General features: G+C 46.1%; 1 protein-coding gene across 1 annotated transcript; it reads right to left on the reverse strand.

Annotated features, from left to right (window-relative positions):
- Window positions 1–3,296: 3,296 nt before the first annotated feature.
- Window positions 3,297–43,329, reverse strand: NCAM1 (neural cell adhesion molecule 1). The gene is given in 21 exon segments (XM_042832136.1): window positions 3,297–4,344; window positions 4,346–4,388; window positions 6,680–7,462; window positions 8,669–8,785; window positions 8,981–9,188; window positions 18,469–18,649; window positions 19,352–19,476; window positions 25,165–25,167; window positions 29,440–29,454; window positions 30,547–30,678; window positions 31,114–31,284; window positions 31,612–31,708; window positions 32,058–32,242; window positions 32,815–32,965; window positions 36,294–36,323; window positions 40,171–40,313; window positions 40,440–40,609; window positions 40,967–41,084; window positions 41,557–41,694; window positions 42,538–42,681; window positions 43,250–43,329. Coding segments are annotated over 20 exon segments (2,970 nt in total). The 5' UTR covers window positions 42,674–42,681; window positions 43,250–43,329; the 3' UTR covers window positions 3,297–4,320.
- Between the last annotated feature and the right edge of the window lie 28,760 nt (window positions 43,330–72,089).

Below are 72,089 nucleotides of genomic sequence, written 5' to 3' on the forward strand. Positions count from 1 at the left end.
CCTGCTGGCTGCGCTGCTGCTGACACAGCCAGGCTGCCGTCGGCCTTCTCGGCCACCTGGGCACACTGCTGGCTCACGCCCAGCCGAGCGCCGACCGACAGCCGCGGCTCCTTTCCCTCCGCACAGCTTGCAGCCGCTCTGCCCCAAGCCTGCGGCGCCGCGTGGGGTTGTTGTGGCCGAAGCGCAGGAGCCGGCACTCGGCTGCTTGAGCTCCGTCCCGTTGGCCTCAGCCCAGCCATCGGCCCGTCCAGCTCCCTCTGTAGGGCTGCCTGCCCTCGGGCAGATGCACGCTTCCCCCCACGTGGAGCTGTCTGCAAACCTGCTGGGATGCACTCAGTGCCCTCATCCAGATCATCAATAAAGGCACTGAACAGGATGGCCCCAACACCGACCCCTGGGGAACCCAGCAGTGCACCCAGTTCTTTGCCCAGCAGTGTGTACCGGTCCAGGCCACGAGCTGCTACTTGTCCAGAATACTGTAGGAGAAATCAATGCTTAAGATAGAATTAAATGCAGTTTGATTACTCCAGCATCATCCATGTGCAGGGACACGACTTGGGACACGTTACTAACACCTTTTGAAGCCAACACTCACACACACGCACACGCCACTCAGCCTCCCTATGGGACACCCAGCTGACTCGGGTTCACAGCAACATTCAACAGCATCGGTGTGTTTGTCATCTCAAGGCAGTAATGTAGGTGGAACAGAAGGACAGACCTGACCAATGCTCCTCTCTGTGGCACCCGGCACTCCAGAATTGCTCCGTACACAACTGCTGACATCTGAAGAAGTGCAGACTGCAGGCATGAGGTTTTTTGTTGGTATTTTTTTTTTTTTTTTTTGTAATTTTTATTTGAACACAGTATTCTGACAGAATGCAAAGTCAAAATCCTCAGTTAGTATCAGTATTTACACCAGTGAGAATGGGAATAAAGGTGGAATTGATGTTTCACTCGGTAAAAAGATTTTTTGTTTTTTTGTTTTTTTAACAAGATAGAAGGCCCCCAAAAGTAGGGAATGCTGGGTAAGGATGTCAGTGGAGGTCTGAGAACAACTATCAAAACAGCCTAGTGTGAAAACCTGGGGTTTGAAGGCTCCATAGAAAAGTGTGAAAATAAAACTCCACTCTAAAAGCTGAACAACTGGATGCACTATTACCTCATCATCATTACGTATGGTGCAGCATGAAATGTAGTCACTCCACAACTAGAAGCTGATCAGTCTGAGTTGCCATATAGATATATATATGTATGGCATGGATACATATATAAACATATACAGCGCAAACGGCATCAGGTTGGTCCCTCTTCAAAGGTTTAAATAAAAGCAATGAAGCCTAAGCTACCTTGGGAATGGGATATTTATAAATTAAAACAAATTATTCTCCGTTAAGGGCAAGTATAAAAACGCTCTCCAAAATTAATCTAAGGGTACTGGGGATGGGGAAGTCACAGGGGCACTAAGGGAGCAGGACAGAGGCTCCATCCACGAGACACAGCCCAGCAGGCTCTGGGCACTGTGACACCAGGTGCCGGATGGGGCCCTGGGCTGGTGGCCTTATGTGGCAGAAATGCCAGTCTGGGTGGCAGCCACCACAGTGCCAGCCGATGGGTGCTGAGCAGTGGCACTGGACATGCCACTCCGGGTCACTGTGCTGAGCAGCGTTTGCTCCTGTTGCTGCTCAGGGAGGCATGACACGTAAGGTCTGGGGACCACGGACCAAACTTCGCCTTACTTACACCAACACTGCTGTCACGGGGCAAGCATGGGTCGAATCTGACACAAGGCTTTCAAGTGAGGACCTGTCCTGCCCTGCTGTCCTGCCTGGGATGGTACTGCCTGAGTGTCTGCGCCTGCACATCCAGCCATCCTCCACTTCCATCCCCAGGAGCTGAGGAAAAAATGCAAAAACCCCACACTTAGCAAATGACAAAACCACTGTTTTTCACTGTTTGAAATCATGTGATGCCACTGTAAAAAACTGCACACTCAGAAGGACACACCAACGAGAGTGGCTCAGTTCACCGGAGCCAAGCGTGGTCTCCCCAACCCCATCACCCTTCTGCTCGTCCCCATGGCACGACGCAACATCGTCAGCTCGGGTTTGTCATTTAAAGGCTTGTGTTCCTTCTAAGAGTTGTTCTCTTTTTTTTTTTTCTCCTGAATATATATATTTGAAATCTGAACTATTCGCTACACCTTCCACATCCAAACTATGTTGAAGCTTTTTTTTTTTTCAATTATTTCAATACTATGACAAAAAACACGTTTCACACTAAAAGTCACGCACCCACAGTGCACAAGCTTGCAGATCTAAAGTAGAAAAAAAAAAAAGGAAATCAAAGGAAAAACAAACAAAGCAAAACCCCCAGAGAAGGAGCACCTCTATACAACGGGCTGGCCTTCCTCCGCCTTCCTTCTGCTCAACCTTCTCTTCTCCCCACTCCAAAGTCCCAGTGTTACTCCACGACTCCCAGTGATGACCACAACAATGCACGTGTGACGTCAGCCCCTTTCTCTGGCTGCTAAAGGCATGGTGCAAAGAGCAGGGACATCAACGGGAGTGTTGGCACTGATGCCCAAGCGCTCAGCCATGGCTACATGGTTTGGATGATGCAGAGCATACGTGGATGACTGAACAGACACGGTGTGCTGGCGCTGTCCTTGCAGAAGGGGTCTTACGGAGAGTCACAGAATTGTTTGGGTTGGAAGGGACCCGTAAAGGTCACCCAGTCCAACTCCCCTGCAATGAGTAGGGACACCTGCATGCTGCTGTGCTCATGAACGTCACCCGCATGAGAGCAGAACATTCTGTTTTTAGTGTTTCCACTCCTCAAAAGGAAACTTTATTTAAGTGCGGAAAGTCAATGCTTTTAAATCAGTTTCTGGGGTCAAAGGAAATGGCAGTCATCAACATTCTAAGGAGAAATGGATGCAGTCAAACAGCGGAGACAAGACCAGCCCAGCCCTAACTGTACAATCCCTCTTCTGCTTCTCAAAGCTCTGGGAGGGTTCCATGAAGGAAAGAGAAGAATGTCCTAAAAAAGCAGAGATGATATTTTTCTTATGCAGTCAGGCCCAGGTCCAGCAAGGGACTTACACTCGTAATAAATTTAAGTATATAAGGAAACTCTCACCAGCAACTCTCTTGTTCGAAGTTAAGCGTGTTTATGTGGATTGCTGGATACAGACCTCGATTGGTGACAAGTGGTTGGGATATTCCCCACGCCCCACCCCCCAAAAACAAACCAAAGACCAGCATTACTCTTTTTTTCTTACTCCAGTAAGAAATAATAATAATAATAATTATAATAATAATAATTAAAAAAGATAAAGGGGAAACTACTGTAAACATCGATATTTTAAAATGTCTCCCTTTGCAAAGCAAGCATGCTGCTAACCTAGTAGCTAGAGTCTGGATTTACTTTAAAAAAAAAAAGGCAGCTATTTTACAAATACATTTAAACACAACAAAAGTTAAAAAAAAAATTGTCAATTGTAAACACTGGAGAGAACAAAAGTTGGCAAAAATTAACATAAAATTTAAAGAAATGTAGAGTCTGAATACTGCAAATTGAAATACATCCCCCAAAGCTGCAATTTTGGCATTCTTCCTAACAAAAAGAATAACCCCCCAAATCAATGTCTAAAGTGGAGAACAGAATTCAGCCACAAAATGCTCACGACACTTTGCATACTGAACACAAGGTGAACAGAAATTATAACTTATTTATGAGGCTTTACATATTTCAAACTTGACTGAAAAGTATAAAAATAAATTGTGGACTTTGTTCACTAAGTACCACCTGTACCAAGTAGGCAAGCAGTACAGTGGTTATATCTACTATTCTAACCAAGGAAAGAACAGGGTCTTCTTTTTTCTTTTCTCTTTTTTCCTTTCATCTAAGACTGGTTGACTCTGAGCTCCTCAGCGATGCTGTAAGTGGTATTTTGCAATTCTGAACATACCAGGGGACAGCTGAGCCCCCGATCTGGTGATGGGTTAAACCCTGTTTCAAAACGTATTACTTTTTAAAAGCAAGTGCACGACAAATAGAACCTTCCTAAAAATCTTAAGAAAAAAAAAGAAAAAAAGAAAAAAAGAGAGAACCCCCCCCTCCCCATTTATGCATTTTCTGTTTTGTTTGTTTTTTTTTTTTAAAAAAAAGGCAACAGACACTAGAGGAATGAGATGTGTGTTGTGTTTCGTGTTGTAAATGCTTGGGTGAAGTCGTTCTGCCATGTTTTTTCATCTGTTGCTGATCATGCTTTGCTCTCATTTTCATTTGTTTGTGTGGCTTCGTTGGGGACCGTCTTCACTTCTGCTGGAGGTGTCTTAGTTTCCGTTGCTTGCACTTCAGGTTTGTCTTCTACTGGGGTTTTCCTGAAGAAGAATCACCAAAATGGCACAGTTTAGAAACAGAGAAATACAGACCAACTGTGGTAGATGAGCGATCAGGAAAGAAGACGTTGCTGGAAACACTCAAATGTGTCTCCTGGACAGAGCAAAATGACAGATGCAAAGATAAGGACAACCAGACTCACCTCCCCCCCCCAGCTCACTTAGCTCTACTGAAATCCTTCTGGAATTTCCTCCTGCATTGGGCTACTGTAGCAGGAGGGTTGCAGCAGAAGCACAGAGGGTGTGCAGCAGTGTGGAATGCCACAGGAAAACAGCATAACTCACACAATCACAAATGAATTTGATTTTTTCCATCACTCATTTATGCCACCTAACGTCCTGTTAGAACACACTGCAATTCAGCAGTAGATCCCTTTTCCTATAGGAAGTCATCTCCATAATTTCACAGTATGCAGCAGGAATAAAAACACAGTAAGTCAAATGCATTTTCACAAGCATATGGAAGGTCATCACCTAATGCTGATTCTTCACCTGTCCTTGGCACTTGCTGCAGAACCAGAGAAGCCTGTTGGTCCAACACTCTTCACAGCTATGGGAAGTGCCACACCAGGCACTCCTCGTAGCCTTCCTGTTCCATCCCACTAGCTGCAAAGTCAGCCTGAGACAGCTGGAACCCCACTGCACTCTGACCAGTGGGTGAGATGACCCGAGCCTACAGTTGCCAACTGGTTTCAAGAAGGGGAAGCAGATGGGCAGCACAGGCAGAAGGTGGCTGCTCTGGCAGAAAGAACACAGCCCTGTGTTCCACCACACCAGGAATTCCTTTGCGTGGTGCAGACCAAGCTGCACTCACTCAGCTGAAATGCTTCCTCACGACAGGCAAATCATCTCCTAAATTGTTCAGCTCAGCACCAGCTCACAACCCTCTGCTCTCTTTGTCTCTATAGCACCCAGCACGACGGGGCAGCAGCTTTTAGCTGCAAGGATTCATGTTCATCATGAATGAGCTCTGTGTCACCAACATGCTTTCCTTAGCAAAAGGCAAAGTCCTGCCGTGGTCTCTGCCTCCTGCTTCTGGGAGCTGCTTTCACAACAGATCTGAGCTGCCTTTTTGAGTCTTTCTAGCAATAAGGCACAGGCCTCGCTCATGCAACAAGAGGTGCTCCTAGTTGAAGCTGCCACTGTCAACAGTGTCCATATAGGAAGCCAGAAGGAATTGGGAACTGCAGTACTTGTTTCCTAAAGAGAACTTTATCTGTTTCAATCAGCATTTTCTAGGCTTCTGCTCTAATGGCTCTGCCACCAACCACTGTCCAAACAGACAGAGCAAGAAGATGTTCTTGTCCATCATCTGTGTAACAGCTGGGGATGCTTCTCCCAGTTAGCAGGTGAGAACTTCATGCTGTTTTCACTTCAGTTATGGTGTCTCTGCCAAACACAAGCTGTGGATTCATCTCACCTGAGGAAAGGCTCCCAAAGGACTTCTAGTGTTGTCCTGCCTAGGAGCATGCTGGTGCTCTCTCAGCTGGTATAAAGGAGATGAAGTACAGTGGATGGAGACTCATCCCAGATGTACCAGGACAACAAAGACACTGCAAGTTATCCTGACCCAAACGTACTGAGTGCTCACCAATGCACAGAGAGAAGCACAACACCTTACCCTTTTGCACTGACCTTTACTTTAGGTACAAATCCATATAGTGCCTTAGGTTGGAGGGGACCTTAAAGATCATCTGCTTCCAAACCCCTGCCATGTCAGATCGGGCTGTCCAGGGTCCCATCCAACCTGGCCTTGAATGCCTCCAGGGATGATGCATCCACAACCTCTCTGGGCAAATCCAGAGGTCTCACACTTTTACACTTTCACGTGGCTCTAGTTTCTGCCCTGTCTTATGCAGTCAGAAGTTCTGAGTGGGCCCACTGATCTGCTGGGAAACTGAATTTGGGTGCCTGTGCTCACTGAACTGGAGGAACTCGTTGCCTCTGAGGACAGCACTTCCTTTGCACCAAACCAAACTGTTTCTAATCTCTTTTAGGAAAGAATGATCTACAATAGGCAAAGCTGCAAAAAAATTAAAGAATCACACGTTTATGAGGAATTCCTACGTTTGTCTTTGTTGCCCTTCCACAGCCTATTCCTGCTTTCCTCCTGAACCTTTAAAGCCAAGCCCTGCTTAGTTAGTTCACTGGTGAGTTAGTTTGCTACGGAAAGAATGAGATTAGTTCAGAGAACACCCAACAAGAACACAGCACAAGCACCAGTGCACGAGAGACACAGCACACAACCAACAGAAGATTAAAGGCAGCCATACTCGGTCTTTGCAGGTGCAGCAGGTACAGAGCTGTCTGCAGTGGAAGAAGCAAGCTCACGAGCTTGCCCGCTAGCCACACTGGCAGGAGTAGTAGTGCCAAGAGCTGCAAAAACATCCTTTGCAAGATCAATGTCTGGTGTCTTGAAGGTCCCTTCGTCCATTTTAAAGTCCTCATTCTGGGAGGGGTTTGTGGTGCCGCCTGAAGCAGCCTCACTCTTCGGGTTGCTCGGGTTCTTGGCTGTCTCTGTTGGGCTCTTCACTGTACTGGGCTGCGCAGCTTCTTTCTCGGGGCTCTTGGTGCTTGAGACCTCCTGCTTGGGCTCTGATGGAGCTGGAGGGCTAGTGAGGTTTGCAGGGGTTGGGGCAGCTGACTTGTTACCAGCTGCTGCTTTGGAGGTCTCGGCCACGTTAGCAACAGTGCTGGGGCTCAGCACCGCACCTTGGTTGGACAGGACACTTGAAGACAAATTGTTAGTAGCTGGAGCAGAGCTTGGGGTATCGCTGAGATCAACAAGGGGAGCCACTTTGGGCGTAGAAGAGGGTGGTGGCGGAGAGACCGGGGCAGCTCCCGCTTTGGCTGGAGTAGCCTGGCCAGGCGACATGGCGTTTGAGTCAGGAATGGCCGTGGCTGGTGGGGCAATACTGGAGGTCAGGGTGGTGGTCTCACTGGTGGGGCTGTTCTGAGCAGTGGCAAAAGTTTCAGTGATAGTGTCAGAGTTAGTGGTGCCCGTAGTTACAGAAGGCAGCATGTCCTCAACAGTAGCTGCGGTATCGGCGGTGTGCCTGTGAAGAGGGCAGGAGTAGAAGAGAAATAGAGACAATGAAGCCCATAAACGACAGCATGGGGAAAGGGAAGCAAAGCGTAAGCATGAGAAGGCAAGTGGGTGAAACAGCAGCAGCAGCATGGTGGTGTTACAACACAAACACAGCGTGGAGGCAGAGAAGAAGAAAGCTTTCAGAGATGAAATACACAAAGGGCAGCAAGGGCTGGCAGGGTGACTGAAGGACAATTAGGAAGAGAAGGAAGAGCAGAGAGGACACAACCTTCAGGAGTGGCTTGCTCAGACAGATTATGCTTCAAGTCTTGGTCAAATGTAACCCTGTTGACTTGCAGAGTCTTCTCTTTCAGGCTAACTTCCTTCTCATCCTCTTAAGTCTAGCTTTACAAGGAAGCTTTCTACCAATTCCCAGAGGTTGCAGCCTTGTGCCATCTGTAACCATGCAACAACATCCCGGTGCAGGACTCCTGAATTCAGTCTCCTGTCTTGGCCCTATGCTTTTGCCAACAAGTCTAAGGCCTCCATCAAACCACACGTAATTTAGTTCCTGTCCTCACATACACACACATAATATATGTACATTCATGCAGCTTAGAAGCGACAGTTTCCACCCTTCTGACTAGATTAACCTCTGCCTATTGTTCTAGCAGGAATAGGGGCTGCTTTAGGACAATGCCTGACAGTGTAATTATGCTTTTGCTGCCACAATATAGCACTGATTGCTTAAGTACACGGATGAGAGGTTGGAAACAACAAGCGATTTACTCCAATAGAAGCCAGTGTGCCTGAGAACACCACCTCAGCCTTATGAACTAAGAGAAAATCTTTGTAAAGGAAGGTAACCAAGATAAAACCCCAGTAAGACAAGGCAAGAAAATCACAAGCATACAGATCTTAGCTACTCTGCTGTGCTTTGCTTCTGCATTTCAATGTGCTTGTGGTACAGCCTCCTTCCTCTTCTCACCTCAAAGCGACTTCCAGCAGAGCCATTTTACCAGTGGGCCCTCCACTGCAAACTCCATCAAAGCAGGTGGGAGTCAGGCAGGGAAGAGAGGAAGCATTTTCTCACGGCTATGTCAGAAACCGAATGTGAAGACTTTTGCTTTCTTCCTCTCTTCCTGCCCTGTGGCACGTGCATGAGTGATCAGCAATTAAAGCAAATGAGGGTTCTGTACTGACTCTGCTCTAGGACTGATGAATAGCAACATACTCTGGTTCTGTCAGTGGTGTGGTCTCGTTGGGCTCTGTGTGTTTTCCCCCATCGTGGTTGGGGGTCCGCTCCTCTTCAGTCCGCACCTCCACAATAGGCTCCTTGGACTCATCTTTCCTGTAACAAGGGAATTAATTAGAATCATGGAGATTACATAGAGATTGGTTACAGTACACAGTAACTGCAAAGACTGTCCTGCAAAGACACGCTTCAAATACTGATGGTGACTGTGAGAAATAAGCTGCCCTGGACAGCAGATTCCTTTTTGTCACCCCCAACAGAATGAGTAAAAGGAGTGATGATGGTACTCACGAGAAGGCAGCTTTGCCCTCCTCCATGTCTTTGCCCTTGGCTCCTGGTCCAGACTTGCCACATAAGTTGACAGCAATGCACATCAGCAGGCCACATTTGTTCAGGAAGTAGCAGGTGACATCCACAGCCACCAGGAGCAGCACAAAGATAACAATGAGAATGCCTACGATGGCAGCAGTCCCCAGGCCTGACGTAGGGCTAGTGCTGGCTTTAGAGACCAAAAGAGAAGAAAAGAAAGCATTGTAGTTAGAAGGTGAGCCGGGGATACCCATGGCTCAGAATTGGCTACAGGTTGCAAGCATGGGAAACTCACAAAACATGCACTTTTTCTCCAGCAGCCATGTGCAATAATCAGTACTTTGTCCTATAGACGTGCAGGACAACCCACGCAGGTTTGCTGGGACCTGACAGGGCCTTTCCAGTCTCTGTTGGCCTAAGGACAGGGAAAGCAGACCATGGAAAACTCTTCCACTGTAATGTATACCCAGCTGGAACTCTGAATGGTTCCTGTTCTCTTTCACCACCGCCCCAACGGGCACACAGTGATTCTGATGCTGCCAGCCTAGAACAAGGACAAGCATCACGGCTGGAAGTGAAGCTCTGCAGCACAACGTTCCCTGGTGGGACACTGAATGCTGGGAAACACCAGAGGGGCCTGAATGTTGATTAGCCCTTGTAGGGTGCAAATGAGCCCACTCGGAGAAGCTGACAAGCTTTGCTCTTACAGGGGTCTCACAAAGCCGCTCCCAAGCAAGCCCTTTTGAGAACAGGGAGACTCACGAGCTTTGCCATCAACTTTCAGCAGCATGAAAGAGATGAAGAGTGGCCTCTGGCAGGGACAGATCAGCGTCTCCCAGGATCTGGGGATGCGAGTGAGGCATGCAGCAAAGCCGGGACTCGCTCCAGGAAGCGAATGCAATTGCTGGAGGAACCAGACTTGCCAAGATCCTCCAACCTTCCTCCGACCAGCACAGGCTGGGAAGATCTGCTAACTTCTTCCATGGTGTATTCCCAAACACGGTGTACATGGCAGCAGGAGTTGTACTAATGAAACCTACAGTGATTTTAAGGCAGCAGCCAGGCAGTAAGCGATAAAATCCACAGGCAAGAAATGTATGTTCACATGCACTGCAGTACAGAATTTGACCCAAATTCGTGCTGCTCTCTGAAACTTACAATCTTTGTTGATTTCAAAATGTGAATACAAAGGTACTTGCACAAGTAAGATCGGCCTCCAAATTTACGACAGCCAAGGCAGTGCAGCTGGGCAGCGTGAGTGAGCCCTCGGGGCCGGACGCGAGGCACGGTCAGGGCAGGTGCTCTGCAAACCAAGCAGCACTAACACTGCCTGTTGTACACTGACATCCTCGCTGACCCGTACTAAAGAACGGACTGTTTGGGCTGAGCTGCTTAGTAATTCCTCTGCTATCACTTGAAACTCTCCATGTTGTTTGCAGGAAGGCTGACAGGGGCTGGAGTGTACTGGGCTGACAGGACTAAGTCTGTGTAATTCGAGCAAGAACTGATTCCCTGGCAAAGGAAACTCTTCTTCAAAGCTATCAGCTGTGGCTTCTCAGCCTCCTGCTGCCATGCCCTAAACAGAACCCACTTTTGGTTCCCCTTGTTTGGTTCAGAATAGCTCTTCCCAAGCTGCTGCTCTGCAGAGAGAGCATTCTGCTGAGCTCATGCAGAGTTCAGCATCCATCAAAGGTCCTGCGCCGCTCAGACCAGCAGATCTCAGCCATCCCACGCTCTGCTTCTCAGCCTGCGTGCTCAGCAAGGTCTGTGCATTTGGTAGAGCTTGGCACTCAAGTTTACTGAGACAGCTGAGAAGGATGAGCACATTTCTTGTAGTCCTTAGGAGCCCTGCATTGCTCTTTCACTTAGATGCAATTTCTATTTCCAGTGTTTTTACCATCGGATGTCACAGCCCCCAAACACTTGGAATCTCTTTGCTGGGAAGCCCTGTAAAGCAGCCCTTGGCCCCTGAGGCTGATCCATGCTGACTGTAGCATGTGAAAAGATTAATTCCAGAGCTCTGGGAATGGTCTCTGCCATTCTTTTATTACTTAAAAACAGGAGACAGAACATCCTTAGCATGAGGGAGGTAAACGTTTCATTTTGAGACAAGACTGAGGAACTTGGGACTCCAACAGGAAAGAGTTTGGGGCTTTTTCCTGCATTTTACTTTATCTGAAAGTCACTCTGAGGTGCCCAACTCTGACACTTGGAGCACAAGTCCAGTGAGTGCTTGGCAGAACAACTGTGCCACAGCCCCTGCCAGCACCTCGCATCAAGCTGTGTAATTAAATGAATTCATCAGCCTCCTGAGTATGCAGGGAGGGAGGAGGATATATATTTTCTGTCTCCTAATGTACTCAGGATTCTTGCATGGATGATGCAATAGTTAACACAGTCCTGATCACAGCAGCTCCTGGAGGAAAATGTAAGGCTGTGTTAAACTTCTCTCATCTACAGCATCTCCCTGGGAATGAGCTCCTTGGCAGCTGCTGGAGGGCCCCGTGGGAAAGCACCACACAGAGCTGCTGCTCAGAACAGTGCTGAGGAAGAAGGCTAAACAGGGAAACACCACAACCCAGTCTGAAGAATTGAAACAACAAAAAAACCTGACTTGGGAAACGCAGTCAATGTAAGGCAACCAAATAAATGTGCAGGGATGGATTAGGTCAATGCAGCCCTATAAATACCTACATGCAGCAGAACAGTACAGACAATAAAGGCACTTTATTTGAGCAAAGATACAATAAATTCCAAAAGCTGGAAACAGGAGGTGGATGACTTCAGGCCAGAAATAAGGTATGAAATTGTAACAGAAATCCCCACATGAAAGCGAAACGTCGTATCTTCCTCCACCCATCTGACTGAACATATCTGCTTTACTTTCTAAGGAGGAATGATATTGAGGTTATTTAGTGCTGCTGCAGAAAAAGCCTGTCTGAACATTCACCTTTCTCTACTTAGGATTAGTAACAGAAAGCAAGGAATGGAAGGAACAGATGGGTGGTGTTCCAAACAACACGTGCCATTCCACTTCAGATAACAGCAGCAGGTTCTCCTGTGTCTGTGTGTACCTATGGCCGATGTTTGGAAGCAGTTTTAGCTCTCTGACAGCCATTGGCAAGCACCTGCACAACTTATATTAGCATTGTCAAACACCATGCACAACTTAAGGGGAGAAATGCAGACCGCAAGTAATCAACTATTCCATGTGACAGCAGTGTCTGTTTCCACATGGAATTAGGTCCAACAGCTTATGTTTGCTTTAACCTTAACTACCATGAAGCAGAAATGCCCAGCGGTCTGTTGAAAGCACTCCTTCCACATCAAGAAGGCAAGAGATACTTTCCAGAAACACAAGTGAACTCTTCAGACTGTCACCAACACATTGGCTCCTCCAGCAGTCGGCTCCCAGAACCAAGTTCTGTATTTCCCTACGACTGCCTCCCTTTGCAAGGATGAACACGAGGGTAATGAGCATACAAAAGGAAGAACTGCAAGCACAGAGGAAGTCATATGAAGATCCTGCCTTCAGGAATAAAACAGTCTGATCTGCAGTCTGACCCCTGCCACAGCATGTGCTTCCTCTGCACTACTGCAGTGCACCCCCCCGTGCCACCTGGCTGCTCACTGCACTCCGCTAGCTGCAACAGTCAGGAAAGCTTCAAAAATTTGTTTTTATCTAAAAGAAATTAGGTGTGAACAACCGCAACTGATTTTTTTTTTATGAGAAAATCATCAAAGAATCATTAAGAGTGGAAAAGACCCCTAAGGTCATCCACTCTGACTACCCACCTACGATCAGCGTCGCCCATCACTGTCACATCTCCATGGCTCTCCAGGGATGGTGACCCTGGGCAGCTGTGCCAATGACCAATGACTTCTGGAAGAGTTGTTCCTAACATCCAACCTGAACCTCCCTTGGCACAACCTGAGGCCATTCCCTCTGATCAAACAAGGTCTCTCCCATTTGACATGCAGCCAAAGGATATCATCAGATATCTCCCCAAGAATGTAGAAACTAACTGACAAACTAAGAATAGAGCTGCTGGCATCCTGGGGGCCAGGGGAGATCCTGCACAGCTCTGCAGTTCATCGCACATGGAATCATCTCTTCTAGAGGACCCAGATTCCAGCCTTCCTGGAGTTGTGACATCCCACAGAACATGTACTTGTGAAGCTGTCTGTGTGCTGAAAATCTGAGTATTTGAGCCCCTTCAGGTTCCAGCTCTGAATCTGTCTCACCTCTGAGTACAAAAAAAGAGTGCTAGCTTTTCTGCAAGCTTTTTGAAATGTTATTGACATCAGGAATAAGGCCTGGGATCTTGTCCAGCACTGACTGTCAGAGATCAAGGATCTAATGTGTGTATCTGAAATCTAACATGTTACAAACCCAAGTAAACAGGCAGTGAAAATATCACTTATGCTCCTTATGTTTTCAAACACAGGGACAGGACTTCTTTTTGTATATATTCCATGTTGACTGGACCATTTACTACAGCTTTCACCATGTAAGTGACCCGGGCTTTGCTTAGTCTCTGCAGGCAGCAGCCCATGGGAAGGTAATGCATTCCCAGTACCATGGAGGAAGAATGGCTCCCAGAAGGGCTGCTCTCTCTTCATCCACCAGTTATGACCAGTAATAGCTTCAGCACGTTGGTTTTAATACTCCAAAGCTGGGTGCTCAACCTCACCTATGCCTCAACCTGTGCCTACAGATAAGGGGAATACAAACTGATAGTAGATCTATGCATGAGTTTAATAACTTCCCAAGCTATGGGAAGTTCACACAGCTTTTTAGGGTTACGACTACTTCCATTATACTAAAGTGTAAATGCAGGAAGCCAAACCAATTTGCTATGTTCCAGAACACTGGAGGTGAGAGCGTGGCTCTGTCTGTTCTGTTTGGTTAAAAAATATCCGCATGGTTGGAGTGCAGCGCTCGTACAAAGTTTTCATTTATAATTTAGACAGAAAAGAAGTTCACAAATGATCATGAACAAGGTCTGAATAAACACAGCAGAGTCTTATGTGCAGAGCATCAAACGCACAGATAAACAAGACTGATGATGGCAGGGCTTGTTCTTTGTCCTTGTTAGCATCTGGGTAGAAAGATGAAGCTCATTCTGCACAACAGATAGTTTTTGAGACATTCTGTACAGAGAGCTCAGTAACTGCACCAACAATTCCATTCTTTTCCACCCCAGGCCCACTTACAGAGAAAGAGAGGAGATGGACACCCATTTTTAGAAGAGCAACAGAACCAAATGGATTTCCCATCACGAAAGACAATCCATGAGGTGCACAGGATTTTGTTTTCTTTTCTTTTTGAGGAGGAAAAGAAAAGGAAATAAAAAAAAGAAAATCACCTGCAATTTGTTCAACGAAACGCAATACACAGAGCTCAGTAACAAAGCTGCATTATATTTACACCAAGGATTAATCCTGTCTGACAGTGTCACATGCACAGTTAACCACGAATATGATTAAAGATCAGTAGTAATAACCATTTAGATCGTCAGGTCATTTGATTCAAGCTAATTTTCTCTGTTAAATGGCAAGAGAAGAGATCTCTCTATGAAGTTGACAGGACAGTAGTAGAGAACCAAGCAACGTTAGACAAGCATCCATTGCAAATCTGAATGTTCTTGGGCAGGATGATGCCTCAGATCCACTATGGGCCATGGGATGGCTGACTGCACACAGGGGCCAATGAAGTCCCAAGGGATCAAGCAGTGAAAGGAAAGAGAAACGCCTTCAGTGCAATTCCCACAGATGTTGTATTCACGTCACCACACCAGCACAACCTGAGGGCCGTACATTTGAGCCCACTTGCAAAGCACACAGAGGAATACGGGCGCTCAGTAGGATTCTCTCTGGCAATTTTGCTTCCCTGCTTTTACTCTCCTGGCTGACATTTGCAGGCAGGGCTCCAGAAGCTCTGTGCTCAACACAGTGGTGATCAGCACCAGATGTATCAGCAAATCAACAAAGATCCGGTTGGGGCTTTTATGTGCATGTGTGCATGGGGGACTTTTTTAAAAGGCTCTCAATACTGTACTCTCCTACGATGAAACAAGCGAGCAAGCAAAAAATTCTTCCTTTACATTCATTAAAAAGGGCAAATTCATTACAAGTAACAAAAGTTGTTAAAGATAAAACACTCGGTTTAAACCTTTCTTCCTTGTTACAAAATATGAACTCTTTCAAATGACACAATTTTTTTCTTCCCCCCCTCCTGAACTGATGGGATCCTCTGAACCAAAGTTATCAGCTTTCAACACCTCGGCAGGACCCAGGCCTCTTCAAGCAAATATTGCTTTATTTTAAGTTTCTAACAGAGCAAAAGCAGAGTCACTGCAGAAAGAAGCAATGAAACAAAGGAGGACGACGTTGATGGACTTCCCAAGGTCGCTGCAGGTGCCAGACAATGGTTCCCAGGAGGGGAAAATATGGTTGTTTAAAAAGCAAATTTGGTGCATGTGGCAAGCGTGGATGTTTCCCGTGAGATCCAAGGTGACATGTATGACGACAGACATAGGAAAGGAATAAGGGGAAAAGGGGAGGGAAGAAAGGACGAGGAAGAAAGAAAGAAAAAAGAGAGACAGAGAAAAAATAGATAAAAAAAAATTAGGTCATAAATATAGAAAACATAAGAATCAAAGGTTTATTTAATTAAGTAAACTAAAATGGCTAAAGGTTAGAAAGAAGCACAGCACATTCACAGCGACAAAAGGGCCAGGTCCAGAAGCTCAGCAAAGTCCAAAGCTGCAGAGCAGAGTTCAAGGCAGGGGTTACGAGGTTAGCAAGCAAATGGGATTCAAAATGATGGAACAGAGGGCTCAGCGATCAGCACAAGAAGAAGCCTGTCTGATATTTGAAAGGACAACACTGCCTTTTCCAAAGAGAAAGAAAACAGCAGCAAACGATCCGCCTGCCTGCCCCGTCCTGTACCGGGGCTCACATGACAGATCTGGGTGAGTAAAACCTCTGCAGATGGGAGGCCTGGGAGCACGGCTGGTCCTTCCTTTCAGCCTTCCAGCTGCCTGAGAACTGATCTGATGCGATTAATTTTTGTTAATTCTCTCACCCTTCCAGGACACTGTGAAAACTCTACAGAGGTGACAAAGCAAAGTAATGCACGGAGCCTCTTCGCCGCTGCAATCTGGTGTAGCAGCCTTCATGTCAACAGAGCCCTATGACTGCGTGTCAGAGAATCTAGGCTGCCCTCTGGAAGTACTCTGTTGAACACTGTTAGTTTGGAGAAAGCTCAGGGAACCAAAGCATCTGGAAGAACCTCAAAAGGCCTAATAAAAGCCAAAGGTCTGAACAAAATGAAGCAAGCTAGAGAAACAAGTCACCAATGCAGCACAAGCAGCAGCAGCCACTTCCTTGCACCATGCCCTACTTGTTCCTGAACCAAGACAAGTTCTTCCCAAGAAACATCTGCATTCATTTGCTCTGTCAATCCTGCGCAAGCTTGCAGAGTGAAAACAACCATTTTTCAAAGTGCTTCCAGCATTTCCAAGTGCAACACTGGAAGGAGCAAGCTGAGATCCTGACCTCTCCCATGCTTTACATCAGATAAAGTGAGGAGTAACTCCTGAGAGGAAACTGCACCCATGAAAACAAAGCGGACATTTAAAAAAATTCTGTTCTTTTAAGGAGTCTTTTCCCACGTTTCTGTGGCATTTAAAGGGTTCAGTGGAAACTGAGATTATTGCTCTTCCCTCTGCCATGGACTACAGCATGAACTGTGTATTCCAAAGGAAACAGAGTTCCCAGAGATTGCTAACACCCTAGGCAAGACATCCCAGCTGTCCCAGGTACCCTTTGGTACTCCACAAGTGTGCAACAAAGGCTGACAGAGTACCAGCACAGAGAGGAGCTCTGCAGTGTGGAAGAAAAAAACTGCAAATCAGTCCTTGGAACTTTTTCCTGAGGAGATGCACAACAGTAAAGGAACGCTCTGTCTGCTGCTTACTCTCTGTGCTCTACTGTTCTAGCCTGTAGTTAAGGCACTCTTTGCCAAATTACCCTCCCCTTCCCCTGCCTCATTAGTCACAGTTGTCCTTCAAATATATGAGAGTAGTAAGTAGTAGTAGTGCTGCTGAAAATGAGAAAGATGGTAAGTTGCTTAATGAGTTACGGAGTGTCGTTCCAACGCAAACTGCAGCCCTGTTCAAACACACTTCCCAGTCTTTCTTTTGCCCCATTCTCTCCCCCTCCCCATCCTCATGCTTGCTGCTGTACACATCTTCAAGCCCCAGCCATCCAGGTCACTCATTTGGACGCTCAACAATGCTACCTGGCTTGACTGAGTGGAGGTTCAGCACACAAACTGCACCAGCTCTCAGTTGTTTGCTTCAGACAGGACAGGGGCATGGCAAATTAAGGATTAAATTCTCAATGCGAAGAGAGGACTGATGAAAACAGATAACTCTGAACAAAAGCACAAGACTGACCTAAGAACTTAGAGGACAGAACACAACCGAATCACTCCCTGCAGCACGGACTGTCAGCACACTGGGCACGGAGCTGCTTCAGTCGGGCTGTGCAGTGAGGACCTGACCTGCAGTGTGCCCATCTGCCTCCAGCCAGTCTGAGCTTGAATTTACAGCTGGTCCAGCAATTCCAACCCTCAGGTTTGGGGTTTGTTATTAAATGGTTCAAGACGACACCTGCATAGCAATAAACACTGTCTGTCTTTCTAATGCCTGCCAGCAAACTGTAGGATTGCTGGCACCTTATAGGGCCTGCTTGTTTCTCATAGCATTTATGCTTTTACCTCACTTTTTGAGGAGAGAAGTCTGTCTGAAACAAGTCTCCAGCAGCATTCTGATGCACTTTGGTTACCATTCTCTAACTCCCTGCCATGACATGAAAACAATGCTACTTTAAAATTACGTTTGTTTTTAATCTCCGTTTTATTTAACGAAAACTCTTTGGAGAAAGATTTCCCCTTTCTCCCTTTATGACTGCTAGCAAACTCCTTGTGTCTTTTTCCTCCAAAGGCTGAACTGGATGGACAAATGGGCAGTAAGCAAGCACAAAGCGGGTTTGGAGGGGAAATCTGAATTGTGAAAAGCATTGCACCAGAGACATAAGTGGTCCCCTTCGCTTTAGTTTAAGTTGTGAATCTTTCTGCTTTCAGAAAGCCTTTTCTGTCCACTGCTTTTCACATCTGGCAATGCTGTTACCCTGATGCTAAAGCCACCATTCCCTGCGTGCAATCAGACAGCTCTGCCGTGTTGCATTCCTACCAGTGTACTGCTAATGCTGTACATACCTTAATGTGTGCTACACTGCAGGTATGTACGTGGCAAAAATCAAGCTTTAGATGGGTAACTAATTATGATAATGGCTTTTAAGCAAGCAAGTTGTCAGGGTTACTCAGGCACATTAAAGGATGCAGCACTGTTGCATTAATTGGAAGCAGAAAACAATGGTAAAGCTTATGATTGCCATACCTGGGATGACAGTAGGCTGAGCAGATGTCCGGAAAGCATAGTGAGCAGGTTTGGACTTCCCTTGCTGGTTTTCAGCTATCACATAAACCTCATACTCTGCATTCCAATCCAGAGACTTGAGCATTACATGGTCACTGCCAGAAGGCAGTCTGATCTCTGGCTTCCATTCTGAGGAATGTTTCTGCAGGACAACGATGTGGCAGGTGGGGATGCAAAACAAACAGCACAACGTTAGTGGTCAGCTCTGAGAGCAGGGTAACAGCTAACTAACAAAGGGAAACGCAGGGAGGGTTCTACATAAAGAACATTCTTATAGCCCTTAGAGTGTGAAGTTGGATCTTCTGCAAGACAGACCCAACTCTGACCTTGCATCTGGCCTAGCTTATCAGGACTGTTCCACCTGGCACTGTTTAAGACTTTCAACAGGGCATGCAACCAGCAGCTTCATGATTCCTGCTCCAGTTTCAGGAAATGCAGATGTTCATTCTGCCTACGCTAATTTAAAAAAACTACTTCCAAGGTACCTTGAGACAAAGGCAGAGTGGGGTAGGCTAACAAGCTGTTCAATCTCTGCTTGAATTTGGTTTTGGTTTTGACATTACATTCTGTACATTCTGTACAGATCTACCTGCAAGACCACAGAACTGCTCGGGTTGGAGGGGACCTTGAAGACCACCCAGTTCCATCCCCTCTGCCATGGGCAGGGCTGCCCCCCACCAGCTCAGGCTGCCCAGGGCCCCATCCCACCTGGCCTGGAGTGCCTGCAGGGATGGGGCACCCACAAGATCTCAGCTTCAATCTGCTAAGGTAGCTGCTTGCATAGTGGTACATGAGTTCTGAAGAGGCTACAGGCAGACAAGGTTTAAGCATCGGTCATACTTACAGCTTTGTATTTGATCAGGTAATGCCTGATTGGGGAGCCACCGTCATCCTGCTTGATAACATTCACTTTGATGGAGTTTCCGTCTTCTCCCATCTGCCCTTCCAGTTTGGGTGCACTGGGTTCCCCTGAAACAATGGTGGATTTATATTTAATTGTAAAAAAGAAATTGTTAGGAAAAAAGTACTCAAAGCCAGAAAAATACTTCACTACATCGTACTGGCCTTACTCAGACACACCTGCAAGACCCAATTCTGCTTGCATTTGGTAGTTTGCTTCCACTGATGTAATTTATCATTTTTGCATATGCTGAATGGAGTCTGAAGTTAAGTGAAAAAGACACCATCATTCCATGAGAATACCCTGGAGCAAAACCCAGTTCTTCACTGTTTCTGTTCCAAAATGCCTGTCTGAGTCATCTGGAAAATGCTGAGTTAGAGAATATAGCAAGCAGGCAGGATTCTCCTCTACAACATGGATATAAGAAGCATTACTGAGAACCGACATCCTTGTCACATTGACCTTGTTTGCACTTTGCATGCTGTTTAAGTTTTATAGCCCCTGGACCACAGTGACCTCACTGCTGTGGTCACTTGAATGGGTATGAAAAAATGATACAAGGGCAACAACACTTGTTTTCACTGGTTTACCAAATGGCAACAAATACGGGCTGGAAAGAATGTGACCCATTTCATCATTCTGTAACAACCACCTTTAAAAGAAAAAGCCATCCTTTCCGAATTTGCACCCCTGACATCAGCAGGAAATTGAAGTTTCATTCTCTTCAGGGCGCGCTGATTTTCATCCACATCCTTTTCAAACCATGCCTCCAACTGCCCTTTCCTCACCAGCTCCCCCATAACCTTCACACACAGCCTGCAGGATGGTTCCCCCCTCACACTGCAACTTCTCTCTGTCACCTCTCCTAACAGAAATCAAACCCACACTTTCATTGTATGTTCACAACATCGCCTTTTCACAAATAATGCAGCTGACTATTCAACAGACAAATTTTCTCCTTCTTCTTAGCCTGGGAACTCACTGTGAAACAGACATGTCCACCTATTTATTTGCTTCTGTGGAAAAGGAAACCCAACAAACAACCACTACAACATATGCATCAAATCAGCAAAAGAACTGAGATGAGAAAGAAGTGCTGGTCTCTCTTTTAAGAAATGGCACAGACTCCAGGAGCTCAGATCCTGCTTAAGTTCAGCTCCTCGATGCCTGCTTTGCTCCATTCCATGCAAGATGAAGGCACGGGTTCCCTACATGGATCCAACTTGAGGTTGCACTTGGAGATATTATCTCAAAAGCACTGAAACATAGCAAGAACTCAAATGCAATCAAAAATCTTGCTGAAGCTTGCCAGGTTGTTTTGCAGTCCCACTGCTTCAGCCATGAGCTCTGGGCTTAAAACCTCTTCAGGAACTTCTGAGCATTTCAGCTGTTATTCTCTGAAGGCTGATCTGCTTCACGTCTTTACACGTAATTTGAGCAAAACCAACACTGCAATTGTTTGTAAATTAAAGCTTTCAAATCACCTGCAGTTGGCACTTCCAACCAACTCCTAAGATTAATTGCACTCTGTTGGTTGTTCTCATTACAGGCTCATAATGCTTACAGTATTTTATATATCAATTAAGGTGGCTGAATGTTAAAAAGCAAAAATAAAATCCCAACCCAACAAACCTCCCGCACCTCTATTTTGCCAATCAGACTTCAGGCACTTTAAAAGCATTTCTATTTGTTTATCTGAGTGTGTTTTACAGCTGGCCACAAGAAAATCAAATACAGAGAACACAAACCTCTGTAGAGGCCTGTGAATGACAAGCACACGCTTTACCATCCTAACTCAAGGCGACTGACTTATGGCTCTGGCAGAGCACCTCTGTCTTTACTTGCAGAGCCACTTGTGATTTGGACAATGTCTCTCTTAAGCACATGCTGACAGACCCTTGGAGAGCAGTGCAACACACAATTAAGGGATGGATCGACTGTAGACAGATCCCCAAGAGAACAACACCCGAACTCTGAAACCGTGACACCTGCAGCTTCAGAGCCTGACCACAACCAGGCCACCAAAATCACACTGTGATGTTAAAGCTCAGCCCATTGCTTGGGACAAGGCTTCTCAAACCCAGTTCTGCTGTTGTACTAAAAGGGAAAGGACACAGTAAGGCAGTACTTGCACTGAGATCAACACTGGCCAGTAACACCAGCTATGGCTTCTTTCAGCCCAACAAACATCCCCAGTTCTAAATCTATTCTGCCTGGATATGTATTCAGCTGCTGATGGAAAGCACGTGCAGCATTGAACTGGCCAGAAAAAGGTTAATCTTCCAATATCTTTCAAAGCTGATCCTCAGAAGTAACTTGAAGAAATCCTCTAAAGAAAGAAATCAAGTAGAGTTGGGTTTGTTTGTTTGGTTTTTTTTTGGTGAAACATCTGTAAGAAAAATGCAAAACTGAGACTGAAGCAGTAGTTTAAGATTAATTCCATCTCCTTAAAGGCTGACACATGCTCCAGCACCAGCTGTTCCAAGAAGGCATTTACAACCCATGGATGCCCAGTTCTTGGATGTTAGAGACACTCACTGGTGTTTCACAAAGCAGTTACTTTTCTTAAAGCCATAAGGATGGAATGCTCCTTTTTCATCAGTAAGCAATGACCACATCTGCCACCTACTGTACAAAGCTGGGGATCTGTCCTTCTGTGAGCTTACTGAGGCTGCATATCTGAGAATCTCTTCCCAAACCATGCTTCTCCTGGAATTATGAATGGTGAAAGCACGGAGCACATCACAGACTGGAAATCAAATGTGAACAGGTGAGGTCTGGATGAACAGAGGCACCTCACTCAGGCATGCTGAAAATACCAGATTACAGAAATACCCCCAAATCATCTTCCTTCCCCCAATCCTAAAAGAAGAGATCACTGCCAAGGTTACTGTTTTTGAATTCTGAGTTGAAGAAGCTGTTACTGGAATAACGCCCAACAGCTAAATGGAAGCAGGAACAAATGTCCTGCTTAACGTTTTCCTCATGCAAGGAACCAAATCCCAGCAGCACAGGCCATTATTCTGCCAGGCACCGAGCTGCATGTGCTGAAACATTCATGAGCAGCAGTGCTTGGCTTCTGCCTTACTTTGACAGACTCGATAAACGACTTCGCTGATAACAAGACAGTGTAAGATCAACATCTCCTTCGTGCTCTTTCCCATTTTTATCTCAGAGAGAAAATTATTAATAGGTAAACAGATGTTGAAGTGATAAGGGAATACTGTACTTAAATAATGCGACCTCTTATCTAACAGGACTAGAATTTTTTTCCAGTGATTGAGTACCAAGACTAAACTGGGAACGAACATCCTTTATAAAGATGCTCATTCCTGATACAAAGATTTTCAAACTTTGAGGTCCTGCTGCACTTTACATGCAGCCATTCCAAGCAATAATTGCTTTCACTGCTGAAATTTCTTCGCTGTGAGCTGCATGGTTTCTAGCTCCTGATTCTTTCTTTTCCCCATGGCTTAAGTGTGCCTCTGCTTCAAGAAAATCCCTTCTAAAAGGAGAACATGGAGCATTCCTGACTGCTGAAACAAACAGCTGCAGCGGTGCGAAACCTGGTAACGAACATTCTCCTTACATACACAGGATTTAATTGACCTCAATCAAGAAGATAAAATCCAGATACAGGGCTGAAAAATTAAAAACGGGTTAGTGTGTAGTTTCAAACAAAGGAGGAAGAAGTTTAGTGGGAGGAGTTTAGTCCAGCAGAGTCAGCATCTCTACAGCGAGTCAGTGTCAGTAGCTGAAGAGAAAAGACTGTCAGCTGAAGGTTAGAGAGGAACTCATGCTCACAGGACATGCATCCTCGCTACAGGAGAAGGGGCTGAAAACAAAAGTGCTTATAAAGGTGTGCTACATGCCTGGGGGGGGTTCTCCCATTTACACTGAGCCTCTCACCACCTCTCTTCTCTCACCAAATGTGGTCTTTCTGCCCAGCTACTGAAAAGCAGGTCAATTTGGTTACCAGACAACTGCAGCACTGGAGACTAGGAGCTTAAATCCTTGTCCAGCTGGCAGCAAAGGACAATTCTGCATCCTTGCTGTGCTCAGAGAACACAGCTGCAAACTGTCTGCAGTTATTTCTGCAATACGCAAACAAAAAGCTGATTTGCGCATTTCTGACTGCTGTGTAAATGGGATTAGATTGTGATCTACAGAGTGTCACAAGTTGAAGCTAACAAACACATCACAGCTATCGAAGTCTCCACAATAAATACAGCCGGGGGAGAAAGAGCAGGTAGAAGTCTGCAGAATGTACACAAGAGAAATGAGTATCAACAGTAAGAAATAAGGAACAAAAAACATAACATGCAAAAACGAGACAACCACGTCTTCAGCCCTCCAGGATTTTGCCTAGAGAGGGAAGAAAACCTGGAAGAGGGGCTGCTTCGGTGCATGCAGTCAGGCAGGAAGGTTACTGGTGTTAGTTTTGTTTTCCTGGCAAATCCCTGCTCAAACCCTGGCCTGGTGGTGGTCCACGACAATCAGGCACTTCAAAACTCATCGATTGAGGGGAAAAAACCCCAAATCCTTTTGCTCCCTGGATTGCAAAGTGATTTATTAATGGGGGCAGCAGCAGGGCTTCCCCTCCTCTCTTCAGACTGTGCACAGAGTGGTATTAAGTGAAGTTTTCAAAAACACAGTGTTACAGAAAATATTTTTGCTACCATGTCTTAGAGACTAATTTCATCTCCATGAGCTGCAAGGGTCAATCATTTGCTTCTTGAAGTCACGGAAATCCCCAGTTATAGGAGTTCAGACCTGGATTAATTCTTTTGCCTGGCTCCATGTCATGGCGTGGGAGGGGTGAGCTGCTCTGGCAAGAACAGTGCAATAATACCTCATGTATTTACTGCTAAGTGTAGCTCCTGTCACTACTCTGGGTGTGCCTATATGTGTACATACAGCTTATAAAAAAGTGTATCTCCTGCACTAGCTGTGGTTTTGTGCTTGACAGATTTATTTCTTACATCATAACGTGACATGCTTAGCAATAAGCACATCTCAGAGATAAGGAACGTCTAATCGTCTGGATGAGCTACTGAACATGGACAGCATGAATGTATGTACACAGACATACAGCATGGAGTTAAAGTATTGCTCAACAAGAAATAAGGTGATTTGCATCATCTGAACACTTTAACTCACAGTTACCCCAATAGCATGCCGTTGGCACTCTGCTCCCATAAGATGCAGAAGGGTTTTAGCCATTGGTAATAACGGCAGATAGTTTTTGAGCATTACTTGGATGCTGACTGTAATTCTGACAGGGAAAGAAGCAAATGACTGAGCCGTGTGGGTTCTGCCTTTTTTTTTTCCTCTCTCAGACGGCCTCAAGTTGGGGAGGTTCGGGTTGGGTGTGAGGAAAAAGTTGTGCAGCAGTGGTGGGGCAGTGGACAGGCTGCTCAGAGGGGTGGTGGGGTCACCGTCCCTGGAGGTGCTCCAGAGCCACAGAGATGTGGCACTGAGGGCTGCGGTCAGTGGGCAGTACTGATGGTAGGTGGGTGGTTGGACTGGGTGATCTCAGAGGTCTTTTCCAACCTCAGTAATTCTGTCCTATGAAATTTCTTCAAGCTCAGTGCAGACGACTAAAGTTTAGTTCTTCACATGCAGACAGCAGTGAGCAACTTCTCCAAAAGGCTGCAGAACGATTTTGGAGCCATGGAATTTGGAGGACCCTGGTCACTGACCAGAGGGCATCCTCCCCCCAAATCTAGGCGACCAATCAGAACAAAGTGTTTTACCTTCTGTTCACCAGCGAGGACGACATCATCAGCACCATGCAAGCCACATGACAAAGGCACATGATAGGCACGGACATGATTGGTTGAAAGGAAAGTGGAGGAGGTCACATGAAAAATACAAAAAAAATTAAAAAACTGATGTAAACAATGGGCAAGGGAAAAAAATCAACAACAGAATTACAGACCAAATAAAATAGGAACTGAATTAGCCAGTATATATCAGAAACAGTGGGGAAACAGTCAAATTGCCTGGAAACATAGGAATATTAAAGCGCTGGGTTACGACCCTGGGAACGTTAGGCACAGCTGTGTCACTGCTTATTAATACCAAGTCAGGGAAGGAACAAAAGTTACTCAAGAGAAGGACTGTGGCCCAGAACTTGGACAGCTGAAGGAATCCACAAGACTGTTGGAAAGAAAAAGGGAACACATTGTTATTCAGAAGCAGTCCAGGCATCAGAGGTGAAATGGTCAAAATCACAGCCCACGCAGTTCAGTGGAGACAAAACTTGGCATTTCACATTGACGTGTTCTCCCCTCTGCAGAAAGAAAGGTCTTCCTATTTATTAACGACAGCAACTGAAAAAGGAAAATCTACAACGCATTGCCTTCCCAAGGACAGGGCTTTTGCCCAAAGAGCTGCGAGCAGGATTTGGTCAGACTGACAATTGCCACCCCAGGCACAGAAGCTCCATCCAACATATTCAGGAATACTGATGAGTTATGTGCAGTGATTTCCACTGGTGAGCTCAGGTGTGCGAGGGTTTTCTCTGCCAGTGAGGAACAAAAGGTGGTGCACTGGAAGCTGACTAAGACAGCATGAGGATGGCAGCGACTGCTCACTGAGATGAGAAACCCCAAAGACTGCATGACAGGAATAGAACAGAAAAACAAGAAAAAAACCAGTTGGTGGAATGGAGGACACTGCTAAATCCATGCACTGCCTCCCTTCCTAATTTGCTATCTGCTTTCTAGCTTGCCTTTTTCATGAGTGTTCCTTTGCCTCATAAGAAAGAGGCTAGTGGGTAAAAGGATCCACTCCTCCTAAAGCACGTCCTACAAAACAGCAACACAATATTTTCCCTCACAGTTAATGCTACCTCCCAGCCCCACAGATGGACAGCCAAAAAGGAGCATCTGCCTCCTAAAACATCCCACAGGTTATTACAGCCTTGCTACTTGCTTGCCTCTCCCTCTCCACCCAGCCCCAAAGTCCAATTAGAATTAAAAGCTCTCTTCAACAGTGCAGAACTGCTGTCACCTCAGACGTGTCAGGAGTTAAAGTTTGCCTTACTGACGCCATGGAAATAGAAGAGTGTTCACTGTGGTCACCAGCAGCTAGAAGTACAAGTCCTGTTATGTGTAAGAGCATGCAGTGTGCCAATCATACACATCACTTTTACCTATTTCAAAGCTTCCTTCAGCAGCTCTAAACTAACTCTCCTCCCTCCCCAAACACAAAAGCAATCACACACTTCAAGCTTTTATTTTTTCCCATTTAGAGGCCACGGGCCATTTCTAACCCACGACACGTCCAACAAATGGCTCGTTCACTTTAAGGCCATGTCACAGACATAACTTTATTATTGCAAATCAAAAGAGAAAACTGGAGTTTGTAGAAATGATTAGTTGAGAACACACACATGCACCGTGTAAACCTGTGTCTTTCTGAACTGCTTTTTTTTGTCTTCCAGGACTACACGGCAGGTAATTGCTTGTTTCTCTACAGCATGCAACTTTACCCTTAGAGGAGAAATCCCTACTTCTGGGGGTGGTGATTAAAATTACACCATTTCAACATCTCCTCTGTGTCAGGAAGGTCTACCACTGAACTCTGTACAGCTAACCTAAATCTGATTTTTCACAATGGCTCTTCTGCCTCCAAATTCACTACATGATCCAAGTTTTATTCTCACAGACTGCTCAGATCCAGCACTGAAGTAACTGAACCTGATTCAGTATCAGAATGAATCTCACCAACAAGGCACAGAGCTAGCATGGAGGGAATCCAAATCCCACTCCCAGCTGAGATGCTGACTTCTTGTGAAGTCTCAGACACTCTCATGCAGGCCAGATAGGAGCAATGCTCCCCCTCCCTGCAGTCCTCTCTGCTGTATGATACTCATCATGTGCATCTTCTTTCAGCATCCAGCACTGAGAGCCACAACATGAACGCCTGTCTCTAAATTCGCAGTGAACACACCGAGGCAGGATATCAAGCAGATTATCTATTCCGTGCCCCTTTTGTGAAGGCAGCTTTACCTCTCAAAATCACAAATGGAAAACATTCCTTTTGGAAATGATCACCTTTCTTTCTTTCCCCTCGTTTCTTCTAAATCCCACTTATCAATTTTTTACCGCATGCTTGGCAGGACAACAGTAAGGAGAGGAGTCAGAGTGGAACCATGCTGCATTTAACAGCTACATGCTCACATAACAGATTAATGCCTGGTTCTTGGTTAACAGACAGCAAACCAACAAAGCCTCATGCCTTAATTCCCTTGACAGAAGGCTACAGCATAACAAAGAGCACTCTGGACCAAAGGGGAGCACTTCCCATCTACTCACTTGGTGGCTCTGTGCTTTCGGATGCAGGGAGAGGCTGAGTTGCTATGGAAACATGAAGGATAGATAAGACATGTAAAGGTGAAGCACAGCATGAAAATAAGTTATCAGAGGCAGGGAGCAGGGGTGAGGGGAAGGAAAGAGAAAGCCTAACAAAGAGAGAATGAGAATGACACTGAATCCCTATGGCAGATATGATTCACCTGGAGAGACTGCAGAACTGTGCTGCCCTGCCAGGGGAAAAGGAGCCAGCCTGCGTTGGGTCCTGCAGTGTGCCAGGCTCCAAGGGTCTCCACTGAGGCTTTTTTGTCCTAAGGAATTCTGAAGCTCTGAATCTAACTTCAGAGACAGCTACAGTGTTTCTGACTAATTTGGGCCCAAATAGCAACCTGGTTCATGTTGCCATACTGCTAAGCACTAGGATTCTCAAGAGGAAATATGGCATGTTTTGAGGAGGTAACAGAATGAAAAGCCCCTTAGAAGTGCTGCTAAGCAGCTCCCTTCCAAGAGCAGAAGACAGATTGTATAAGCACCAAATATGAGGATCACTAGGAAATAAGCACAAAGAAGAATGTCACTAATTCTAAACGCCCCGGGGTGAATGCAGCATGAGAAACCTGAGTTGTGATGATTTCGTTATTGCTCTACAGAAGCACCATCTGCTGCTGATCATTTCTCCCCTGTTTAGCTAAGAAACATCCTCTTTGGTTTTCTGTGCTGCGAGGATTTCAAGAAACTCAACCTCACACCACAAAAGCCAAACACATCCCATGAAGTGGAACACAAGTTGATTAGGAATCTTAAAATCAAAGGCCAATGATGAGAGCTTTCACCCAGGCAGGCTTGCTCTCTGCACCAGGTCAGCACACCTGGGAGTCGTCTGTGAGATTTCCCTCTCCTAGAAATCAAACCTGTGCTCATCTGCAGTTCCTCTACCAGGAGACCCAGTTCTTAATCAGGGGAAAACATCTGCATAGAAAAGAAGGAAAGCACCCAGGGATGTTAGGCAGATTGCACCACACTCAGTGAGGAGATGCATGCAGAGCAAATCCAACAGGACAACTCTCCCACCATACTCACTCTCTGCTAAACACGTGGGGGCAGCAGCACTTGCTAAAGAAAGAAAGGAAGGTGAGGAAGGGACTCTGTTAAATGCTGCCCAAAGGAGGGCAACTACAGTGCAAAACAGACTGTCAGATCAAACCTCTCTGGACACAAAGCACGAGCAATGGAAGCACTGCCTCCTAACTCAGGACTTGGCACTTTGTTAAACCTGCATGCTGGACTCTGAATCCTTGTTTTAAAGCCATTTCCTCATCACGTGGGATCACTGAGCACACTGTCATTCACCAGCTCTCCCATCGAACCAAAGCCACATAAGGGCAGTGGAGATGCTGCCCAGCACTCTGCGTGGCTTGAAGTACAGCCCACATAACTGCTAATCAATAATTAGACAAGTACTCTAACTATTTGAATCACATGCTGTACAAGAAAGACAGATGTTAACCCACAGTTCTGCTCTATAAAAGATTAGTATTACCTATAGGATGACTATTCTAGTGTCAGTTTTGTTAGGAAACAGGCAGTACCAGTTATTTCATTTCTAATGAACCTGGAGGAAAAAGGCACTAGATTAACAGCTAGTGCTATGTGTGTTAGAGAAACTCTAGGAACAGAAAAAGAACAAAACAAATGCAGAGAGGCACTTACGTGAGTGAGGGATACCTGCAGTATTTCCATGGATGGAACAGAGACAAAAATAAGAGACAGAGATAAACACAAACACACACACAAAAAAAAATGTAGAAGAGATGAGAAGAGTAGACAATGAATATGGAGCTGGAAATTCAAAATACCACCAGATGTCCCAAATCCAACCCTAGGGAGTGGGGGAGGCAGTAGGAGTTATTACAACAGAACTGGATTTCAAGCACGAGGGTTGGTGTGTACTGTGGCTTCCTGCACAGAGCCTGGATTTCTAAGCAACAAGGAAAGCGTACTGCCACACACTGCTCAGTTCTGCTGAGGGAAAAGTTGGGAGATGAATTCAAGACCATGCACAGATCTCAGGGCCTCCAAGCATGCAGATATGTATGGGATAGGAATACTGCTGGCTCTGAGCTCAGGAGACAGTCCTACACAGTGGTTACAGAAGAGCTATGAACTGGGTTCACAAGTACAGGTGTGATGGAGGGAAGAAGAACATGCTCTAGGTCTAAACACAAAGGGAATGGGGAAGAAGAACCCTAGGAACTGCAGGGGGCTGAAACAGGGAGAAAAGTATTATGGCGCAGCAGAGCATCCTGCCATCAGAGGGGAAGATTGCCCAAGTAAGGCAGACAAGAGTCTATGGAAATCATTTCATGCATTGCGTGGACATCCTTAAGAAGTAATATAGAAGTAATGCAGAAAAGAGAAATCACCCTCCTTCTTTTCCTTCATTGCTCATGGAGGCTCCTTTGTTGAACTTACTGATTTCTAATTTGCAAGGAACCTCATATTCTTTATTACCATGCCTTTCTCAAATTGCTGCTTGTTCTTATTACAACTCTCCATCACATAGCCCCTTCTATTTGACAGAATATAGCTTATCCTTATAACCCAGGGCACAGACCAGTGTGAATAACTTCCCTGCCTCTCACCTTTAAATAAGATTTTTAATTAGCGAGGAAATTCACTACACTCAAAAAACACAACAAAAACAAAGGGTGCAGCAAGGTCTGCAGGAGAAGGCATTGTCCATGCATGACAGAGTCCTTGGAAAATGCAAGGAGAGAGAAACCAGAAAAGCAGAGAGAGATTCTCAGTGTTACTTACGAACTGGCTGTGTCTTGAAGTCGGATGGCAGACTAATCTCACCCACACCCTTGCCATTGACTGCAGACAGTCTCACCGAGTAGGTTGTCTCAGGTTTCAGGCCACTGATAGTGATTGTGCCCTCCACATTTGCTGTTGCAGAAACGAGAGAGAAAAAGCAAAGAAACACTCAAGCTCTGAGTCAAGTCATCAATGCCATGTTCCTACTGCACTCCTGACACATTTAGACCACGAACAAAGCCACATAAACAGTGAAGACAAGGAGAAAGGTCAGATCTACCATTTCTGTTTGAAAGAATTGATTAGGGAGGGACAGAGCCACAGCCTTTCTAGAGGGGATGTAGTGGAGCTCACAGTAGACACCAAAGGGAATCATCACTCTGCTTCTACTGAGCTGTTACTGAAAAACAAATGTTAAAGAACTGGTGTGGGGCCTCAATGAAATTGCTGAAATTGCAAAGCTATAGAATCCTCCACGCTAGCTTTCCCCCGAAGGAAAGAAGGGATGTTTTGAGATGCAGATCAAGAAGGTAACTTTTTTTTTTTTATATTGCTTTACCACCTTACCTTCTTTTGCATCATACAATCTCGAGTGCCATTCTCCTTCACCCAGTGCTCTCCACTCTGCTTTGTACTTGAGGATGGGCACCCCACCAGTAGCTTCAGGCTCATCAAACTCCACGCGGGCAGTACTAGAGTAGGGCTCAACTCTGTCAATAGAAGGAGAGGACGGAGTATCTGGGGGAGGAAGGGGAAACAACCAGTGACACATCAGACAGCAGGAAGCAAGGGCTACCAGCTCCCAACCTGGCAGAGAAAGCAGAAAACTAGGAACACCAAGAACACTCTAGTCATGGCTTGATAAAGGAGAGGACAACGGCAGCCTGTGACAGTCCTCAAAGAACTTTTAAGAATACTAATTAGACAGTGTAGAAACCTTAATCTTGTGTCTTCTCTAAGAGGTCAGAGACTCAAAGTGCTTTCTCCAAAATGAAATATTTCCTTTAAGAAAAAAGGACAACCTGAAGAGTAGCATTTCCTTATCTCCCTGCCTGGGATGCTCACCCGCCTGCACAAGAATGAACTCTGAGGATTCCTGGCCAATGCGGTTCACAGCAGTGCAGTTGTAGTTCCCAAAGTCATTTTCAGAGTCTGGTGTCACCTACAGAAGAAATTGAAGTGCATGTTTGGATCAGAAGGCACTTTTCATTCTGCTAATGCCATTTGCGTTTTACTGGGGAATGAAGCAATAATAAAATTCATGTGCTGACACAGAGGGCTGCCCAAAGATGAGAGAACTACAGTGAGCAGAAAGTCAAAAACAAGGAGAGGGGGTGGTGTTTGCCATGACTTGATGTCCTTTGCATTTGTGTGCCAGAAATGCCACAGCCTGCTGCCCACTAACAGGGCACCCTGATGAAAGACTGGGCTTCATCAACAGAAACACATTATTTGGTAGCACTGAGCCTTCCTGGTGCACATCCCCTTCTCCCCTTAGTGCTTTTCCTCACCTCCAGGTAGCTTGCTGATGGAGTGTTGTAGATCTTGATGTTGCTGTAGTTTGAGCTGGGGAGCAGCTGTCCATCCCGGAACCAGGAGATGACAGCACTGGGGTAAGCAAATACCTCACAGGTGATGTTCACTTGATTCCCTTCCCAGGTATAGACGGCCACAGGGCCCTGAAGCTTGGGAGCATCTGAAAGAAACATTCTTGTGAAGGCAACATAACCAAGAAAAACTCCTGAAGGAGCCCAGCCAACTTCACTGCAAGAACTCCTTGGCTGAGATCCAGGCTGATGTGGGAGAAGGAACCTAACGTGGGGATAGGAGACAGCCCTCTCTCCCAGGGGGCTGCTGGTGGTGGTGGTCTTTTGCTGAAGGACATAGGAAGAAGTCTGCCCAGAACCAAAGGCTGTCCCTCACGCAGAGTGGGAGGACAAGCAGACAGCAAGCAACATGCCTGGGGAAGTGCAACGTTGATACGCTCCATGAATGAGCCCATGGCAGATTCACGGCCCATGATCTTCCCAGGATGCAAACAGTGCCTCAGTTGGAGTCAACTCGTGCAACCATTTGCACGTGTGCACACAGCAAAATGCAACTCTAACAGCATTATTTCAGACTGAGCTGCTTCCCATGCCCTCTGCTTATAATAACAACAACAATAACACAGATTTCCCTACTCGTAGGTGCCTCCACCTCATCAGAAAACATCCTCCCCCCCTGCCCACCCGCCCCTATCCCGCGCCCTGCCCCTCACCCACTTACACTGCACTTCCAGGTACATGGCCTGCGAGTCCTGCCCGATGGTGTTGCTGGCTGTGCACACGTACTCTCCAGCATCTGTGTATTGGATTTCTTTGAGAGTCAGGGACGAAACCCGCGCGTGGCTGCGCACCACGATGCGCCCATCCAGGGTCTGGCAGGAAAGGAATTGAGAGTCAGGGGTTGGGCTTTGGGCAGCGCTGCAGCTCAGGGACAAACACAAATCTACCTCACAGCAGCCCTCCAGTGCTCAGCACTTGGAAGCCATCACCTGGCAGGTGAAACCACGGGCACAGCACTTCCTAAAGCAGCTCAGCCTTGTTGCGCAGGACTGAACAGAGCATATCAAAGCACTCAGGTAACGGGAACAAAAAGAAATGAAGGACTGAAGTATCAGATGCTGCTACACGACTGAGGACAGCTGGATAACATCAAGCTGCTTCTTAGATTAACAACTGCGGAGATCCAGCTCTGGTTAAAGCAGTTTTGCCAGGATGCTTTTGCAAAAAACCTGTGTAACTAGTACCATTTTCACTCAGAGAATTTGAGACTTCTCTCACTGATACCTGTTTTATTTCAGCATCCATTAAGTGGCATTAGTAAGAACAGATCCAAACCTCAGAGCTGAATCAGGCAAAATGAAAGCTCAGAGCTTTCACTTGAGCACAGCACCAAACAGAGCAAGGTACAGAGAGCAGGACAAGCAAACTATGGGACCCTTCTAAAGACAGCCTGCTTCAAGTTCTTGTGATGCTCTAAGAAAGTTCTAGAGCAAACTCTGTTGATTGGAAGCTAGTTCAGAAATTGCTCCCACAAGCAGGAGAGTGCAGGGACAACAATGAGAGGAAAGGAATGTAAAATCCAGGCTGTCATCTGTTCAAAGGGATTGCAGCCACTTAGGGATCCAACCCAAACACCCTCCACGCTGATCCTTGTGCTAATGTGGTCAGCTTGGAAGCTTTAAAGGACAAGCTTTCTCATCCTGTTTCCAACAAACTGAGCACCCTGCTGCCACTCTTCAGACCATCAGAGCTCCAAGAGCACGCTGCTTCTTGAAGGATGTGAGACAAGTGCTGAGATTATGAGGATACAGCTTGAGGAAATCACACGGACAGGCACTGAGTTGTAGCACCAAATGTGTTTCTGATACCTCAGGTGATCCTGCAGGCCTGAAGCATCCCTCTGCTCGGAGCTGGGGGCCTACAGCTGCGAGACTAAGCTTCTACACAGAACAAGGTGCTACCTCTGCTGGCTCTGAATACTAGTCCATTAGTCCATTTGAGCTAGCCAAATTTCAAATGAAGAAAGTTATTACCTTTCGACACAAAAGCAGTTAGTATGTGCATCTCTTCTACCACGCACACAGGTCCACTATAGCCAATGCCACAAGATACAAACTCTATGCCCTCTTCTGTCCTTGGTCCCTTGTATTGCTGGAAACTGTGATTTATTTCAAGAACACATTTCCTAGAAGTGGTGAAGGGTCCCATAACTGTGTATCTTACACAGCCAAAATCCAGCTCACTTCTGAAACTACTGCAGTAGGATCCATGAACGTAAAGACTTCAGACCTGCAGTTTCCTCGCCTTCTTTTAGCTCACGACTCAGGTGACCATTCTGTTGGCCTCTGACTCAATCAGGCAAGAGTGTAACTACACCTATAGCAAAACAGCAGCCCACGATCGCTGCAGCAAAGATGACTTTACGCCGTGCCACCTGCCTCTCCAGGATTCAATACAAACAGAAACAGTGCCAGGCAGTTCAGATAAATGAATAACTTAACCAGAAATATAACCGATCCTGAAGATGTGGCTGTATATCTTAGTACAAAAGGCATGTATAAAGGAAAAGGAAGATTAGGGAAAAATATTCAAGGAGAATAATCTCCACGCAAGAAATCACGCTACTGCTTCTCTTCATTTCTATTTCTGACCATCAGATACCGGCAATCCCTGGCTATTAGAGACATGGGGTAGGTAGAAACCTGTGAGCCAGAGCTGTGGGCACGTGTAATCCCTTCACCCAACTGCCCTGACTTACACAATTTTGCATAGCAATGTTTCCCATAGTGGTGGGACAACCTACGAGACACAGGCAACAACTCACACCACAGCAAGGCCATGGATGGGGCCCTGGGCACCCTGAGCTGCTGGGGGAGCCCTGCCCAAGGCAGGGAGTTGGGTGCTGGTCCTTAAGGTCCCCTCCAACCTAAGCCATTCTACAGTTCTATGACTGCAGGTACCACTCTTCTCTCCAGAGAAGTGTGTGACGGTGTTCCTCATTGCTGAGTGCTACAGGTTGTGCTGAGGTGCACAAAGGTGTTTTTCTTCAAATTCCAACAACGCCATTGCATCAGCAACTGGAGTAGACGTTAATACTTCAGTGACAAGGGGGAACAGATGAGACAGGCAGGGAATGCACCTTCCCCCTTCCCCTCTGTAGGATTTTTCAATCCTTTCACAAGCCAAAGCATCCATGCCAATCTAACAGCCTTGCTTGCCCACTTTCCATACAGGAGAGGTCATTACAGAACAGCCCCTGGAAATCCTGACCACAGCCACAAACTCCAGGGACAGAAAGTGAGGTGTCCTCTCCCAGCTCTGCGCTTGCATTTCACTAACTCATCTGCAGCTCCTCATATTTGCAAAGCTGAGCTAATACCCAGTTAGCAGGAAGGCATCGCCGATCAGGGATGTAACTGAGGTACAATTTTGCTTTTAACTGAGTTTTTAAGCATCCAGTGTTTTTATGAGTGAAAGCAATGAGGTGCACTTAATGGCAGATGATTATTATTTCTACAACACAGTAATGAATGTGAAACAAAACAGCAACACACCATACTGTATTTTCCTGTTCCCCTTCACTGACCCTTGAAAATTAAAGGCAAGTGACAATGATTCAGTAAGTGGGAGCATTTTCTGGAAAAAATATAACTTTGGAGAGATTTAATTGCATTGATTTTGAAACAGAATACGATGCAGTTATCCTCTAAGAGGAGGCCAAACTGAAGAGGTGCCATGAGCAAACAGATGAGTTGGCTGGAGCAGAAGAGGCTATCTCAGAAAAAAGGTACCATCCCACAATACACACAGCTGCTAACTCTTAAAACTCCAGAACAGAGGCATGACCCACACTTGCAGACTGAAGGAAATGGCGAAGCTGTATTTGTCAGGCTGCAGATTTGCCTTCCCTTTCTTCTCCCTCCCCCGGCACTTTTTGTCCTTTTTTGAAGTGACAACCAGGATTACTCACTCCCAACACAGCCAGTTTGCTCATCCAGAGATGCAGAACTACGTGCCAAGCAACTTCTAACACTATTAGCTGTTTCTCTTCAGTACCGGTACTTAATTTATTTGTATTATTAATGCTGGTTTAGTTGGCGTGGTTGCTGGACTAGAGATTTGTTAATCTGTAATGCTTAAAAAACAAACAAAAATAAAAACAACTAGGAAGTTTGCTAAAGGTCTGGTATAAGATTATACCTCTTGTTTCTCGGGCCGGGTCCACGAAGCCTGGAGAGAACAGATATAGAACACAACAACAGGAGAAAAAAAAGCAATACAAGTTTATCAAAGGTTGCTTTCAGGTATCAGCATCACGCTACGTCTGTGCGCATGCAGGCTCCAAGCTGTGTATCTCGTGTGTGGGGTGACTGCAATTTCCATTTCCCAACAGAACCTGCATTTAGACTTGCATTCAAAATTCAATATCCTCAAAATTGATCTAACAATACCTAAACCCTTTGTCTGCCTCTATTCTTAAATACTGAGTGACTATTTCCCTTGTCACATCTCATCCTTTCTGGAAACACAGCTACGTATCCAAGGGAAATAATCCTGATAACCAGGGTCACTTAATTGGAAGATAAGCTATTGAGCTGGTTGCCACCTGGACACACCGACTGCAATTAACCACTGTGGGTTCATGTGCTCATGCATTTGTATGGGTTTACATGCACACTGTGTGAGGAGTGGGAGCCCTCGAGCTGCAGAGCAACAGTCTGAGCCCCACCTCCAGTTCATCACACCCAGCTCACCAGGCTTAGGGCTACGTGCACCCAGTCCTTGCTGGGCTTGGGACAATTAAGCAAACAGGCATCAGTCAAACATGCACAAACCTTACCAAGAAACATACACTGCCATTCAGAGACAGACAGCAACACTGTGGACCGTATTCACTCTGGTTCACAACGACCAAAGTCACAGAGTTTCCTTTTTCCCTATGAATTTCAAATGTGTTTTTTTTTCTCTTCTAGTGTCTATTTCAATCACAACTTGATCCATTTCAATTCAGGAGTCAAAAATCACCTGCTAATATCACAGTCACAACAGCATTTTTGAATGTGAGGCACAAGCACTGCTGGCATGTGGATAAAACGGCGTACACAAGAGTGATGTTACAGACATGGAGATGAAAGTTAAGGAAATGAGGAGAAAAAGCACAGTATTATTTCCACAGTGCTTGCAGTGAAAACTATGAGACTTCAGTACTAACAAATGGTACAGACAGTTCTATGAAGTCTTTGGCAAAAGCAGGCTATTTACTTCTGATTAGAGGCCTGAGGTGGACTCTCCAATGGAAAAAACAAAGCTCACCAACACACATGTGGGCTGGGGATCTGCCCAGAAACTCCATATCTCATAATTTCTATGTATCTATATCCTCTTGTGCACAAGTTCCTTGAAAACCGAACAGGCAATCATCATCAGGATTCAGCATCATTCCCTTTTCATGTACCAGTCACTACCAGAACCAGTCAGGACCTCACTGATGTCCATGCAAGTCTCCTCTCAGTTCTCTCCAATGCAGTTCTATAGCACCAGCACAGAGGTGTAAAAAGAACAGACGTGCCGTTTCCCTGTGGTGTGCAGCACGTGTCAGGCTCCAGGAAGATGAAGGAGGGAAGAAGCCAGTTCCCACATTCCCCCAGTTTGCTGCTTCTTTGTACTGGGGCTGGTGGGTGTGGGGAGAAGGCAGAACCGGAGCCTCCATCTCAAAGAGTTTTTATCTTAACCCTTCCTCACCAAGGCCAAGAGACATACAAGCTCCAATCTGTACAATGCGGGTTCCCTAGAGGAGAATCAAGAAACTCACACATCTTCCCTTCCATTTGGGAAGGACGAGTTGCTACTGTGAAAACAGTAATGTGATGCAGGTACTGACAGCTGGCACGGCAGGCCAGGGAGGCTCACCCCACAGGTACAGCTGCTGCCACGGAAATCTTAGAACTTAGGAACACCAACGTACTACAGATCCAAACTATGCTCACGGACACCTCTTTTACAAGGGGAGGAAATGTAGTGGAGGTGATGAGGAATATGGCATACTGGCTTACTCAGCATTACATCTGGTAACAAAAAAAACCCCACATTCTTCCTCCCCACAACGGCACAGCAAAATTAGTTGAGGAAAGATAAAATGACTTTAAATGGCTTGACTTTATGTTAATGACCTCCTATGGCTTATAGCTCTTGCTATCTTTTGCAGTAGGGATAAACAAGAATTTCAGACAGGGATAAAGCTTCTCCTAAATAATGCATTTCTACATTCACAACCAAAGAGCATCACAAAGGCTGTACACAGCATGGAATGTCCAACAGAGCTATTTTGTCCTGAGAATTTTCTGGAAGTCTGTACCATTTACCCACAGAATGGGAAAAAGTGTAAATTAAAGAAGAAAACAGCAATAACAAAAAAAAAAAAAAGAGAGAGAGAGGGAAGAAAATCCTGCCTAGAAAATGAATGTTGTATGACAGCAAATCTTTGCCCTAAAGGTTTGAATCCATACATGAACAACACGGTGGTACCTCAAACCTTTGATTTTCTCCCCATCCACTAAGATATTACCAGAACACGTAACGTCATTCTTTAACACTGATCACTGATTTAACTGCATTAAAAAGGATATACAATATATGAGTCTCAAAAATGGTTAGCAGTTTTGCCACTGAGGTCTTGTTAGCTTAATGAGGCTTGGCAGACAGGACTCCCTGCAAACAGGCGCTCCTACAGACTTCTACTCCATTGAGCCTTATTTCAGGTCTCATATTCTTCTCCCTGACAAAGCTCTTCTCCCTGGCTGTGATCCAAACCCCAGTGCTGGAAGCAAAGGAGGCATTTAACTCCTCCCATCACCCTTCTAGACTGAGAAAAGACCACAAATAGCCTTGTCTTATTGAAACAGGTCCCCCAGTCATGCTGTGCTAAGAGACCAAGCCGAGAGCTTTCAAAGGCAACAGGAATCTCTCCTGAAATGCTCCCTAATCTACACAAACTCCTGAATACAGAAGATACTAACATTTCTCTGCAGAGGGCACCCTGATTGAAAAAGTTCCATGTTAACACAGTGAAGAGCTGACATCACAGGGGCAATACATAAAGCTCATTTAGGAGGCAGTGGAGCAGAATGTGGATGACTAAGAGCGGTTACCTCTAAATGACTGACAGCCGTTGCCTCTGAGACTTCCAGGCTATCAGCTGCTACCTTCATACCAAGTCAGACCCCCTGATATTCCCATGTGAGCTGAGCCTTGAAGCATCCTGTCATTATAAGACCGTTAATAAGCAGCAACTCCCTACTCTAACTCGTGTCTAAGCTTTCTTCAGCTCTACTATGGCTCCTAGTCAACTTCTTACATAACTATTATGTAATATCCAGAGTAACAAAGTGCATTCTAATCTTCTCTGGTAAAAGGGAATTATGGCCAGCAATAACAAAACAAATGAAACGGCACCCTTCTAAAAGAGAAAAACTGCTAATTATTTTTGCCTTTTAAGAACAAAATGGTTTTGATGTGATCCACAAAACAAGTGAACATAAAGGCAGCCAGGCTTTTGTGCTTCAAGTACGTGTAGAGTTAGCACAATAAAGAAGAGCAAGAATGAATTAACAGGTTCATTTTGGTCCACTGCATTTTTGAAAGAATATCCCACACCTTTTCACCTGCCACTCTCCCCAGTGAAATCATCTTCATGATGACAGCATGGACAACACTGGAATCAGGGTGCTCATTCCCATGTCTCAGCTTGGAAACCCTTTCAGAAGTCCTGTATCTCTTTGTCCACCACAAAACTCCTCCAAGAAGGGTCCAGGGCTTCATGCTTTGTAAATCAATTCAGCTCAGACCAATGCAAGCAGAAATTAAACAGCATAGTCTCAGTTGTTACAAACTGTGATTGCTCTTTGTATAAAGGACACCCATGAGATTACTTCAGCTACAGAGCTGGCCTCCAGCAGTTACTCTGTGCAGGATTGCAAGCATTCTCACTATGGAGGGGGGAAGCACCATGATCTCCATGTGCCTGCTGCCATCATGCAGCACTGACCCCTGCCCAAAAGAGTCTTGGGAGTGGTGGTACCTTCTCTTCGTTGCTGATGTTCCGGGTGGAGGTTTTCCACGTGATGGAAGGGATTGGGTCCCCAGATGCCTCACAGGTCAATGTGATCTGGTCCTCCAGCTCCATCGCTGTTTTATTCTCCACGTACGTGATTTTGGGTTTTGCTGGAAAGAAAAATAAAAACAACCTTCATTCAGTTGCTGTTCAGAATGAAACCCGCCTGTAAACAGCAACATCTGAAACAAGCAACATGAGGGGAAAAGAGGGTTTCTGAACAGGCAAAAGCTCACCAAAGACTTTGAGATGAATGGTGGCATCCTGCTCGCCAGCCTTGTTCTCAGCAATGCAGATGTACTCTGCTTCATCACTCTTATCCACCTTCTTGATGATCAGCTCAGACCCATCGTAGTTAAAACTGTATTTGTCTTCATTGTCCTCCTGCTCTATCGGCTCTCCATCCCTGCAGGGCACAAAGCACACTGGCTGTGATGGGGAGGAGAAGCAGTCAAATGCTGCTTGTGAGGTTTCATGTTAATGAGAACTGCATTACTACACTGAAACTCAATGTCAGAGGTATCTCCACCTCTTCCCAACAGTGGGAAGGAAGAGCTGCTGTGTGGTGCTTCGCTGCCTATCAACATTAACTCACAACCAAAACTAACTGCAATTCCCTGCTAGGAGGTCATTCCTTCTCTTGGGAGAAAAATGGATTCATGTCATTGCGGTTAAAAGGTTTCCCCTCCTGCCTGGTTTTCCAGGGCCTTATTGAAAACATCCATGCTCACAAAGAATCAGGACACTGCATACAACATCTTACTTTGTCCACGTCATGGTTGGCTCAGGAAAGCCATCAGCATCACATGCTAAGGTGACAGACTGGCTGAGGTTGGCAGTGGCGTTCATAGTGCTCTGCCTGGCACGCACAGAAGGAGGTACTAGAAGAGAAGGAAACCACACTGAAGTTAGAAAGGGGAGACAGAAGATGTGAGCAAGAATGAGGCCTGGAAGTCTAACTAAATCTCAGCAATATAGACAGATGTCACTAGCAATTCAAACCCTTTCAGCTGCCACATGCAGGTTTCAACTGTCAGGTTTGATGTATGAGCTCTCCAAAGCAACTGGTGTGAGGATGGAGAGATGCACAGAAAATCTGTGCTGTCGACAAAACCACTTGTAAGCCTCAACACCTCACGAAGTTGTTAGGCACTTAAACTTACTCTGGATTTGATCATTTCCAGTACACATTTGGTAACCATGGATGCTTTTATTTGACATAGCAGAGAAAGATTAGTAAGCTGATAGACAGTAACCTGTGTGTGTGAATGTGGATAACATTTCCACCGGCAGTCTGGAGCGCAGACGGTGCAGCTCTTTGTCACTTATTGCTCTCAACTCTGTGCCACTCACCATTTACAATGACCTGAATGTCTTTGAAGTTGATCTCCCCACGAGCCAGGATGCGGCCCTCACAGCGGTACGTCCCCTCATCTGTTTTCTTGATTCCCCGGATCTGCAGGTAGTTGTTGGACAGCACTATAAACCGAACTGGAAGAGAGAAAAGGAAGGTTCATCCAAAGATCCCTGGGAAAGCTCACTGCACGGAACAGGTTCTTCACCTCCCCTCAACCTTCCTGAGTTGGAGGGAAGGCTGAATGCAATGAAACTTCCTTTCACATCACGTTAAAATGGAGATGCTGCAATCAGATCTGACATTACCAACAAAGAAATGAGACAGAGGTAGCAGACAAACTGCTCTGTGTTTTATACTCAAAGTACAGTGATAAAGATACACAAACATTGCATTCAATTAATATCAAACAAGAATCATGTTAAACCTTGCCCCTCTTGCTGAGTGAGGGAAGAGTTTGAATCTTACTACAGTTCCCTTGTGCCTGTAAGAAGCTGATGTTGGAAAGAGAGCTGAGGTACCAGTGCTCAGCTGCAGGCAGGCACTGGACTCCTCACTGCCAGTGAAATGCCACTCTGGGAAAGAAGGTCTGTAGCATTTTGAATGAAAGGGAAACACTTGCTAGGAGCTCTCAGCAGTTTCCTTAGAAATACTGTAAAGCAGAGCATCACAACATACAGCTTTTCTGTTCTGATGGTTTTGTTTTTGTTTTTTAAATCCAAAAAATGCTTCTAGCATTTTTATTGCAGCATCAAAGCCTGATGGTCATCTCCGTGGGAACATTATATTCCTACCATTCCCAAATCAGAGCACCTGGAATAACGATGTTCACATCCTAAGCCCTTGGGTAACATCCAAATGGCTTCCCTTTCTTCCTTGTGACTGTACAAGGGGTACAGGAGAACAAGACAGCATGAGCCTGCTGGGAGATGGATATTTGACCCCTAAATGGACAAGCACCAGTACATCTTGCATCTTACCATCTTTTTTCAGGATGACATCCCTGCCTTTGTGTTTCCAGATGATGGTAGGAGGCAGCGAGCTGACCACATCACACACAATCACAGCATCATCCCCTTCCTTGAATTCCTGAGGAGTGGGGGCATTCTTGAACATGAGCTTTTCTGAAAGCAATGGAAGGAATAAGTTGCTGCAGCTTTTTCAGCACACATCAAGCTGTGTTCCCAACTCAACCCAAATCCAGCTTGAAAAAAAGCAATGAAACCCCAGAGGGCTTGTTCTGTGGAAACCTGCATGCCCCAGAGAGGAGGATACAGCTGCACTTGACTCAACACACTGCACTGCAACATCAGAACCCCATTTAACTTGGAAGCAACAGCCCAGCTCTCACAGTGTGTTTGTCACCCACGGAAGCTGCCATCTATGCTTCCTCCTCCTACACATTTATGATGCACTAGAATCTTCTCCTTCTGCCTTTTGCTCTCTTATCCTTCAGAAGAATTTAAGCAATAGACAAGCTGGTAAAAACCTGACAAGCAAAGGTCTCAACATTCACATCCTCCTCAAAACCAAGGAAGGAGGAGAATCTTCTTAACGCTCCCTTTTGAACCTCATTTCTCCCCTTCAGCAATAACAGCCTTTGGTAGGAAGGTAAGGTGTCTCCCCCTGCCTAATCTTGCCTCATATACGTCCAGGGATACCCAGAAAGTAGCCCTGGAGTTGTTCTCTTACGGAAAATTTTCACATTGACGGTGGCTTCAGAGTCTCCCTCCTCCACGCTGCTGACAACACATTTATAGATGCCAGCATCATCAATGTTGGCATTGTAGATGGTGAGGGTGGAGGAGAAGTCGTCGTTTCGCACCACTGAGATGTGCTGCTGGTTGGGCGTCAGCTTCTCACCATTAGGGGAAAACCAGGAAATGTCTTTGTATTTGGCTTCCCCTGCCACTGCAGAGAATAAAAGAAAACAAAGCAGATGAAGTGAGTTCCCAACTAACAAGCACAAAGGAAACTAAATACAACCAGTAGGGAATTGAATACAACCAGTACACAGAATACAGTATACAGTATACGGAATACAACCAGCACTTTGTGGAAAAACCGACCCAAGGGAAGAAGAGCTTCTGGTACCTGAGAAGCAAACAGAGAAAATTCTCTCCCAGTGCTGTGAATGGTCAGCTGCTATTATGCAAAAGTGACATTAGGCTGTTTCTTGAAATCTAAAGGGGAACAATTTCATTTCATTTCATTTCAGAATGGCCTTCCATGCATCCTGGAATTTTATGTCCCAGCTCCTCCACTGTGTCAGCCCCACGTTGGGCAGCTTGAGAGCAAAAAAACAAACCATGTCTTCCTGCTCCAGTTCTGCTATATTTTTGGTAGACATGTGCATTTGCTGCTTTATGTATCAAAATTGTGATTTCCTGTAGCAGCAGCTCTGGTGCTCATCAGGTTAAACCTTCTACTGCATTCAGGGTAAGCAATTATTGTCACTAATTGGTTGCAGGCTGCCCCTCTCTTGCAGCTCATCCCTCTGCATTCCCCCACGTAGCTCCATTATTTGGGACAGGTTCCTATTACTGCAGGGGCTTTAACTGATCTCAGACTTTTCTGAAGGTATGCATCATCACAACAGCACTTATTCAGAGTATGCTTTTGCTTTTGAAGCTCTGGCATCAACTAATTCCCTTGCAGTGAAGCATCCCTGGATCAGACAACCTCACTGTTGCTCCTGTTGGTATGCTCTTGAGGAACTGATGGCATTTTGCTCCCAGAGCTCACTGATCACCTGTTAGCTATATGGCATGCCCCAGGATGCTATCACATTGGGGTGCCAACACAGCAGCTCCTCCCATCAGAAACCAGGCCAGCTGCTTTGAACAGGACAAGTACTAATTTGAAAAACATCATCAAATTGAAAAAAGCACTTTGGGGCACAGGGAATGTGCCAGCACTGCAGCACACGGTGCAGTAAGGGAGCTGCACAAACACTAACTTTTGTCACAGAAAAAGAAGATTTTCAGCGGCATTAAAATCCTTAGTTGCTGCGGTGGTGACTCTCAAGTGACCTGGTGCTCCCATTGCTGCTCTTAGCAATGGGCTAGACATATAATTTGGAAAAAAATTAACAACCAAAAATCAAGCTTAATTCTAAACTCAAAAGACCAAAGAGCTGTGGAACGATGCAAATTGTTGTGGCTATTGCTCCAGCACAGAGGCAACACTTCATTTGCTGTTTTGTTTCTTTTTGCATTTTAAAAGCTGTTTCCTGGAGCTGCTTTCTGCTGCCAGCTCTCAAGGGAGTGTTTTTAGTCTTCCCAGCAAACACCACACGTTGCCTTTTATACTTCAGTCTTACCAAATCTGAGGGCATATGAGAAAGAAAGCGAGAAACCTTACAGCCTGACTAAGCAGCAGAGCTTTTATCTCAGACCTAACATGCAGATTGGCCTTCCCAGCAAACCCAGACGTGCAGACACCCCATGCCAAAAGCCAGCACTCACCTTGACATAAGAAGAACTTGGATTCTCCAACGCTGATCTCTCCCTGACTGGGAACAATATCCACTTGTAGAGAGGCTGCAAAGAAAGGAGCACACAGAAGGGGTTTAGACAACAGCAGCTGTCTTCAGCAAAGAAGCTTGGCCAGGATTCCAACTCATCTGACAGAAGAGCATTGGGTGGAGCACATTTGGCACTTTATCAGTATGTATCTGAGCAGATAGTGCCACAGACCCCTGGGAAACCTGCAAACATTCAGAGTCACTTCCAGCTCAACATAAAGCCACATCAAACGATACAGAAAGCACCGATTTCCCTTCAAATCCCTGCCCACAGTACAACACTGGGAGCAGTGATGGCACACAGCCTTTAAGCACACCCCTGAACACTGACTGGAACTGGCTCACAAACCTGTTCTGGCAGCACTGTACAGCCATTCTCTTTGCTCTGGAGTTGACTTCTTGCTCCGATACCACATTCTTACAAGCCCAACCATCAGTCATGGTTGGGAGTCACTGGCATACTCTGGGTTCTCTGCAGCATTTTCCAGGCAGAATCCCAAGTCCAAACAGCCAGTGAACCCCAGATGGATATCTACAGCAGCCAGAGCATGCCTGCATTAAGAAAGAAATCTCCAAAACACTGACAACAACCACTGACAACTGGTCCTTTCTGCCTTTACAGGAGTGGCTGAAGCTTGCTTCCAACTTAATCCAGGCACACTTCCCCTTACTTTGTCCTACTGAAAAGCAGTAGCAATATTTTGGTCTCTTCTGCTGTCTTCTCACAGGAGATCATCAACTCTTGACTTATAGGCTAGGACTGTGCTTTTGTTTGTGGCAGCAGAAATAATTCCCCCGCATGGAAAGATGGCCTCAAGTTGCACCGAGGGAGGTTCAGGCTGAATGTTAGGAAAGAGTGGCTGGGCATTGGAATGGGCTGCCCATGGAGGTCATGGTGTCACCGTCCCTAGAGTGCCCAAGAAACATTTAGACCTGGTACTAAGGGACATGGTTTAGTTGGGGAAATAGTGGTGATAGGCAGACAGTTGGACTGGGTGATCTCAGAGGTGTTTTCCAACCTTGCTGAGTCTATGATTAACACTTCTGGGTGAATCATCTATTACCTGTTTGCTTGTAACCTGGACTCAGCAAAAGATGCTGCACTTCTATGCTCCCTGCAACTGACTGCAGCCCCATCCCTAAAGAATCACTTAAAAATAATCCAAGTTAGATAATAATTCCAGAAAGAAATGAAAATAATTCTTAGGCCTTTGAGATCTCCCTTAGGACATCTTTATTTAACTCATATGTTTTGTCTGAGGGCAGTCTCTCTCTCCCTGCTGTTTTCAATGAAGCGCACGTTGCCCTTTCAGCTCTTGCATTCAGCCTGTTTTATTGCTGGCTAATCTAATTCCTCTCAACCATACTACTTCAGTATAATTCACTCCCAGACAGAGCTGCAAATACAAAGAACCAAATATAATAAAAGGCTAAAGGTTTATTAGGTTCACCGCAACAAGGACTAAATGGCCTCCTTTTGTAGGCATACTTCTTGTTCATTTCTTGTTCCCTAAATCCTTTCAGCTTACAACATGCTTCAGGTGGAACAGCTTTAGCACAGGGTTGGAACAGATGATCTCCACAAGTTCCCTTCCAACTTCAACCATTCTGTACATGAGCACAAGAAAAACCAAGGTTGCTACATGTATTAAAACAATCCTGCTCCAATACGTTGAGGATAGGAAATCGACAATCACTTCCAAGTAAGTTAAAAAGCCAAGATGAAAGCTACCCAAACTTCTGGCCTGTGCTGCGTATCCTGCCTGACTGTTTCTTCTCTGGTTTGAATTATACTAGTGCTAAGCAAATGAAAAAGGAAAGCAAAGAGCTGTGGGTGCCCCATCCCTGCAGGCACTCAGGGCCAGGTGGGATGGGGCCCTGGGCAGCCTGAGCTGGTGGGGGGCAGCCCTGCCCACGGCCGGGGTGGCACTGGGTGGGCTTTGAGCTGCCCTCCGACCTGAGCCGTTCTGTGGTTCTATGGTAGCTCCCCATTTTCCTGTTCATATACAATCATACATTCGACAGAAAATGTAATCAATTTCTGGATTTCCTTCCGCCAGGTCCCGACGCTGCAGCATTGCTGTGGCCTAACAAGTCCAGCTCAAGTGTGAATTTCAAGAGGCCTGAACGAGTAGTTTTTATTTCTAGACTGCAGCCATTAATTGAGCTATTCCTCTCTCCCATGCAGCCAGAGCACATCTTGGCAACTTCACTGCAAGTGCTTTGTCTGTTGTGCCGGCTGTTTCCCCCACCAGGCCACAGAGGCATTCCTCTAGCTGCCAAACACACCTGGCTTTTCAAAGAACACACTCTGCTTCAGAAAGAGCAGCTACGTGCCAGGGGCAACGCTCCTTGCAGTGCTCAGGAAACAAGCATGAACCAGGGGATTGGGACAGCAAGTGCAGAGCTGTACACAGAGCAAAGGACTCCTGATAAACAAACAAGAAAAGATGCAGGATTTTCTGGTGAAGCATCTGAACAGGGGAGCAGCGAGGCAGCTGACATTCCACCAGCTGTATCTCTCCTTCTGGGACAGGCTCACACTTCTTGATGAACTGTGTCTATTTTAGGATGCCCTCCCTGCTTTCATCTCCTCTCTAGCATACATTCACTCCTTTCACAGGACAGGCTTTAAAACAAGCAGAAAAGGCCAACCCCCAAATGCTCATGGTAAGAGAGGAAGTGCTGACACGTGAATCCCTGCCCCTCACGCTTGATCTACCTTTCCCCAGGAAGGCTGCATAACACTGGTGTCACTGAGCAAACTGCTGCTGTCAGAAGCACTGATTTCTCTTCTAAACATGTCAGCGTCTCATCGATGGCTGCTATTAAACAGTGACAACGCGACTACAAAGCCAGTGGTAGGCAGTGCCCCAGTACTAAGCAGGCTGGAAAACAGGGCAGAACAGCAGCACTGCTGGGCTGACCGTTTTGCTCTGCTGATTCAGTCTCTCCTGTACAGAGGGTGAATTACTCAGCAGAGAGCTGTTTCCCGATTCCTTCTGCCCTGCAGGGACACTCCATGCAGCTCCCTTGCCCTGCAGACCCCCAGTAACACCACTAAGCACACAAGAACCCAGCGGAGTGCATCCAGGAGCCCTCGAGTCAGGGAGACTGAAAAATCTTCTGGAAATCAGGCATTACCTGAGCAGAACGTTCCTCTGAATTATTCACATTCAGCTCATCTACAGCCTTTATTTTGCACCAGGGAGAATTCAACTCTAATTGTTCTACTGATAAAGGCAGGTTGAAGCAATTTGTTGACCTCATAACCTGAATAAATGAGTTCATCCTAACAACGAACTATGCCTTAAATTACACCAACAATTGTTCCCTACCTGCTACTTTGTTGCTTAGTATATGATCAGACTAACAAACTCAGCACCGACATGGATCGTAATCACTAATTATTATTTTTGCTCTGCAGTTCAGAGGAACAGAGACTGTTTTTCCCCACTCTTCATTTAACAGACACCGTAAGCCCATTTGTATTCCACTTCGAACTTCCAGCAATAAGGGCCTTTTTAGCATTGCATAATAACTGCATTAAAAAGGCTCTTCATAATCGCACAATAGCACTTTTTATAGGTCTGCCCTCCCCCATATCTCTTATCTGGTTACAAAGTCCCCCAGCTCCCAAATAACTCTGAATAACTCCCCTTTGATTTGAAAAACTGTTAATGTAACTTCACATTCATCTGTGGTTAAATACAACTAGTTTTGCATTTAAACAAAGAAATGAGCCCAAATTAAGCCACGATTTCAATGCAAGGCAGGGAAGTCTCCCTGCTGGCTATGACTAAGGCTAGCACGGCAGGCTGCACCTGCTAAATGACTGCTGTGAGCAGCAGAGGTGCGTGTGCTCACTGCTGGGAATTGGTTCTGCATCCCTCTGGCTTCACAGGCAATGCTCCACTTTACCTGCAGGAAGGCTGATGCCCACACTGCTGCCTTTCTGAATCAGAGCACACAATGACACTGAACCTTTCATCACATGGACCCAAGCCATAAATCTGAGAGCCAGACGGATTGCTTTTGTGACAGCAAGCACAGAATGAAGCGTTGCCTCTGCTATATCCTTGCCAAGAATCCTGCTTCTATCAGTCCAGATGAGGAATTATTGGGATCAACTAGATCTAAGCAGCTTTCAGCATCTTCAAGCTTGATGGATCAATTCCCCAAAAGCTCAGGATTCTCATCTGCCTTTCTGCAGTGGCTCCAGTAATAGCTCGAGAGAGAAAACTGATGGAGCACTTTATGGTTAGCAAGAAAGAACTACTGTGACCTCAGCAAGCACAGTGCCTGCAGCAGGCAGAGAGGAGATGCAGACAAGAAAGACAGAGAGCTGTTGGAGAGGGTCCAGAGGAGCCACAAAGATGATCAGGGGCTGCAGCACCTCCCCTATGAAGACAGGCTGAGGGAGCTGGGCTTGTTCAGCCTGGAGAAAAGAAGGCTGCGGGGTGACCTCAGTGCAGCCTGCAGTACCTAAAGGGAGCCTGCAAACAGGAGGGGAATCAACTCTTTGAAAGGGTTGATAATAGCAGGACAAGGGAAATGGTTTTAAGTTGAGGGAGGGAAGATTGAGGTTGGATGTCAGGGGAAAGTTCTTTGCTATGAGAGCGGTGAGGTGCTGGAACAGCTGCCCAGAGAGGCTGTGATGCCCCGTGCATCCCTGGAGGTGTTCAAGGCCAGGTTGGATGGGGCCCTGGGCAGCCTGGGCTGCTGTGAAATGAGGAGGTTGGTGGTCCTGCATGTGGCAGGGGGTTGGAGATTTGTGATCCTTGAGGTCCCTTCCAACCCTGGCCATTCTGTGATTCTATGAACTTGAGGTTCACTTCTTGCAAACTGTATCTTTCATTTGGCACACTTCTGAAGCTCGTGTAAAATTCCAGAAATAAACAGAAGTGACTGGAAAACAGCAGACACCGAAAGCAAAGCACACAGTGCTAAGGAGAGACTGTGTAAAGGCCTGAAATCCAGCAGATTACAGAGAACCATTGCAGATGACTCAAGATGCAACGCACAACAAAGGCCCAACAGGACAAAGCGCTGCCTCCTGCGCAGGGCCATTGTGCCACGAGGGCAGGCGAGCAGGAATGGAGCCCAGCTGCTCTGCACATCCCATCCCATCCCATCTCCCCGCTGCCATGACAACCACGAGCTGCCACCAACCGGAGGAGGGGGCTGCGGTACCGTTGGGGAATAGGAAGATTTGCAGAGGGAGCGGATGCGTAACCACAACAACACAAAGACGGAGTTGAAGATTTCCTCTAAGCTGAACTCAGGTCAAAATTACTTCACACGGCTTCTCAGAGATATCAATGGTTTTTACATGGAATTGTTTTGTGCCTCTTCTGATGGCATTCTTGATAAAACACGTTTTACTGCTCTGGATCATAAAACTAACAGCCCTATTTGCCACAGCATTTTCGGTTACCGGAGGCAGAGTAAGGCACAATGTTTTACGGATCCATCAAACCAGGGTATGGACAACTTTAATTAAAAACTAAGCTACCATCCTCTGCTAAATAGATACGTATGTGGATGACAGTGCAGTCTAGGTATATTGAGAAAAGGGAAAAAATGGATTTGAAAAGCTCATGATGGGGGTGTGATCTTGCAGCAGGGGTTCCATCCCAGCAGCTGTGTGCACACTCACTGTCACAGGGCAGCACTCAGCACTACAGCAGCAACATCCATTTACTGATGACAGCATGGAAGAGGAGCTGTACATACAGCATTTCTAACCCACAGGTCATGTATTTATAACCTGAGAATCTTTTCTTTGAGAGAAAATTTCATTGTTGAAGGCAGAGAAAGAATTACGATTTATCAAGTTTCTGTTTACAAAGAGCTGAAAATTGGACTTTCACTGGGTGAGCAGTGTCCCTGCCCAGGGCAGAGCATGGTTTGTAAGGTCCCTCCAACCCAAGCCATCCCACAACTCTGGAATTCAATTTAGCCTACAATTTTACCATAAAATCTACTGGTTTTTGCCAAGATTCCAAAGGCAGTACGCTTTTGCAAAGATTAAGACCCAATTTCTCCTCTCCTGGAGAAATAACATTGAATGTCACCTTCTACAGAGAAACTGCTGTTGAAATGCACCTCACAATAATATTAATTAGAAAACAGCCCATCACTTCTGATTACTTAGCTCTGTTCTTTAAAAGAGTGGCAATAAGGTAAAAGGGGACGGACTCTATAGTGGGTCTGTGTGATGGGAGAAGGGGAGATGGCTTCAGACTACAAGAGGGGAGATTGAGGTGGAGCTGAGGAAGAAGGTTTGGCAGTGAGGGCGGTGAGGCGCTGGCACAGGTTGCCCAGAGAGGCGGTGGTGCCCCGTCCCTGCAGACAGCCAAGGTCAGGCTGGACGGGGCTGTGAGCACTGCTGAGCTGTGGGTGTCCCTGTGCGCTGCAGGGAGCGGCACCAGGCGGCCTTCAGCTCCCTTCCACCCAAACCATGCTGTGATTCTGTAACAGTCAGCTTTCCACACAATTCAGGGGCTGTCCCACACAACATCATTTTTCTTCCTTGTTTATCTCAATATCTCGTTTTCTTCCTTGGTGCAAATCACAGCAATCAGCTCTTGCTTTTGGTTCCTATTCATCTCAACACAGAGGTGACCTCATTTCACCCAAACTCTCGGCCAATTAACTGGGGCATTATGTGGTGCTCTGGCACTCCATATTCAGACACAGCATGGTCTCAAAGGCTCAGCTCCCTCCACAGCCAGAAACTGTGTTCAGGAGTCACATGGGATCATTGATTTTGAATGACATGACACAGAAAAGCCTGTACTTGTGCTTGCCCAAGCAGGTGCCCAGCTGGAGCCCTGGGAGCAGTGCGACACAGCCTGATCCTCCCATCCTGTGCTCTCCCTGCTATCCTGTCCCACGCAGGCAGAAGGTTGATAGCATGCGTTGGCATGGTGCAACGATCTGCACCTCCTCCTAAAGATGGAGGCAGCTGAGCACCCAGCATTCTGTGTGTGTAATTTATTCTGCACACAAAGTAGCCCATAAAAATGAACGCTCTGCTACAGCGGTTTCATGGAAAGGAAACTAACAGGTGGAGGCTGTAAACCATGGTCACTCAGCCTAAGCCACAGCTAATCACCAAGATTACAACGAGGCAGCCTAGTATTAAATCCACAAAGGCAAGACAAAAGCAGGACACACCTAATCCGTGGCTAAAACAACTGCAACTGTACCAAAGATGCCCATCAAAATTTAAGCACAAATCCATAATCCTAGGGAAGTAAACTCAGCCCGGTGCAGCCATACACATCAGCTGGCACTTGCACTTTTTCCAGCTATTGTTTGGCTGCGCTCACATTTTTGCTTCCACTTCACTCTGCCCCCTCTAAAGCTCCTCCCTGCAGGACTCACAGCTGAGCACCCCGTGCTGTCAGCTCACTGCCTTCCAGAAGCAATGCTGCACAGCTCCGTGCAGCACACACTGCTCTGCTCTCCTCCTCTCCAAAGTGCTGCCGTTATTCCCTGCACCACTCCACGTCCTTTGCTGGATGCAGCGGCCGTTTCCATAGCAATGCCAGTTGCCCACCCTCCTTCTTCATTGATTTTGACCACGGAATGGCTGTGCCTTGGCTAAACTTCATCTCCTCAGTAGAAATAAATCAGCACAAGGTGCGAGACTGCAAGCGTCCTGATTGCTGCAATAACGTGAGGGGCCTGCAGGGCTCTTACAAAGTGGGCTTATAGATTTATTTTGCAGCCAGACTAAATGAGTACATCTGAATAAAGGCAGTGAGAACCCAGCCTCGAGCTGTTATAAGGCACAGCATTTGCTTTTAAAAAGCCATGTCATGGGTGCAGGAAAGGAGAGAACACTCACTGGGTTCCTCTGATAACTGGAGAATGTTCAGCAGCTGCTGACCAGCCTGACTGCCAAGGCTTGAAATCTGTGGCAATACCACATTGAGTGGTAACCAAGATTTTGAGAACAGCAAAGTTTAAATAAGGAGTCAGAGAATCACCAGATACCATGAGCTAAAGCACAGAGCACCTGGGGCCAAGAGATGCCCCGTGTCTGCTCTGCACTTCCAAACATCACATCTCTTCCATTGAGATGCATTCCCTAAAGAGGAAAGCAGAGACTGTCACAAGGGATTACGCTGAGCAGAACAGCAGCTGAGTTCTTTAGGGCTGTGCCTCTTCCTGGTTTCAAGGGCCCTCAGCACAACAAACCCATCGGTAACCACAGCACCGGTGCTCTCGCACAGCACAGCTGAGTTGGGTGCAGTGTGACAGCACCAGCTCCTGAAACACAAGGATGGTATCTCCAGGATAACAGGTAACCAACATGAGACTCTACTCAGCCCCATCTGCTACTGGTCGGGGCATACGCTGAAGGTTTGTCTGTCTTCCAAAGCTCTCTTTTACACAGTAACTTCCTTACTAACTCCATCAAGCCCTCACTGGCAGAACTTTCACTAAAAGGTCTATGACTTCCAAAGTCAAGGTATGACTGCTGAATGCAGATACATCTTTTCTTTTTCCTGTTTAAAACAACAACAAACAGCCCAGTGTGTTTTTGACTTGGAAAAAACAATCAACGATGACTTGAAACAACAGAACGAACTTCCAAACCAATCCATTTGTGACACTCCTCTGTGCCAGAACAGCAAATTGTTTCTCAAAATGTAAGTTTCCCACTTCAGCCATCCTTCCTACCACCCTCTGTCATCAAAAACACGAATGCAAGCAGCCCTGAGCTGCACAATGCAATACTATTAAGACTATAAATCTTCGGTGCAGACGTTAATAAAACAGTTTATTGCCACTGCATTAAAATGGGGCTTGATAGGAGGTGTCGCATAGGGGCAGACAGCAATGATATATTGAACCCAGTGACATTTAGCTAGAAGAGTTTTCAACAGAACCTATTTCCTGTCTGCTTAGCCAGCTCAGGGAAGAAAATGTCAGCTAAATGAATGCCAAGAATTCATTTCTATTTAGATGATATTCAATATTACACGCTGGAGCGTAGGAACTCTGATGAAAGAAAGCAGGGAGGGGAGGGAGGGCTGCAGGGAATGCCAGGCTTCAGTGCTCTGCCTGAGCTGCTCTGAGACCTTTGGGCCACTCAAGCATCCCTTCCTGAAGAGCGTTCCTCCCTCCTCCACTTTGCAGGGCATGAAACAAAGGCCTATGGAAAACACCGCTGTTATGTGATATGGAACAGCAGAAGAGAAAATACAGAAGGAATCAGATCAGTGTCCTCTGGGAGCACGAGAAGAATGAAAGTGTCCTCAAACAGAGAAGGTAAAGGAAAACATACAGGAAAAAAAATAGAGTAAAGCAATTAGTCCTGCTGGAAGAATAAGCTTCAGTGTCACCGTGCTGCCACGATTAAAAATAGCAAAAGACAATGCACCACTAAAAAGCAGCTTCTATAATAACCGTTACCACTATTAATTGCTCTTTGCTCTACAGGCCCCCAGGGAGCAGTGAGAGGCACGAGCGCCTGACTCTCCCAGATACAATATCCTGCCTTTTATCTCCACCATCAAAAGCCTATGTTTATTGTTGCAGCCAAAGTCCCAGCGCTTCATTTCCTAACCTTACCAGCACCACAGCTACGCAAATAATCACAGATTCACACAGGTCAGTCCCAACCCATCCAATTTTTGCATCCATTTCAGCCTGAGAAGAAGCCGAGCAGCACGGTGCCAAAGGAGCCTCCCAGAGCCTGCAGGGATGCGCGGTATCGGCCATCTCTCACAAAGCAGCGGGCACGAGGTGTTACATAAAAACCAAATGGATGCAATAAAGTTGTCGGGGGGATCAATAATTTCCATTACCGACCTCCTCTGAAAACCACAGCGGCTCCCGGAGCGCCGCCCTCCTGCAGAGCCGCCCTCCGCCGCCAGGGGGCGCGCGTGTTCCGCCTCGCCGGCAGCGCTCACCAGCACGGAGCGCACTGCGCAGCTGCTGCCAGCTTTGCACCGCGTAGAGCAACAACAGCAACAACAACAACAACAACAACAGCAAGGCAACTCTCACCCCCCACGGGAGCAGAAGAACGCAGCGTTGCCACCCAACTCACCCACCCCCCGTAACAGCGCTATTTTGTGCATTTTTGCGAAGTATTTTTAATGAATGCTAGTTTTCTGCCGGGTCTCTGAAAACCATTACAGGTCTATCAGTGCCAATAACTATTAACAAGGAAAAAAAATCCTACAGAAATACCTTCAACTATAATGCTTTAACTCTTGTAGAGGTGAAAAAAGTTCCATTACCATCCCCACCTGATCTGCTTACATGTAGGCTTCGAGCAGGCATTTTGTGGGGCCAGCTCTTTTTACAGACCACACATAATCATAGAATCACAGAATAGATAACGATGGAACACTAAGACATCCCATCCAACCTCCTGCCTATCACTGGTCCTGCCCTCTAACCTCATCCCTAAGCACCAGCTCTACCCTCACTGCAACAGCGTGCATTCCTAGCAGAAACAATGCAGGAAGAAGAAGCACAGCTGCAACTCCCATCCCTGCTTTGGTGCTCGCTTCTGCTCCGGGGGGAGGAGGGAGGAGATGCTGCAGCAGACAGCTGCCTCCCAGCACACACCACCCAATTGCTCCTGCCTGCCACTGCTGTGTGTTTTTGCCTACATGTTTTATTAGGAACAGATGGGGCCCCTGGCTATTATATTATCAAGCCTCCCCACACAGCTGCGCTGCTCTGAAATTGCCGAAATAGCAATCTCCTGAATAAATTTCTCCTGCTACTAACAACTGCTTTCCTCACTGCAAAGGAGACCATAGTGGGTCTGGAAAGCTCTCTTCCAGTGTCAAGAGCCATTGATGGGTTTATTTTGAGCCACAGTGTATTTCTGTATTCCACAATGAAATTCTATGAACAGTTGCCAGAAATCCTCTTCCCCGCCCCCAAAAGCAACCAGTACAGTCTGCAAGAAGCACAAAGCCAATGGGCCCACAGACAGACCAAAGTAAATAACCAGTATTTCTCACTCAAGGGCCATCTGACAGAAGAGACACTTGCCCACTAACCCTAATTGCTTCTGTTCTGCTTGGATCAAACCAGAAAGGAGCCAATACCCAAAACCGGTGTTCCCACAGCAGGGAAGAAGCTGCAATGATTTTCACCAATAGCAATGGGTTCCTTCCAGCAATGAGCAGATCTTTGCCAAGAGTTGGAAACAAAGATCTACAAAGCAGAAAGCACTTTGTCTGAGAAACATAAAGGGAGAGGTGGACTCCTCAGACATGCAGAAAGCTAAGGTACTTGATGAGTCTTTGCCTTGTCTTCATGGCCATTCGGGCTTCCTGTATCTCTTGTGTTCCTGAAATTGTAAAAGGAGGTCGGGGAGCAAAATCCCTCCCCATGTAAGAGCGGAGTCTTACATTGTCTGAACATTGCACAAGTCTGAGACTGCTTCATGAGGCTAAATGTGTACAGGTTTGTGGGGTTGTATGACATGCGTTCCAGGGTTCCAAAGGATCTGGCTGATGTGGTTGCCAAGCTGCACTCTGTTGTATTTGAAAAATCGTGGCTGTCAGGCAAAGGCCCCAGGGATGGGAAAAGGGAACTATCACTGCCATGTTTAAGAAAGGGGGATCTAGGCAACTGCCTCACCTCTGTGCCTGGGAAGAACATGGAGCAGATCTTCCTGGAAGAGATGTTAAGGCACATTGAGGTGAGGGGGTGATCCGAGACAGCCAGCATGGCTTCACCAAGGGCAGAGCGTGCCTGACCCATGCAGTGGCCTTCTGTGATGGAGTGATGGCATCGGTGGGCAAAGGAAGGGCAACTGATGTCACCTGCCTGGAGTTGTGCCTTTGACACAGTCCTGCACCACATCCTTATCTCCAAAGTGGAGAGAGATGGATTGGAAGGCTGGGCTATTTGGAGGATAAGGAATTGGTTGGATGGTCGCAGCCAGAGGGCTGCTGTCAATGGCTCCATGTCCAGGTGGAGGCCGGTGATGAGTGGTGTCCCCCAGGGGTCCATCTTGGGACCGGAGCTCTTCAGCATCTCCATCAGCGACAGATAATAGGATGGAGTGATATATAGTGATAGAGATAGGATGGAGTGCAGCCTCAGCAGTTTGCTGATGGCACCGAGCTGAGTGGTGCAGCGGACACAACAGCAGGAAGGGACGCCATCCAGAGGGACCTGGATGGGCTCAGAAAGTGGGCATGAGAGAACATGATGAGGTTCAGCAAGGCCAGGTGCTGCTCCTGGGTCGGGGCAGCGCCAGACATGAGCCCAGAGTGGAGAAGAACTCGTTGAGAGCAGCCGTGTGGAGAAGGACTTGGGGTCCTGATGGGCAGAAGCGGGACGTGAGGCAGCAGTGTGCGCCTGCAGCCCGGAAGGCCGACAGCCCCCTGGGCTGCATCAGAAGGCAAATGAAGCTTGGTCACTACTTGCTCACTATGAGGATTCTGCAAAATGGTGGAACACCCAACACCTCCAAGCTGCTAGTCAGCTGAGTTTGGGGACTTGCATTCAGTGACTTCAGTTGAGCAGTTACCTTGCTTTGAAAACTTAATCAGATTTAATCTGATTAAGTTTTCAAAGCAATAATCCAGTACTTGCTCAGAAGAAAAATGAACACTTAATGAAGCCAAGACCTGGAAATAATAATAATAAAAAAGTAGGAATGAGGAAACAAAGTGTGTCCCCTTTCTGCACTGCTCCATCAGCAGCACACTCAGGCAGGATCTCCAGGGGCTGGCTGGTACCTGATGTCCATGCTGGGGCCAGCAGGCTCTGTCTGGCAGCCCCAGCTGCTGTCTGGGTGGCTGTGCCAGCTGGGGGCATGAGTCCCCGCAGCGGGACGTCTGGCACCAGCATGGCCACATCTCCCTCACAGGAGAGCTGATTTTGATCCCAAGAACAAACCGTGCTTGCCTATCCTGGTGTGCAGTGTGCTTTCCATACACATACATTATTAACTTGAATCCCCAGAGCTTACTCAGGCTGTTTTCCCCTCATCCCAATACAAATTCAGAGAAAACAATACCTTGCTGCATGCCTGGCAATTACCTGGCATCCAGCAGCACGGTTCAGAAATACATAACAGACACTGCAGGAACGTTCAGAAAGTTAACAGACTGTATTATACACATCCTAAGAAAGCTGGGCTGCATATGTTCCACTGCAGAACTCTACCTTATGATCTAGAAATGCTCTAGCACCCCAGATTCAATCTGGGGATCTTCTTAAAGATACTGCTAAGTAACACTGCCAGTGATGTGATAGCATCCAATTATCTACCCACCTATGAGCATGCTAGAAGCGTTAATGCAAAGTGCAAGCATAAAAATGCCAAACTGATTTGCTTTTGGTACCCTTTCCTTCCAGCAGCCAACAAAGGCAGTAAAACAATCCACGCTTCATGCAAGCATTTATTAAGCCAGGGAGGCAGGTAACTGAATGAGCTGCCCTATGAAGAAAACCGTGAAAGAGAAAGGTCTCATTGGGATGTTAATGAATGCTGCATCATTAACACTAAATTACTGGCTGCAGAGTTAAACACAGAATGCAAGCAGACTTTGAACCAAGCCAAGCAAGCTAATGGTTGCATCAAACAACAAGGTCAACCATTCTGCTGCCCCAGTTATTGAAGTGGGAATTCTTGTTATAGGAGGACATTAAAAGGAATTTACTGTCACTGCCATGTTTTACATTCACTCTTGGTTACAGTTATTCAAACTATTTGGCACACCGAGTTTGCAACAGAAAGAGATGTTTTGTTTCTGGTAAAACAAAGGACAAGGACAGATAAAAACAAGAGGATGAAAAAGAGAATATGACAGAGCAATGCAACCGCATCGCTGCACTGAAGCATCATACTGAAGTTCCTTTAATTTATTAATCTACTGATTTGTAAAATCCTGCAGTAAAATAACCACCAACACTCAGGAAACCCTGAGTGCCATGCATGATGTGCTTCCAGCAGTGCTCCATGAACTGTGGCTATCATTCATGGCAGTATAGCAGGTCTGACAACCATCACATGCCTCCCAAAGCAAGATTGCAGCGCAGTCTGACCACGTTCTGGTCTTGAAACATTTCCAGGAGGAACCTCAGAGGGACAGCGAAGAAAAACTGTGCAGCTCCGGTTCCTTGCAATAAGAAGCAACACCATCTTTTGTGTGAAAAAAAAAGAAAAAAGTCCTGAGATTTCCAAAGCAACCACCTGCTGGAAGAAACATTGTGAGAGGAGGAAGAGAAAGGAGCAATGAAAATGGAAGCAGTTCCACACTGATAGGAGCTTCCTGCCAAATCCCTCCCTCAAGATTCTCCTGCAAGAAGTCATATTGGACCCCACAGGTGGTTCAGTTGGCAGTCCTACAGAATAAGCCAAATCTTTGCTGTATTCCAAGCTTTTATGCATCACCCGCATTGCGGGGTTTCCTCTCTGCTTAATCCCACAGCGCCCTTATGAAAAAAACAAAGTCTTAGTGGGTTTTGTATTCAGTGTAATAAAGATAGCAGGGGCCCTTTGATATAAATGGTATAGTCCATGAAATGGCACCTTTAAAGAAAGTAAAGAAACCTCCAGCAATGAAGTAAGACTCTTAGTACATTTTATTTAAGTCCACCACTAAATGCCACAAGTGTATGAGCAAAATCACAGCAAAGAGACAAGGACAGCAGCTATGTGTCAGAAGGGACAGGATGACGACAAGTGATGAGCTGCACAGCCCCATGCCTTAGTATTGAGTCGTCTGATCAGTAGCTCCCTGCTATTTCTTTCCCATGGTAATTAGAACCGCAGAGCTCAGGTTGGATGGGAGCTCAAAGCCCACCCAGTGCCACCCCCGGCTGTGAGCAGGGCTGCCCCCCACCAGCTCAGGCTGCCCAGGGCCCCATCCCACCTGGCCTGGAGTGCCTGCAGGGATGGGGCACCCACAGCTCTCTGGGCAGCAGTGCCAGTGCCTCAAAGGCCTTGGGCAGCTAAGCTGGGACATTAACATTGAATTTTGGTAAGAAAATGATTATTTCCTAAGAATTCCAAGCAACAAACAGCGACGTTCAGAGTCTGACCAATTGCTGCTGTGCCCTCCATCATCATTTAAGAAAATCCCAGACAAACCTATGTAATAGTTAACAAAAAAAATCCGTCCCCCTTCCTCACTTAATGGAAAGCAAAAGAGCTGAGCACCTTTAAGGGGTAACAGAATGAAGATATGTACAACTCTGATTCCACCCAGTAACCCCAGGACCCTCACTGTGAGCTGACACAAGCCCACCCCTCACATCTACCACTGCATGTTAGCATAACTAAAGTACCAGAGGGAAAGAAGAAAAAGGAAAGAAAGAAAAAAGCTGTAAAGGAGAGCACTCAGGTCATGGCAGTAAATCACAGCCCTTAATTTCACGTGAAAGAAGGGAATGTTAGACTAACACAGAACCCTCAAAGAGTCCTTTGTTAGGATGGAGGCTTGTGCATAAATAGGTTTCAGAAGTGCAGAGAAAGGAGGTTTAGAAAGGAAAATGACTCTGGATTTTTATTTTATTTGCCTTGTTTTATCACCATTCAGAGAGTAAAGCAGCTAACAAAAAATCCGGCAGAGATAGAACTGACAATTAACCTTTGCCTGAGCACACATAACAGTGTGTGCTATTCCAGTGGCAAAGAGCTCCTCCAAAGAGCTCTGCTGCACCTGGAAAGTCAGGGGAGCACAGAAGCAGAAGAAAAGCACAAAACAGAAGTCACTCCATCTTCATTAGCATTGCAGATTATACTCACCAGTGATAGAGCTGCAAATCTAGATAGAGCCACAGGGAGATGCTGCACTTGTGCTGTCTCCCATTGTGATCGCTGCCATTCCCCTACACCTCTCACAGTGTTTTTTTTGCACTACAGACCTTGTCTTGCATGAGGAACTACTGCTCCTAGTATGAATGTGAATGGCCATGGGAACGTCTGTGCTGAATTGAGGAATGGTATAGAGACCTTCAGACAGCCCTCTGTGCTGTGACTTACCTGCTGGCACTCGGTCATGAACTGAGGATATCCCAGAGCTCGCACAGGGCCGGTGGGGAACACAACCAGCACAGCTGGGTCCTCCCCAGGATCAGCTCCGCCCTCCACTGAACCAAAGCCATTGAAATAGGCATGAAAAAAACCAACGAAACAGTCAAAAAGCCAAGGGCATCAGAATGGAGCTGAAATGTAAAATGCCACAGCAGCAATCAGCAGATGGGCCATGGAAGGCATTTATACAGCTGAGAAACGTGCGCAGTTGAGAGAGAAGAGCCACCCCCTGTGCCCACACTGCACACCAAAGCAGTCCATGCTTTACCATCCCCACACCCTTCCACGCTGCATTTAACATCTGACAGCTTTTTTTCCTTTTCTTTTTCCCTAAAAAGGTGCGTTTGTGTGGGAATGGGAACATTTCTAATAAGAAATGAATTACCCCATTCTCCGACACCGCACGCCGGTGTCTATAATTAAAGATCTTCAAAATGGATGCAGCAGTTTTCTAGAACTGAATCCCTCATTAATTACAGCCCACGAGATGATCCGCATTGTTCAGTGCTATAAATGGAGCGGTTATCAGCACACGCCCTGACCGCTCATTAAACCACGTGGCAATGAAGCAGCTGAACTCGTACTGCATGGGCACAGCGTCAGTGCTCCTTCCCAAAGGAAAAGAGCATGCTCCGATGGCAGCTGGATGTCATTTTGCTGTAAGCTGGGCTGTTTGCTAGCAGCCAGATGGACACTGCCAGCCACCTTCAGCCTTTAGGAACACGCTGCCAGGCGTTCCTGCTTGCAGCCTGATGCTGCAGTGCTTTTCCAACTGCAAACTGGTTGCCTTCAGGAAGCCTCCAGTCCTTCGTCCAGCACAACTGCTGTTCAGGAATGAGTTGTGCCTTCAAATTAAATGAATGCTCCATGAAGAGGGTAGGATCTTAAGGTGACAGACTCCTGGATTTCCACCATGACCCTGCTTGCTTACAGATCTGAAACAAAATGGGGCAGGAGCCCATGTGCACCTCAGGGTTGGTTTGGTGGTTGTTTTTTTGTGAGCGCCTCAGCTGTGCTTTTCTCCCACTCACCCCTGGGCACCTCCTTTTCTTTTCAGCAGGAAGGCCAGCAGCAAAGTCTGATGCAGAAGCACTGGGCACAGCAGCGTTCTCATAGCAGTCATCTCTCTAGAACCAAGCAGCTCCATTTGCTCCAAGTCCTGGAAGCCGACGTCCAGCCCAGGGTGCATTCCTCAGGAAGTGTCACAAGTCTCCTGGCACTGGGAAGCTGCTATTACATTTACTAAATTTAACCAATTCCAGAAGGCTGTAACTTCCAGCACCTACATCTGCCTCAGGAAGCGAAGATAAAATCCTCTTTGGCAGAAATCTTTCCAGGCTTGCAAAGTCCCTCAGTTGGAGAATCCAATTACATTGAAATCTACATGAATTTTCTACATTAAAAATGCTTTCACTTCGTTTGCATTTTAGTTTTTGGAGAGAGAACTGCGGAAGATCAGAACTTGTGTAGCTCACTGGTAGCTGTGAGTCGCCCAGATTGCAACCTCACAGAGCAGTGCTGTGGGTATGGAGGACATCCTGCTGGCATTACTGAGCTTCATCCCCACAGTCAGCCAGTAACACAGGACAGCTAGGCAGCCTCGTACCTCCAGATGTGGAACGAAGAATTGCATACCTCCTCAGCTAATGGCAAAAACACACTGCCACGTCCTTTCATTCCCAGGGAAAGGCCCTTCCACATCCATCACCCTGTTCGTAATCAGCACATCAAAGTTAACCGATGGTAGAGCGTAAGACATAATAAACAGTGAATCATGGCATTTGTGTTATCAACTGCATCTCATAACGGCATAATGACTAGGCTTTCATGATCTAATTAGACTTTGAAGACGTTAATCCAGAATTAAGCATCATGAAAAGGTTAATTTTGATATATCGACAATATACATTAAGTGTATTATTTTGAACAGCTCTCACTTTACAGGATGCTGTGCAACTGGCTGCAGTTCCTACCTGAGGCAAACACAGCAAGCTGGCAGAAACAGAAGGGGATGGGGAACAAAAGGTTGGACTATCAAAAGCAGAACAAACAACGCGGCCGATGGGCAGGCAGGAACAAAGCTGCACAACACAGCACTGCTGCACAGCTTTCGTGCAGTAGATGAGCCATTAAACATGTCTTTCAGTACACTTACCCTCAGTCACATAAAAAACAGCGAAAAAAGATGTACACGTTAATGGCAGCGAACTCTTCTAGAAGGAGTTTGTATGAAGGAATTAAAACAATGCTAATTCGCTTTGCACAAAATGCAAAGATGCTCTTCTCCTAAACAATCAGAGGGATGACCGGATTGCTGGGTGGACAGTCCGTAAAAAAATTAAGGGAGCAGCCTTTCAGACGTCCCCAGGGAATGGATTATACAAGGCTTGCACAGTGCAACCCCGTTAGTTTCATCAAGTCCCATACAAACAAGGTCAGTGCGACTGCTGAACAGAAGCCCCGTGAAATTGTAATGGCGAGCAATATGCAGTCACACAGACCAATCTTCCCAATGGAATCACTTCATAAGTGGCAAATTTCACAAAGCCACAACGGGTGTTTGAAACAGAAGTCCTGACACGAGCTTAGCTACCAAGCGTGAGTAGGGATGGTCATCACTGCTCCAACGAGCGCTCGGACACGAGGGCTTCTGCAGCCATTTGTACACAGAGGAGATTTTAATACTTGCTTAATTATTGTCTGCAAATCCGAGGGAGCTAGACGAGTTCTGGAGACCTGTATTTCTCACTGCAAGATGAAATGACATGGAGCAGGTAAACAGTTCCAGAAGAAACAAAAGGTGACTGATGGATTGAACCAGCAGAGATTTCATGGGAAATCAGAATTCTGTGACACCTCCTCTGAGTTCTGACACATTTTAACAATTTCTATCGTACAGCAGAAATAGGATGTGAACTAGTTCAGCTGGCGGGTAAGATCCGACTCAATGACACAAACATCAAAGCAGGAAGGGAGTGCAACCCTGCACAGCTTCCTTGCAATTACTCCATCACTGACAGCAGTAAAACCTGTCCTTAAAACAGACGTGAAGATAAACACCAGTTTAACAAACTCTTGCATAAACTCAGGTGCTTTGCTCATTCCAGTATGAAAATGACTTTCAGGTTGCTGATATTTGCTTCTGAGTCTAAGTGGTGATGGTAAACAAAGACACAGAGCCTTACCTGCATGGACACAAAATGAGTGATAGAATTGCCCAGCCCTTACGAGAGGCAAGGAGACGGATCTTCCTCCCTTGGGTTGTGTTTAAGCAAAACTACACAGTAGAAAATACACATGAGACCATATCTAAGTTCAGGCTGCATGGGGCAGTCTTCAGTCTCCTGACTGCCCCATGCAGATCAATCACTGCATTGGCAGCAGACAGCGACATCAATATTTCAGATGCTGCTTACTGAAAAAGGCTGCGTGCTCCAGAAAAGAATACAGCTACCAATACCAAGAATCTTCCTCTAGAGGAAACGAGCAGCCTAGTTCATATTTAGATGCACTTTTGTATTATTTTGAAATGTCTTCACAAAGAGGGAGGAAAATACACTCATATCTGCCTTGATCCTCACAAATTGAAATACCACCACAAAAACCATTCAATATGCATTATTCCAACTGAGAGAATTATAGGAATGAAAGAGAGGAAGAAGAACGTGGTGGTATGTTTGATTGGTGCTTTGTTCATTGTGTCACATCACATTCTCTTGAAAAAGCTCAAGATGAATGAATGTGTCAGGAGATTGGTGCTGTTTATTGATTCAGCAAACAAACACCAAAGGAAACCAGGCAAACAGTATGTATTTCTGCTTGCCTCTAATGGGCAAAATAATTGCAGGAAATCATATTGTGCTTTATTTCTCATTTATTTTGTGTAAGGAATTAATAGCAGAGGTGGAATGCTAAGAAAAAAGAAAAGCTGCAATAAAATGAACATCAGAAGGAACAAGGCAGTACGAGGGCCATGGTACCACAAGGGATTTTACTTTGCTGATAACAAGTGATTAAAAATACCACCAAAAGCCCTGGAAAAAAGCAAAAGGAAAAAAAATACAGAATGACTACATGAAATGCCTTCACGCTGCAGAGGCCGCCAATGCTGCCTGCAGCACTCAGCTCCTGACAAACAGCACTGCCTCACTGCCTTCACCAAACGGCCAAATATGGCCCAGATCTTCATCTGCAACTGCAGCAAAGCACAGCGTGGCAGAGCACAGCAACAGGAGTCAGCAACACCACGGCACTCGTTGCACGAAGGCGTTCCGTTCCTTAAATACCCGTCAGGATATCCCGGGAGCCACCAACCTTTTCTTCTTCCTGGATAATAACTCTACACAGAGTCAAACCTACGAGATGTGATTTGGGACAAGAGGCGAGACCAGCATGTGAATTTTCCATATTTGTTGTCATAAGAAAACTGTAATCATGAATAGCACTCTTGTTTATCCTGAGGCATCATGAAGTGTCTGGCCAAGTTCACCAACTGGGGACAGACAACAAGGAAGCAGAGTTTTTCATTCCAGCGTCACACTAACAATACTGCTGCTAATTACAAGTCTATGAACCCCTCAAAAAAAAAAGAAAAACCTCAAATGAGTTTCCTTAGGAGCAGATGTGCAAAGAGTTCATGAGAACATTTTGTACAGCAGCAATCCTTAAAAAGGGAAAAATATAGAGACGACTATATGTGCCTTGAGATGAACGCTTCATACATGAATAAAGCAGTCTGTACTTCCTAAAGGCTTACATGGCACAGAAGGACAGATTTCAGGACAGCACCATCAATGAGAACTCCCTTCAATGCTGTTCTAATGATACTGTGCTCCTCATCAATGAAATGAGGTGTCATCCAGTCATTCAAATACAAAGAAAGAAATCAACTGGAAACTCTACAGAACTTAATTTCTAAGTTTCTAAAGAACTCTAAAGAATTTAGTTTCAATAGAATAAGATATCTAAGATCACACCTACAGACAGACAAGGCACCGTCTATGGCAGTCAAACCAGCAAACCAAACGTGAGTTCCCCACTGAGAAGAGACAGCTGAAGGAACAGAACAAGGGTCCTTTCTTCCCTCAGAGGTCAATGGCTATTTTGTTTCTACACCCATCACTTTCAAACTCCCGTTTCCTCATCCCCACGCTGGGCAGCCAGACCCGGGCCGCCCTGAAGCAGGCACCAGAGAGCTCCACTTCCAGTAACGCTGCTTTGTGTGACTGTAATTGCTCAGGAATGTGCCTCTCAGCAAAGCAAACTGGATGAAATCAGCTGTTCTCCCGTTAGAAAGAACGAAGCCTATGTATCATCCCAGCAGTGACCTCTGTGTGCTTCCTGGGAAGCAGCGAGAGCCCCAGTGCTGGAAGGAGGGAGCGCTGCTGCTCCAGCAGTTGTGGCCTCCCTGATGCATTTGGTGCAGCAAAGCCACCAGCGTTTGGCACTTACATGAACAGGGTTATTTCCATAGAATGGTTTGGGTGGAAGGGAGCTGAAGGCCGCCTGGTGCCGCTCCCTGCAGCGCACAGGGACACCCACAGCTCAGCAGTGCTCACAGCCCCGTCCAGCCTGACCTTGGCTGTCTGCAGGGACGGGGCACCACCGCCTCTCTGGGCAACCTGTGCCAGCGCCTCACCGCCCTCACTGCCAAACCTTCTTCCTCAGCTCCACCTCAATCTCCCCTCTTGTAGACTGAAGCTGTCTCCCCTTCTCCTATCACACAGACCCACTGCAGAGTCCGTCCCCTCCCTTCTCACAGCCCCTTCAGATGCTGACAGGTAAATCCTTCTCGCAGTCCCCTCACCATACAAAGAAACGTGAGAGCTTTCCCCTTCATGGAAAAATTCAGCATCATCACACTGTTAGTGAATTACAGCACCAGCAGAATTTCAGCCACCATTGAGAATTCACATGCTTTTAAGCCCTTCATATCAAATGAAATAGATCTCATCCATATAATTTTGACAAGTCTTAAAACATCTTAAAACATGAAAATTTAGTCAAGTATTTTCTAGGAGGTGATGATCATTTAAATGAATTAAAAATCAAGCAACCATTGCCAAGTGAAGTCTTGGCTCTAACTTCTTCTGGAAGTGCGTTGTGGGGAGCCAGCTGAATAGATCGCTATACAGCTCGTGCTGCTGGCATCTGATTATTTCCGTTCTTCTGTTCTTTGGCTGCATATGATAGTTTTGCTTGTACAAGCAGTGTCAGCTGTGTAAAAGGGTATCTGTACTGAACAGTGTTTTAATGTTCATTTCACATGGAGAGAAACAGTTGAGTTCAAAGACGTGCAAACCACTGTCTGAATGCCAGTTATCTACAGCCTTCTGCTAAAATATAACCAATAGAAAGCAACATGAGATTAAGACAACTTTTCAGTAGAAACAGTTAAAAGACTGCAAAACACTCAGTGCCACAGAGGATGCTGGTAAGAAATAAGCACATTATTCCTTTTGCAAGCACATCGCTGATCAGACAACCTTTATGGGTCCCTTCCAGCTCATACGATTCCACGATTTTGACATTAGGAGGCTGGTGTTAAAGTACAGCCATTATTTTATATCATTCTTCATCAGGAGCTTGCTTCTTTTAGCTTTAACCGCACTCAACTTTGCCTTGTTTGATACAGCTTTTACTTTGTTTCTGCAGGTAGCTGAATTTTACCCCCATCTTGTTCCTGCAGTGAAATGAGCATGCAGTAACCACAACCACAGAACGGCTTAGGTTGGACAGACAGACCGTAAAGCCCACAGCTCTCTGGGCAGCAGCGCCAGCACCTCATGGCCCCCTGACAAAGGATTGCTTCCTCAGCTCACCCACATCTCCCCTCTTGTAGCTTAAAGCCATTCCCTCGTCCTGTCACTATCAGGCTCTGTACACAGTCACTCCCTCTCCTGTTCATAAGCTCCCTGTAGATACAGGCAGGCCGCAATGAGGTCTCCCCTCAGCCTTTTCTCTCCAGCTGAAGAAGCCCAGCTCCCTCAGCCTGTCCTCATGGAAGAGCTGCTCCAGCCCTCTGATCACTTTACATACCTGACTATTTCTGCTTCTGATGATGATACAGTATTCCAAAGTCCCACCAGAGCCTACGGGAAGGCACACAACAGAACAGCAGTGCACACCACGCTGATCCTACACACGACACAAGGAAGGGTGAGCCCAAAGCAGACTGCATCCCATCTGTGCCACTCGTGGAAAACACCTCCCACGGTCCAGCATCCTCACAAACACTCCAAAGCATCAAAGACACTTGAGAAATATAATGAGTGCATGTAAGATACAGTGACCTTCATTAACATTACAAACCTTGCACTGGTTATAACATGGCTGCAGCAGAAGACGATGGACAAGACAAACATTTTGTGCAATTCCATAACTCTAAAACATGCTCTGCACAGACAAACATCGCCTCATGATGAAGCTGACTCCAACTCCTACACATATGCACATGTCTTAGGAAAGCCAATGAAGTCAATGAGTAAATTAATTATCAGCTGGTGTTCCAGTGACACCTGAACACCCTTTTTAAGATGGCCACCAAAAAAATACTGAGCACTTTGAGATGCTTTGCTAAGATAAAAACAGTTTTGAAATATTAGATTTAAACCTGCAGAGACTTAGAGATTTCAGGAATTCACTGTGATGAGAGGACTTCCATTGGAACAGAAAAAAAAAGGAACCCTGCCCATTTTTCTGACCTCCAAACGAAGCCCTGCCTACACAGGATCAGCACTGACCCCTAAATGACGAGGTGTTTGGGTTCTTGTTGAGACCCATCTTCTTCTCTTGATGGAGAGCACTGCGCCTTGCTTGTTCTCATGCTGATTCCATTTCCTCAAAAGACAGTTCTGAAGGCTCTCTGTGTCCAACAGTAAACTGAAAGCTTTACACCACCAACACACAAATAATTCAATATGCACTTCAATGATTTTTCCTCTTGCACTTGCTGAAAGGAGGAAACAAACCCAAATAACAGCTACTACAGCAAGCAAACATCAGTGTCCAACTGGGAAGCTCCAAAATAGGACAAACTAGGAGTTGTTAATATATAGAATGAGGTACCTTTCTATTATATAAGCTCATTAAACCATGTACACAGGAGGATGTGGTGTGCATTGGAACCAACCCACAGGTGATTTTGTTATCAGCCGTTTCCTCCCGGGACATCCTTTGGTTCATCAGAGATAATGAAGTGCAATCACAACTATAAGTGCTTTTCAAAGAAAAAAAAGAAACAGCGACAGGTTAATGACAGGGAATCTTCTGTGGGAGGCTAATGAACAGCTTAAAAACCCAACATGGACACTTCTCCTAGCATTACACCATTACAACAACGAAACAACAATGCTCTGTGTTGCCCAAACCCCATTAGATTTTTACTCTTAATCACCTGTTCTATTTCTCCTTCTCCTCCTAAAATTGCTGCAAACTGGCAAAAAACAAAATCTCAAAGTTTGGTAACAGATGGTATGAGAATGTGGCGTCTGATGTATGCATAAAGCATGAATTTAGTCACTTCTGTCATTTAGTAAAACAACAAAAGCCCTGTGAGAACATGACTTGTTGTTCTGAAATAAAAGTTATTGCTGTTGAAAATATAAATGAAACTATTAGTAAGCTTCCTGGAGATCTAGCAGTCAGATACAACTGTTCAATCATAGAATCATAGAATGGCCTGGGTTGCAAAGGAGCACAATGCTCATCCAGCTCCAACCCCTGCTGTGTGCAGGTCGCCAACCAGCAGCCCAGGCTGCCCAGAGCCACATCCAGCCTGGCCTCGAATGCCTGCAGGGATGGGGCATCCACAGCCTCCTTGGGCAACCTGTGCCAGTGCCTCACCACCCTGTGTGTGAAAAATCCCATGTATCAATCCCATGCAGCAAACTCTGAATATGAAGCCAAATACGTTTATGGGGTTAGAAGTTAACAAGCAAGAAGATAACCACACACTGAGTGGTATTTCTGAAGTTTCTTCTTGCTATACATGTTCACACCCATCCGGTGTTTCCTTTCTCTGGAATTCAAGCAGACCTGAAGATCTGCAGCACCTGAAGACCACAAGAACCCCCTCAGTACAGGAGCACCCCAACACCACGCAGACACCAATCCCCACTGTGGATGCAGCTCTTCCACTTGGCCAACAATGAAGGGATGCCTCAAATCACTGCTTCTGGACGCTGAGAGCTACAGTTATGCTCCACCAGGCTGCCCATCTGAACACCCCAACACGAGGTCTTACTCCATCTTTTCCTTTGTAGGCACCCATAAAGAGCAAAGAGTTCTCCATCTCCCATTGCTTAGTTCACCTTGAAACATCTGCCATAGGTTTTAGAGATATTCAGTAAGTAAGGAAACAATTTAGCTGGCAAGGTAAAAGAAACATTTTAGCTACTTTACACCAGCTACTTTACACCCAAACTTAATTCTAGATTCACAAATTCTAAGCAGAAATAGCTGCTTGTGTTTTGCCAAAATGTAAAGTCACTTCAATTAGAAGTTTTTTCCACAGCCTCTCTCTCAGCTCTAGGATTTTTTCCCCTTTGAAGTACACTTCCCCCTCAATTAAGTTAGATTTTTCCCCTTGAAGAAGGCCAATTTTTCCCTTCTCATCTATCAGCCAGCACGAAAAGCCTGCTGCTTATAAAATGCAGCGCCGCTAAAACTCTGACATAGGGCTGGAGTTTAAATTCCTAGGCCATTTCCAGCCAAAGCCTCGCATGGAGAGCTGCGCATTGCATCCTGCCCAGCACTGGGAGCTCAGTGCCAAACAAAGGAACAGCGCTGGGAAGCAGTTGGATGCCAGCAGACCCACCTGTCCCTCCCCACAGCACAGCACGCGGTGCAGCTGCCGGCAATGGGCAGCTCCAGGAGCTCGTGCATGAATTGCTTTGCTAGGGATGACATCATGATTTATAATGCAATTTTCTAATTCTAGAGCAGTAATCCATAATGAATCAGACGAGGCTCATATGGGACCTGCTTAGCTTTTAACCGAAAATAACGGCGTTGTAATTCTTATTTTGCGAATTAAGGAGAAAAAAGAAATGCAACCTCTCATACCAGGAAAAGGAAGAAGCAAGTCACAGCTTTGGAGTTTAAAATTAATCCTTCCATCAGATGATGTCAATACATTGCAAACAGGAATGATGGGGGACAAGTGGTTGGTACCCAAGCCTTCCATCAAAAAAAAAAAAGCCTCTGTCCACTGTTGACATTCATGTTGTTCTTCAGTTTTATTAGGAAAAGACAAACTGAAACAAAAAACCCAGACAAACAAAAGAAAGCCACTGACTTGAGGCACCTCAAATTGAGATGTCCAAATCAGACATACTTCTAAGGTAATGTCACGTGTCCAGGAACCCTAGGACTCTCAGTGCCATCTCCTCCATGGCCTCATCCCACACTTCAGGTTACCTTTTGACATTACTGATGCACTTTCCCTCTATTCCACAGCCCTGTTGGACGCTTTGGGGACCTTTAGAAGCACTGCCCATCCCAGCAGCACTCAGCTGAACACCACACAGTTTCCTCCCACCGATGGATCTCACTGTTCTGTTTTTCTAAGCAGACAAAAAACAAAAAGGTATGTGTGGGGGGAGGAGGGGGAAAGAAGGCATATGCAAAGCCTGGTTCCAAAATTCTTTCCCTTGCAAATTTATGAGCACAGTGTTTTCCATCTGTTTTCAAAGAATGGAAGATAATAAATTACTATTCCACCTTCTGTTCTGGCAGGCAGACCTCGCTCTCGCCCCCGCCGTGTCCCAACCCACCGCCCCCAATGGCCGTCCACACAGAACGAGTCACACAGACCCAGGCACGCTTTGCCAAACTTCCTCCTTTTAGGTTAATTTACAGTCGGATGGCTTTGTGTGTCCGAAGAACAGCAGGCACCCGATGCCCCAGCCTGGGACAGCACACAGAAGCGTTCCTACAGCTCACAGCTCCTCCCAGCACAACAG

This window comes from Centrocercus urophasianus, unplaced genomic scaffold (assembly GCF_019232065.1).
Source record: "Centrocercus urophasianus isolate 14NV4802_14NV808 unplaced genomic scaffold, USGS_Curo_1.0 seq_37, whole genome shotgun sequence".
NCBI classification, from domain to species: domain Eukaryota; kingdom Metazoa; phylum Chordata; class Aves; order Galliformes; family Phasianidae; genus Centrocercus; species Centrocercus urophasianus.